The sequence below is a fragment of the Ranitomeya variabilis genome, chromosome 4 (genome assembly GCF_051348905.1).
Source record: "Ranitomeya variabilis isolate aRanVar5 chromosome 4, aRanVar5.hap1, whole genome shotgun sequence".
Lineage (NCBI taxonomy): Eukaryota > Metazoa > Chordata > Amphibia > Anura > Dendrobatidae > Ranitomeya > Ranitomeya variabilis.
The window spans coordinates 668426954-668499042 of NC_135235.1; the positions used below are offsets into that span (position 1 = coordinate 668426954).

A 72089-nucleotide genomic window follows, 5' to 3' on the forward strand; every position below is an offset into this window, starting at 1 on the left:
AGTTCATAAAGTCGTGCAGCAAGCTGGGACGGGAGAAGACCAGGTCCAGAGTATTCCCATCCTCATGCGTAGGAGAATTAGTAAACTGTGAGAGGCCGAATGAAGAAGTTAGAGAAAGCAGTTGAGCGGCAGATTGGGAGAGGGGATCATTGATAGGGATGTTAAAGTCTCCCATGATGAGGGCGGGGATGTCACAGGATAGAAAGTGAGTAAGCCAGGTGGCAAAGTGGTCTAGAAACTGGTGGGAGGAGCCTGGAGGGCGATAAATAACCGCCACTCGCAAGGAGAAGGGCTTAAAGAGTCTAACGGCGTGGACTTCAAAGGAAGGAAATGTGAGTGAGGGTACCGGGGGGATGACCTGGAAAGCACATTGTGATGAGAGGAGCAAACCAACACCTCCACCCTGTCTGTTCTCAGGTCTGGTGGTATGTGAAAATTTCAGCCCACCAAATGATAGAGCGGCAGCGGCGGTGGTGTCTGAGTCCTGGATCCAGGTTTCTGTAATAGCCAGAAGGTTAAGGGAATTAGAGAGGAAAAGATCGTGAATGTAAGTTAGTTTGTTGCACACAGACCATGCATTCCAGAGAGCACAGTGGAAAGCGATAGGAGAAGGCATGCACTGAATGTTAATAAGATTAGCAGGGTTTCTATATGCAGCTGGAGAGGAGTAATGTATGCTGGTGGAGGGGGGGCCAGGGTTCGGGGAGATGTCACCTGCAACTAGTAGAAGGAGAAAAAACAGAAAGGGCAGGTGGAGGGATGATTTGTGTGAACGTTTTGAGTGCTGCATGGCGGTAGTGGCTGGTTTGGAGTGGGTAAGAAATGTCAGTAGGGCCTCAGAGTTATACATGGGAGAGGGGAGGAGGTAGGGGTGGATATAGAGAGATTGCCCAGAATGTGTTAAAGGGCGGGCGAGTTGTGAGAAAGCAGAAGTAAAAACAAATAAGAAGCAGATAGATATGATTAATGCAAAATGTAGTATGACTGACCAAAAAGCATGATTGTTTATAGAACTTATGCACCTTACCTGTCTCCTGCCCTGTCCAACTGCCATTTTCTAACTGCCAAGCACTTTAAACTGTTGCACTTAAAATCTGTTGCACACGCGAACCTGCACGCGTCCTATCCCAGACATACTAAATATATATGAATGGAGTGACTGCTAGCATCAGGAACCAAATGGCCACAATCAGAAATCAACCAATTAGCATAAGGCCAGAGCAGGCATTACTATGCATGGTAAACAACCAATGCTGAGGAAGGCCATAAAGCAGTTGGACAAAAGAAGAAAAAAAAAAAAAGATAGCTTATGCACTGCTCATGCCCATCAATCACACCCTCGTAGTCAAAATAAATAAGACACCGAGGGGCGTTGTGTCGGGCAGGGTGGCCGCAGAGGCGCAGCCAGCCAACCAATGATGTCAGAAGACGGGCAGCGCTACCAAGGGGTTGCAGCGTGTCATTACAAAGGAAAGTCACACCTCAGGGACGGTTTAATGGTCTCAGGGGACTCATTTAATACGTGTTGAGTTCGACGTGTGCAAGGACAAAAACTGAATGAGCCACCTTGCACAAATGCAGCATTACTGCTGTACAAGGTGGCTGTTATACATACAAATGCCTGGGGGGGACAGGTTCCCTTCAATTTCAGTTGTTGTGTCTGCGTGGCGTTTGCAGGACACGATGCCGGCTACACAGCAGGGGAACAGCTTGCGTTGCTGAACCCCACTGACACATTGGCGGGTGTTTTACTCTGTGCAGCTAGCACTTCCGGGCACCAACTGGCAGTGTTAGAGCCCAGGGTCAGCAGGAGGAGCAGAGGGAGCAGAGTGTAGGATGAAGCCTGCACTGGCGGCAGCTTTGTGTCTGCGTGGCGTTTGCAGGACACATTGCCGGCTAAACAGCAGGGGGACAGCTGGCGTTGCTGAACCCCACTGACACATTGGTGGGTGCTTTTCTCTGTGCAGCTAGCACTTCCGGGCACCAACTGGCGGTGTTACAGCCCAGGTTCAGCAGGAGGAGCAGAGGGAGCAGAGTGTAGGCCGAAGCCTGCACTGGCGGCAGCTTTGTGTCTGCGTGGCGTTTGCAGGACACGTTGCCGGCTACACAGCAGGGGAACAGCTGGTGTTGCTGAACCCCACTGACACATTGGTGGGTGTTTTTCTCTGTGCAGCCAGCACTTCTGGGCACCAACTGGCAGTATTAGAGCCCAGGGTCAGCAGGAGGAGCAGAGGGAGCAGAGTGTAGGCCGAAGCCTGCACTGGCGGCAGCTTTGTGTCTGCGTGGCGTTTGCAGGACACATTGCCAGCTACACAGCAGGGGAACAGCTGGCGTTGCTGAACCCCACTGACACATTGGTGGGTGTTTTTCTCTGTGCAGCTAGCACTTCCGGGCACCAACTGGCGGTGTTAGAGTCCAGGGTCTGCAGGAGGAGTGTAGGCTGAAGCCTAATTGAACCAATTTTAAAGGTAACCTTTATCCCCCCCTCAGGTGTTACAAACTAGAAGAGCCACGCCTTGTGCAGCAGTAGTGCTGCACAAGTCAAAGGTTGCTCTTTTAATTTTGTTCCTTGCACACGCTGAATGAAACACGTACAACATTGAGGCCCTTATACAGTCAAACTGTCTTGGAGGCAGGAGTTCCCTTCGTAATGAGACACAGCACAGCTGTCAAAAATCCCACCTTGGTGCTGGGCGCAGCCTCCTGAGCATCGTTATTTGCTGTACAGGAGTCTGCGCTGTCGTGTTATCCCTTGGCCATGTGCTGTTAGCGCTGCCCGTCTTCTGACATCATTTCATGTCGGCCGGTGCGGTTCGCGATGCCCATGAATCCCAGCTCCGCAGTGTATTTTCATTAATTCACACTGCGGGGCTGGGATTCGTGGCCTTGCGCAGTCCATATGTTCGCCTCTCACTCGTGTCCTTACACCTGCTGCAGACTGTGCGGCGTCAGCTGATCCCTTATCGCATGCCATGGCCATGAAGCCGCACAGTCTGAAGAAGGCGGAAGGAGATGAGTGAAAGGCGAAGATATGCACTGCTCATGCCCGTCAATCACACCCTCGCAGTCAAAAAAATTAAGACACCGAGGGGCGTTGTGTCGGGCAGGGCGGCCGAATAGGCGTAGCCAGCCAAACAATGATGTCAGAAGACGGGCAGCGCTACCAAGGGGGTTGCTGCGTGTCATTACAAAGGAAAGTCACACCTCAGGGACGGTTTAATGGTGTCAGGGGACACATTTCATACGTGTGTTGAGTTTGACGTGTGCAAGGAGAATAACTTCATGAGCAACCTTGTACAAATGCAGCATTACTGCTGTACAAGGTGGCTGTTATACATGCCAACGCCTGAGGGGGGGGTGGACAGGTTCCCTTCAATTTCAGTTCTTGTGTCTGCGTGGCGTTTGCAGGACACGTTGCCGGCTACACAGCAGGGGAACAGCTGGCGTTACTGAACCCCACTGACACATTGGCGGGTGTTTTTCTCTGTGCAGCTAGCACTTCCGGGTACCAACTGGCAGGGTTGGAGCCCAGGGTGTTATGATCCGGTGACCTTGGAGCCGCATGAGACTTTCTCTGGAGAAGGTGGAACCTGTACTGACCACAAACCCTAAACTGACACCGCAACTAGAAGTAGCCATGGGGTGTACCTAACACATCCTAGACACCTCGACACAGCCAGAGGACTAAATACCCCTATAGATGGAAATGGGAATTATAACTTGCCTCAGAGCAGAACCCCAAAGCATAGGCAGCCCCCCACAAATATTGCCTGTGAATATTAGAGTAAAGACACACGCAGGCAGAAAACAGGATTTAGCAAAAGAGGCACTTCTAGCTAAATAGTAAAGGATAGGACAGAGTACTAAGCGGTCAGTATTAAAACCCTAAAAATATCCACAGCAGATAATACAAAATTCCACATCTAACTAAAGACATGGAATGTATATCTGCATCTCCAGAGAATCCAACATGACTGAAAAAATCCAAACACAGTCTAAGCTGGACAAGAAAAAACAATGAATAGCCCTGAATTGCAAAGCACACAGCATGTGTGCTGCAGAAAAATAAACCAGACACTTATCTTGGCTGAATTGGCAGCAGGGCAGGAGGAACCAGACAGAGATGCAAAACCTCCAAGAACAATGGACAACTGGCAAGGGCTAATGAATCCTGCACACCTAAATACCCCAGCAGAGCTGAATCAGCAGGAACACCTGCCCAGGATTTGCAACCCAGAGACAACTGCATTACCACCAACAACCACCGGAGGGAACCCAAGAGCAGAATTCACAACAGTACCCCCCCCCCTTGAGAAGGGGTCACCGAACCCTCACCAGAGCCCCCAGGCCGATCAGGACGAGCCAGATGAAAGGCACGGACCAAATCAGCAGCATGAACATCCGAGGCAAAAACCCAAGAATTATCCTCCTGGCCATAACCCTTCCATTTGACAAGGTACTGAAGCCTCCGCCTCGAAAAGCGAGAATCCAAAATCTTCTCAACCACATACTCCAACTCCCCATCAACCAACACAGGGGCCGGAGGATCAACAGAGGGAACAACGGGCACCACATATTTCCGCAATAAAGATCTATGGAAGACATTATGGATACCAAAAGAGGCCGGAAGGGCCAATCGAAAAGACACCGGATTAATAATCCTATAAGCACCAATAAACCGAGGCTTAAACCACCGGAGGGAACCCAAGAGCAGAATTCACAACACCAGGGTCAGCAGGAGGAGCAGAGGAGCAGAGTGTAGGCCGAAGCCTGCACTGGTGGCAGCTTTGTGTCTGCGTGGCGTTTGCAGGACACATTGCCGGCTATACAGCGGGGGAACAGCTGGCGTTGCTGAACCCCACTGACACATTGGCGGGTGTTTTTCTCTGTGCATCCAGCACTATCAGGCACCAACTGGCGGTGTTAGAGCCCAGGGTCAGCAGGAGGAGCAGAGTGTAGGCCGAAGCCTGCACTGGAGCAAGTTGAAAGGGAACCTTTAACCCCCACCCCAGGCGTTTGTTGCTGAAAGAGCCTTGTACAGCACTAATGCTGCAAAAGGAAAAGGTGGCTCTTTTAATTATTTAATTGTGCCAGCGTGGTGGTCGCATGACACGTTGCCGGATACACAGCAGGGGAGCAGCAGGCGTTACTGAACCCCACTAACACACTGGCGAGGTGTTTGGCTCTGTGCAAACAGCACTTCTGGGCAGCAACCAGCAGTGTTGGAGCCCAGGGACAGCAGGAGGAGCAGAGTGTAGGCCGAAGCCTGCACTGGAGGCATGTAAATGACTGTTAGTGTGCCAGCGTGGCGGTCGCATGACACGTTGCCGGATACACAGCAGGGGAGAAGCTGACGTTACTGAACCCCAATAACAGAGGAGCGACTGTTGACTGTGAGGAGAGCACTTCCAGGCACCAACTGGCAGTGTTAGAGCCCAGGGACAGCAGGAGGAGCAGATAGGAGGTATTGCCGCACACACAGCAGGGGAGCAGCTGACGTTACTGAACCCCAATAACACGGCAGCAAGTGTTAACTGTGCATCCAGCACTTCCAGGCACCAACTGGCGGTGTTAGAGTCCAGGGACAGCAGGAGGAGCAGATAGGAGGTATTGCCGCACACACAGCAGGGGAACAGCTGACATTACTGAACCCCAATAACAGAGGAGCGACTGTTGACTGTGCGGACAGCACTTCTAGGCACCAACTGGCGGTGTTAGAGCCCAGGGACAGCAGGAGGAGCAGATAGGAGGTATTGCCGCACACACAGCAGGGGAGCAGCTGACGTTACTGAACCCCAATAACACGGCAGCAATTGTTAACTGTGCATCCAGCACTTCCAGACACCAACTGGCGGTGTTAGAACCCAGGGACAGCAGGAGGAGCAGATAGGAGGTATTGCCGCACACACAGCAGGGGAACAGCTGACGTTACTGAACCCCAATAACAGAGGAGCGACTGTTGAAAGTCGAAAGGGAACCTTTAACCCCCCCAAGGCGTTTGTAGCTGAAAGAGCCAGCTTTTGCATCACAAAGGATGCAAAAGGAAAAGGTGGCTCTTTTCATTATGCTCCTTGCAAACACAGAACTAAACACTTATAAAATGTGTCCCCTGATACCATGAGACCGTCCCGGAGGTGGAACTTTCCTTCATAATGTGACGCAGCACAGCCGTCATTCCTACCCCCTTGGTGTTGTGCGCCGCCTCCTCAGCGTTGTTTGATTCTGTCCCGGAGCCTGCGCTGTTATGTTATCCCTTGGCCAGGCGCACTTAGCGCTGCCCGTCTTCTGACATCATTTGGTGTCAGGCTGGCTGCGCCTGTGCGGCCGCGCTGGCCGAGATCCCGCCTCGCAATGTCGTCTAATGTAATCCCACCGCAAGCCTGGGATCCGTGCCCATGCGCAGTGCATATCCTCGCCTCTCACTCCCCTCCCTCCGGCTTCTTCAGACTGTGCGGCGTCACGGCCGTGGCATGCTATTAGGGATCAGCTGACGCGCACAGTCTGAAGAAGGCGGAGGGAGATGAGTGACAGCCTGAGGTGAAGATATGCACTGTGCATGCCCATGGATCCCAGGCCCGCAGTGTGATTAAATCAAAAGACACTGCGAGGCGGGATCTCGGCCAGCGCGGCCGCACAGGCGCAGCCAGCCTGACACCAAATGATGTCAGAAGACGGGCAGCGCTAAGTGTGCCTGGCCAAGGGATAACATAACAGCGCAGGCTCCGGGACAGAATTAAACAACGCTGAGGAGGCGGCGCACGGCGCCAAGGGGGTAGGAATGACGGCTGTGCTGCGTCACATTACAAAGGAAAGTCCCAGCTCCGGGACGGTCTCACGGTATCAGTGGACACATTTTAAAAGTGTTAAGTTCTGCGTGTGCAAGGAGCTAAACAAAATTAGTTACCTTTTCCTTGTGCAGCATTACTGCTGCACAAGGTGGCTATTTCAGTAACAAACGCCTGGGGGGGGGACAGGTTCCCTTACATTTCAGTTGTTGTGTCAGCGTATCGGTCGCAGGACACATTGCCGGCTACACAGCTGGGGATCAGCTGACGTTACTGAAACCCAATAACACTGGGTCGTATGTTTTGACTGTGCAGACGGCACTTCTGAGCCTCAACTGGCGGTGTTGGAGCCCAGGAATTACAGTTCAGGTGGTAGAAAGATGAACACAACAGGAGACCTGGATACTGTTGACAGTCACCCAATTATTTAATCAGGAAGAGGAGTGGCAAATTCCTTTGAGATCCAGGCCTGGTTCATTTTCAGGAAAGTAAGCCGGTCAATGTTATCGGAGGATAGTCGCATGTGATGGTCTGTTAGTACACCACCTGCAGCACTAAAGACGCGTTCCGATAATACACTAGCCGCAGGGCAAGCCAGCACCTCTAATGCATACTGGCTTAGCTCTGGCCATGTATCCAGCTTAGAGACCCAAAACTTGAAAGGGGAAGAGCCGTCTGGGAGTACAGTAAGAGGGCAAGACATGTAGTCTGTCACCATCTGACGGAACCATTGCCTCCTGCTGACTGGAGCCGTCTGTGATGGTGTAGACATTTGTGGCGGGCACACAAAACTGTGCCACAGTTGGGCCATACTGGTCTTGCCTTGGGCAGAGGCACTGCTTCTGCTCCCTCTTTGTGCAGAGCCTCCTCCCCTGCCTGGATGCACTGAGCTGCTTTGTAAAGCACTAGCAGCACTTCTCTCAGTTGGACTGGAGAAGATGATGGAATTCACCAGTGTTTGTTGGTACTCCCGCATTTTACGCTCCCGGTTCAACGGTGTGATGAGGCTTTGTATGTTGTCACGGTAGCGAGGATCGAGGAGGGTGTACACCCAATAATCAGCCATGTTGAGAATGTGGGCGATGCGCCGGTCGTTTCTCAGGCACTGCAGCATGTGCTGCAGACTGCCAACTGGCCAAGAAACGCTGTCCCCTGCTTGAGGCGTGATCTCTGCCCGCTCGTCATCACCCCACCCTCGCTGTACACCTGACTACTGGACAATTGTGTAACTCCCTCCTCTGGACGGATGTCTTCCTCCCCCATTGACTCCTCCTCATCCTCCTCACAAAGTGTCCCCTGCCTACGCGTTTGTGAGGATCCACGTGGCGCTGACTGTCCAGAAGCTGATAGAAATGGTGACTCCTCATCCTTCACCTCTTCCACAACATCATCCCTTAGCGCTTGCAGTGTTTGTTGAAGCAGGCAGATAAGGGGACAGTCATGCTGACTAGTGCATCATCTGCACTCGCCATCCGCGTGGAATAATCGAAGGGATGCAAAACCTGGCAGACGTCCTTCATAGTGGCCCACTCTGTGGTTGTGAAGTCTGAACGGCGCGGAGAGCGACTTCTTTGCGCCTGATGCAGCTGGTACTCCATTACTGCTTGCTGCTGCTCACACAACCGCTCCAACATATGTAACGTGGAAATCCACCTGGTAGGTAGGTCACATATGATGCGATGTTCCGGAAGGCGGAATCGGCGCTGCAGAGCCGCAATGCGTGATCTTGCCGTGCTGGAACGCCGCAAGTGAGCACACTCTAGGCGGACCTTGTGCAGCAGTGCATCAAGATCCGGATAGTCCCTCAAAAAACTCTGCACGACCAAGTTGAGCACATGTGCCAGACATGGGATGTGAGTGAGGTTGCCGAGGCCCAGAGTTGCCACCAGATTTCGGCCATTGTCAAACACTACCATGACTGGCTGGAGATTCGCTGGGGCAAACTACACATCGCTCTCCTGCTTGATGGCATTCCAGAGCTCCTGCGCTGTGTGGCTCAAAGTGGGGCTCCCAATCCTGAAATATTCCACCAACAACACCAGTTTGTTCAATCATTGTGTCCTCCGTGTGCCATCCGTGTTTTTCCAGTATGGATACTGAAAATGAAATTACAAAGCTTCTCACATACTTTACATGTTAAACATGTACAGCACACGGATGGCACACGTACAGCACAAAGGATGGCACACTTATAGCATACGGATGGCATGTTTTGGTTTCTTTCACATGTCAGTGTCTCCAGTACATGTGATGACTAGTGTTGAGCATTCCGATACCGCAAGTATCGGGTATCGGCCGATACTTGCTTTATCGGAATTCCGATACCGAGATCCGATACTTTTGTGATATCGGGAATCGGTATCGGGATCGATAATAAAGTGTAAAATAAAGAATTAAAATAAAAAATATTGATATACTCACCTCTCCGACGCAGCCTGGACCTTACCGCTGTGAACCGGCAGCCTTCTTTGCTTAAAATGAGCGCGTTTAGGGCCTTCCATGACGTCACGGCTTCTGATTGGTCGCGTGCCGCTCATGTGACCGCCACGCAACCAATCACAAGCCGCGACGTCATCCCTCAGGTCCTAAATTCCTATCTAGGTCACATGAGCGGCACGCGACCAATCAGAAGCCGTGACGTCATGGAAGGCCCTAAACGCGCTCATTTTAAGCAAAGAAGGCTGCCGGTTAACAGCGGTAAGGTCCAGGCTGCGTCGGAGAGGTGAGTATATCAATATTTTTTATTTTAATTCTTTATTTTACACATTAATATGGATCCCAGGGCCTGAAGGAGAGTTTCCTCTCCTTCAGACCCTGGGAACCATCAGGGATACCTTCCAATACTTGAGTCCCATTGACTTGTATTGGTATCGGGTATCGGTATCGGATCAGATCCGATACTTTGCCGGTATCGGCCGATACTTTCCGATACCGATACTTTCAAGTATCGGACGGTATCGCTCAACACTAGTGATGACAGTTTTGACACGTAACGGAGACACTGACACATGTAGTCCCATTCAAATGAATGGGTCTATGCACATGTCTGTGTTTTTTCACGGACCATGTCCGAGTGACCCACACGTAGACATGTTCGTTTTTGTGCAGCTGCATGGATCACATGGACCCATTCAAGTCAATGGGTCCGTGTAAACACTTACCACACACGGATGCCATCCGTGTGATGCATCAGTATCACACGGACAGCTGTTTTGGGGAAGAAGCACTACAATAAGAGCTGTTCCCTGGCGGCTGGTGCAGAAGCCGGCTCTCATCATTCTCCCCTGATCTGCCGGCGATTGGCGCAAATAGAGGAGAATGATGAGTGTAATCTTAAAGTCCGAACGATTACAGCAGGTGGGAGCTTTTGGGACTCTTATATACTATAAGGTGCAGTCACAAGACCATTGCATCCCAGTGCTAAGACTGTCACAGACCCCCAGAGCCACAAGACCACTGCAGCCCAGTGCTACGACTGGCGGAGATCGACGGAGCAACAAGACCACTGCAACCCAGTGCTAAGACTGGCAGAGACCCCCAGAGCCACAAGACCACTGCAGCCCAGTGCTTAAACTGGCAGAGACCAACTGAGCATCAGTGCTGGTGCCGCGTAGGATTTATCATTTCATGATAATTATTTTTACATTCTCAGAAAACCCCTGTAGACACTGTTCACATACACCATTTTTGCTGCGGATTGATCTACAGTGTTGACAGGAAATATTCTGCTTTTTTGCAGCCTTTTCTCTTGCATTTTTGTGTCCCGTTCATTTGAATAGGGAAAAAAAGCTGCAGAAATGGTGAAAGAAGACAGCAACAGATTAATTAAAAAAAAGTGTCTTCTGGCCGGTGTCCGTTTCTGGCCGATGTCCGTGTCTGGCCGGTGTCTGTCTCTGGCCAATGTACGTGTCTGGCTGGAGTCCGTATCTGGCTGGTGTCTGTGTCTGGCCGGTGTCCGTGTCTGGCAGGTGTCTGTGTCTGTCTGATGTCTGTTTCTGACCTGTGTCTGGCCGGTGTCCGTGTCTAGCTGGTGTCCCTGTCTGACTGGTGTCTGTGTCTGGCCAGTGTGCGTGTCTGGCCAGTGTGCGTGTCTGGCCAGTGTGCGTGTCTGGCCGGTGTGCGTGTCTGGCCGGTGTGCGTGTCTGGCCGGTGTCCGTATCTGGCTGGTGTCTGTCTCTGGCCAGTGTACGTGTCTGGCCGCTGTCCGTGTCTTGCCGGTGTCCGTGTCTGGCCGGTGTACGCGTCTGTCCAGTGTCCTTTATGGCCAGTGTCTGTGTCTGGCCGGTGTTTGTGTCTGGCTGGTGTCCATGTCTGGCTGGTGTCCGTGTCTGGCCTGTGTCCGTGTCTGGCTGGTGTCCATGTCTGGCCGGTGTCTGTCTCTGGCTGGTGTCCGTGTCTGGCCGGTGTCTGTCTCTGGCCGGTGTCTGTCTCTGCCTGGTGTCCGTATCTAGCTGGTGTCCGTGTCTGGCCGGCGTCCGTGTCTATCCGGCTTCTGTGTCTGGCTGCTGTACTGGAACAGTGCGGAATAGCGTAGACTGCACTATTCCACACAATAGTATATTAGGCCCTGTTCACACTGCGCTTCTGCAGTGTGTCCGGAGGCTCTGCCTGAATCCCCCTAAAATAGGATTCACATAAATGAATTCCATTTGTTTGTTTTTTCTGAAATTGACTGTCTGATGTATTTTCTTAGAGTCTCAGTTTGTCTTTTTCTTCTAGTGTCCACTATTCTGTAGCTGTTGGGACAGACGGACATGTTCAGATAAAAAAAAAATCACATGTGGAATGAATTTGAACTCCATTACTGTCATTGCAATCTATGGCTCTATACAGGATTCAGGCAGAACCCACCGGGTGCAGTAAAGACAATGTGAACAGGCCCTAATGTAAAGCACAGGCATTAGACATTAACTGCTGATCCCTATTATGGCGACTCTACAATTACAGAACTATATATGCAGCACATATACACAGATATACAGTATACATGTACACATTATGTATACTTTATAAATATAGAAACATACACTATATATTGTATATACAGTATACAGACACATACACATATATAAAGTATATACACACAGAAACATTCAGTTTATATACAGTATGCTCACATACATATATGGTTTATACATATATATTTACACAATATACTGCACACATGCACACTTACAGTATACATATATAATAAATACACACACTGTATACTGTATGTACATGCATATACAGTACTTCAAGCTGTCATTGATGTTAGAGGGGGGAATACACGGTATTAAGAAATGGGGTATGTGAACTTTTGATCAGGGTCATTTGGGTGTTTTGGGTTGTCATTATGATTTAAAAAAAGAAAACATAGTAGTTTGACAATAAATGGCTTCACCCAATCACTAACCATGAGTGGAGGAAAAGTTTTGGGGTTATCATTCATATGCTCTGAAAAAAGGCCAAGAAAGCAAAAATTTTGCTGGGGTATGTAAACTTTTAAGCACAACTATACATATACTAGATGGTGGCCCGATTCTAATGCATCGGGTATTCTAGAATCTGTATGTAGTTTATTAATGAAGATTTAAGAATAATGCAATGATTACACAGGATTCGGCCAGCCGGCCGGGCGCGACAAATCAGCGAAGCGTGGTTCAAATCCCGCGCCAATTCGCGGCCGGACTGTGCCTGACGCTGATTGATTGGTTACTGAAGCAAGTGCCGGCTCCAGGTTTTTGAGCGCACCAGGCGAAAGAGTCTTAGTGGGCCATGATTCATGATGCACAGATACAGCAGAGAAATATAGCACAGCCATGTAGCATAAAACACAGCCCATGTAGTATATAACACAGCCCACTTAGCATATAGCACAGCCACGTAGCATATAACACAGCCCACATAGTATATAGCACAGCCCACATAGCATATAGTAGTAGTATATGACACAGCCACGTAGTATATTGCACAGCCACGTAGTATATAGCACAGCCCACGTAGTATATAACACAGCCCACGTAGTATATAACACAGCCCACATAGCATATAACACAGCCCATGTAGCATATAACAGCCCACCTAGCATATAGCACAGCCACATAGCATACAGCACAGCCACGTAGTATATTGTACAGTCACATAGTATATTGCACAGCCACTTAGTGTACTGCACAGCCACGTAGTATATAGCACACCCCACATTGTATATAACACAACCCACGTACCATATAACACATCCCACATAGTATATAGCACAGCCACGTAGTATATAGCAGTAACGTCGTACATTGCACAGCCACGTAGCATATAGTATATCCCACGTAGTATATAAAACAGCCCACGTAGTACGTAGCACAGCCCACGTAGTATATTACACAGCCCATGTAGTACATTGCACAGCCACATAGTATTTAACACAGCCCACATCGTATATAGCAGAGCAACATAGTATATAGCATAGCCCACATAGTATATAGCACAGACCAACTAGTATAACACAGCCCATGTAGTATATAGCACAGACCACGCAGTATATAGAACAGCCCACACAGTATATAGCACAGCAACATAGTATATAGCACAGCCCACGTAGTATATAGCACAGACCACATAGTATATAACACAGCCCAAGTAGTATATAGCACAGCCCATGTAGTATATAGCAGAGCCCACGCAGTATATAGAACAGCCCACGCAGTATATAACACAGCCCACATAGTATATAACACAGCCCATGGAGTATATAGCACAGCCCACGTAGTATATAGCACAGCCCACATAGTATATAGCACAGCCCAAATAGTATATAGCACAGCCCACGCAGTATATAACACAGCCCACATAGTATATAACACAGCCATGTAGTGTATTGCAGTGTGGGCACCATATCCCTGTTAAAAAATAATTAAAATAAAAAATAGTTATATACTCACCTTCTGGCAGCCCCCAGATCCAGCCCAGGCCTTTAGCGATGATCCCGCCAGGTCCGTTCCCAGTGATGCTTTGTGGCAATAACCCGTGATGATGTAGTGGTCGCGCAAGACCGCTACATCATCTGGGGTCATTACCGCAAAGCATTACTGGGACTGGAGCATCGCAAGGAGCGGGGAAAGCTGCCGGGGATGCCGGAAGGTGAGAATATCACAATTTTTTAAAATTATTTTTAACATTATATGTTTTTACTATTGATGCTGCATAAGCAGCATCAATAGTAAAAAGTTGGTCACACTTTAAAAGAGGTGATGGACTCAGAAGTGCTGCAGGCAGCGTTTCCGGGTACGTCACAGAATGACGGCACATCGCTAGCAAATGCCCAGTATGGCATGCGTTGGCAATGCGCCCGGTAACAGGGTTAATGGGAGCATTAAAAGACTGCATTACACCGCGTTATACTGCGGTGTAACGCAGTCCGTTTAACGGACTGCTAAAACGCTATGTGGGCGCTGACTGGAGGGGAGTTTGGAGGGGGCACTGACTGGAGGGGAGTAGGGAGGGGCCAATTCACAGCCGGACTGTGCCTGTCGCTGATTGGTCGCACCCAGCCAGCGACACAGGATTTCCGTGACAGACAAACAGACAGACGGAAGTGGACCTTAGACGATTATATATATATAGATATATTTACACATCGCAGATATACACAATCATACTATATACAATATATATGTACACACATACAATATACACATATACAGACACACACACTGTATACTGCACATATACACACAGATACACATATATACATATACTTACCAGGTCCTGCTGATTCACTTATGCTGACAGTGATTTAGGAGCAGCCATGATGAGTAGAAGGGGACACCGACAGACAGGGCTGCAGACATCTTCCTGACCCCCACGCCATCTAAACTGTGCTGTGCGACGGCCCCTCCCCTTCACTATCACATTCTAACCCAACACTGCCAGCTATTAAAGTGAAATGAATATTCACTGCTCTCCACGCCCATGAGTTCATTTCTCTTTAGCAGTTGGCACAAGCTTTAGCCAGCAGCCGGCACCTGCTTCCTGTCACCCGCTGCTCCTCCGCTGTAGCTTGCTGGCGCTGGACAGGCCCTGTGTGGTGTGCCGCTATTAGTGACACACCACTGGCTGGGGCCCCTGAGGCAGTGGGGGCCCTAGGTAGCTGCCAGCCCTGTATGCCAGCAGATACAGTATCAGTGCCTGAGCCCGCAGGAGAATCTTCCGGTGGGCCAGTCCGGCCTGGTATACATGTTTGGTATCTGCATGCTCATGTTGACCTGGAGAATCATCATGGCAGGTCAGTTTTAGCATTTGTGGAACATGGTAAAAAATAAATAAAAAACAATTGTGGAATTACACTTTTTTTGCAATTTCGCCACAGTTTGATTTTTCCCCCATTTTTCAGTACATTATATGGCAAAATCAATGGCGTCAATCAAAAGTGTAACTCGTCCCGCAAAAGACAAGCCCTCACACGGCCATAGTGCTGGAAAATAACAAAGTTATGGGAGCAAAAAACAGAAACACCCAAGGTGGTGAAGGGGTTAACTGATGTGATCTACTGGGTCACTTTATTATTATGGTGGAATTACAATTTGTTTTTCACCATTTCACTTCACTTGGGATTATTTTTCTCCCATTTTTCAGCACATTATGTGGTAACATGAAGGGAGACTTTCATTATTATTTTTCATCCTGCAACAATCAATCCTTCATGGGAAAATAATGCTTTATGATTTTGGGAAAGGAAAAAGGAAGAAATTAGACAAATGTCCCAGTCTCCAAGGGGTTAAGGGGTATGACATAGAGGAGATCCCAGGAATATCCATTACACAGCAGCAGGGCGAGTGTCTCCTGCATCTCCTCGCTCTCTCCTCAGGTCATTAGGATGGTCACCGAAGGCTCTTTCTAGCCTGGAGGGGATGGAGCTGAGGAAACCGTGTTGGAAATCTGCTGTCAGGAACACATAAATGATCGGATTCAGGCAGCTGTTCAGACAAGCCAGGCTGGTAATGATAGCTTGTGCTATATGGTATGTTATGTAATCTGTATAATAGGATGCTATGTAATTTCCATAATACCAGTATATTAGTGGCCAGATGTAATATGGAAACCAGCAGATGAAGAAACACGATATAACAGCGGTGATGATCCTGGAGGATCTCTGAGATCTCTGGGATCTCTTACTTTTTCTAAGTTTGTAGAAAATGGTGACATAAGAGGCGACGATGATGAGAAACGGGATCACACACATTATAACCAATCTGATCCACTGAATGGTCTCATGTAACTTTCGGTTATAAGGAGATATGGGATAATAATATAGACACCATTCATATAGATCACCTACATGGTAGTCATATACATAATACACAGCACCGGCCACAGTGAAGCTCAGCCCCCAGATGATCGCTGCACTGATTCTCACCAGGTTACGAGATCTATGGACTTTGGCCCAGAATGGCCACATGACGGACACCCAGCGCTCAGTACTCATGGCCGTCAGGAGGAGAACACTGGCGCTCATGTTCACATTAAACAGAACCATGTTCACTATACAACGTGCAAAATGTGGGGGGTCTGAGGAATCTTCAGCCCAGTCAGCAATTCTCAGGGGGAGAGATGAGCAGCACAGGAAGTCCGCGATGGCCAGGTGGAGGAACCACACGGCACTGATTGTGTTCTTCATCCTGAATCCGGCAATCCAGATGACTAATCCATTACCGATAATCCCGAGAGCAAAAACAATGCTGTATAATGTAATGGACGTCTTCTGTAGAATGTTAAGATAATAATAATCTATCTCGTCGTATTCGCCAGATGACCTGAGGAGACAGAACAGGGCAGAGATTAGGGGAATGGAGAGTTTATAGTTCCATCAGTTTCTCCCTTGTACCTGGAGGACGGGCTGACATCACAGTGGGGTCACACTGTAGGAAGGTAATAAGGCTAATCTGTAATACATATGGCCGTACATCCAGACTCCTCCCAGGTAGAGGGATGGACCATGCACATTCTGGCCACGCCCCTGGCCACGCCCATTTCTTTCTCCCTGGCAGGAGGAGTTGTCAGAGGGGTGCTGGCAGTGAGGGACATTCAGCAGACACCTGAGACTGCCGGGGAAATACCAAAATCCAGGACTATCCGCTGTATCCATGTAGGATAGCTGCGGAGACACCATCACGTGTTTCTCAACGCAAGCAGTGAATAGCCAGACCTTTCCCCGGGAAGGAACAACCACGGGAAGGGCAGCATCCAGTAAAGGAAAACATCCAATACAGGAAAACCACCTATGCCAAGCATGGTATCCATCCACAGACAGCTGTTTCGGGGTGTTTGCCCCTCATCAGTGTGGAGTAGGAATCTGGCTATTAGGAGCAGTGCCAAGTAAAAGGCTGTGAAGGAACAGATAATTGGCCTCGGGGAGACCAAAACATCCAACACCGCGGAGACACCATCACGTGTTTCTCAACCCAGTGATCACTGGATTCACTGGATTTCTGGATCACTGCGTTGAGAAACACGTGATGGTGTCTCCGCGGTGTTGGATGTTTTGGTCTCCCCGAGGCCAATTATCTGTTCCTTCACAGCCTTTTACTAGGCACTGCTCCTAATAGCCAGATTCCTACTCCACACTGATGAGGGGCAAACACCCCGAAACAGCTGTCTGTGGATGGATACCATGCTTGGCATAGGTGGATTTCCTGTATTGGATGTTTTCCTTTACTGGATGCTGCCCTTCCCGTGGTTGTTCCTTCCCGGGGAAAGGTCTGGCTATTCACTGCTTGCGTTGAGAAACACGTGATGGTGTCTCCGCAGCTATCCTACATGCATTTTCATATTTCCCATAAGGGATGGGGGCAGTGTTCTGGATCACTGCGTTGAGAAACACGTGATGGTGTCTCCGCGGTGTTGGATGTTTTGGTCTCCCCGATGCCAATTATCTGTTCCTTCATATCCGCTGTATCCGGCACAGGTGGGACTAGAGATGGATCCTGGTGTAACCAGCCAGATTACCCCCGCCCAGAATATACCCAGGGTTACAGTGCCCTAGGCCAGATTATACCCCCCGCCCAGAATATACCCGGGGTTACAGTGGCCTAGGCCAGATTATACCCCCCGCCCAGAATATACCCGAGGTTACAGTGGCCTAGGCCAGATTATACCCCCCGCCCAGAATATACCCTGGGTTACAGCGGCCTAGGCCAGATTAACCCCCCCGCCCAGAATATACCCGGGGTTACAGTGGCCTAGCCCAGATTATACCCCCCGCCCAGAATATACCCGGGGTTACAGCGGCCTAGGCCAGATTATACCCCCACCTAAAATATACCCGGGGGTTACAGCGGCCTAGGCCAGATTATACCCCCACCCAGAATATACCTGGGGTTACAGTGGCCTAGGCCAGATTATACCTCCTGCCCAGACTATACCCGGGGTTACAGTGGCATAGGCCAGATTACACCCCCCGCCCAGAATATACCCGGGGTTACAGTAGCCTAGGCCAGATTATACCCCCGCCCAGAATATACCTGGGGTTACAGTGGCCTAGGCCAGATTATACCTCCTGCCCAGAATATACCCGGGGTTACAGTGGCATAGGCCAGATTACACCCCCCGCCCAGAATATACCCGGGGTTACAGTAGCCTAGGCCAGATTATACCCCCCGCTCAGAATATACCCGGGGTTACAGCGGCCTAGACCAGATTACCCCCCCACCCAGTATATACCCGGGGATACAGTGGACTAGGCCAGATTATACCCCCTTGCCCAGAATATACCCGGGGTTACAGTGGCCTAGGCCAGATTATGCCCCCTGCCCAGAATATACCTGAGGTTACAGTGGCCTATGCCAGATTATACCCCCTGCCCTGAATATACCCGAGGTTACAGTGGCCTAGGCCAGATTATACCCCTCGCCCAGAATATACCCGAGGTTACAGCGGGCTAGGCCAGATTATACCCCCCCAGAATATACCCAGGGTAACAGCAGCCTAGGCCAGATTACCCCCCGCCCAGTATATATCCGGGGTTACAGTGGACTAGTCCAGATTATACCCCCTGCCCAGAATATACCCGGGGTTACAGTGGCCTAGGCCAGATTATACCCCCCGCCCAGAATATACCCGAGGTTACAGTGGCCTAGGCCAGAATATACCCTCTAGCACCTGTGTGTTGAGGTACCTCCCTACTGAGCTTCTCGGTAAGGTCCTCACAACTATTGAAGATGTTCTAGATGTCATTTCTTCCTCTCTGTCCCCCAGATGGTATGGATAGGACAAACCTGTATGACTGATGTCCTGGGGCTTTTTACAGGGACCCTAGAGAAGCCCCGGCCCCCACAAGTTGCCACTGTGCCTCCTGGGTCAGGCAGCCAAGGTGGAATTGACTGTCCTGCCGGTCTCTGGAGCAAGACTTAGAGACAGTTGCTCCCTCGGTGTTCCTGGCTACCGGCTTCTGCGCCTCAGAAAGGAGCAGCTTGTTCCTGGCTGATCTCCCTCTGATGTTCCTCTCCTGTGCTCTGCTTTCCTGCACACTCTCTCCAAAAGGTTCACTTTTTAGTGTCTTTTCCCAGGAGTTACAGCACTTCATGCCAGCAGAGTTCCTCTCCCTCTGTCTTCCTGACAGGATTTTAACTCTGAACCCCTTTTCCCTCCAGATCAGAATGTTATATAGGGGAGTTCACCTTAAACAGGCTTAGAGCTCCCCCTTCTGGTCTGGAGTGTGAACATGTTGCATGCATTGTGTTTACCTGGTGAGAAGATCTCCTTCATTGCCTTCAGACGTAATATCACCCCCCCTAGAGGAGAATAATATTACTGCAGCAACCAAGACCCTGGGGCGCTGCATATATACAGCACTCAGCCTCCTATCATGTATATACAGCACTCTGCCCCCTATCATGTATATATACAGCACTCAGCCTCCTATCATGTATATACAGCACTCAGCCTCCTATCATGTATATACAGCACTCGGCCTCCTATCATGTATATACAGCACTCTGCCTTCTATCATGTATATACAGCACTCGGCCCCCTATCATGTATATACAGCACTCGGCCTCCTATCATGTATATACAGCACTCTGCCTTCTATCATGTATATACAGCACTCAGCCTCCTATCATGTATATACAGCACTCAGCCTCCTATCATGTATATACAGCACTCGGCCTCCTATCATGTATATACAGCACTCAGCCTCCTATCATGTATATACAGCACTCGGCCTCCTATCATGTATATACAGCACTCAGCCTTCTATCATGTATATACAGCACTCAGCCTCCTATCATGTGTATACAGCACTCAGCCTCCTATCATATATATACAGTACTCGGCCTCCTATCATGTATATACAGCACTCAGCCTCCTATCATGTATATACAGCACTCAGCCTCCTATCATGTATATACAGCACTCAGCCTCCTATCATGTATATACAGCACTCAGCCTTCTATCATGTATATACAGCACTCAGCCTTCTATCATGTATATACAGCACTCAGCCTCCTATCATGTATATACAGTACTCGGCCTCCTATCATGTATATACAGCACTCTGCCTCCTATCATGTATATACAGCACTCAGCCTCCTATCATGTATATACAGCACTCAGCCTTCTATCATGTATATACAGCACTCAGCCTCCTATCATGTGTATACAGCACTCAGCCTCCTATCATGTATATACAGCACTCAGCCTCCTATCATGTATATACAGCACTCAGCCTCCTATCATGTATATACAGCACTCGGCCTCCTATCATGTATATACAGCACTCAGCCTCTTATCATGTATATACAGCACTCGGTCTCCTATCATGTATATACAGCACTCAGCCTCCTATCATGTATATACAGCACTCAGCCTTCTATCATGTATATACAGCACTCAGCCTCCTATCATGTGTATACAGCACTCAGCCTCCTATCATGTATATACAGTACTCGGCCTCCTATCATGTATATACAGCACTCAGCCTCCTATCATGTATATACAGCACTCAGCCTCCTATCATGTATATACAGCACTCAGCCTCCTATCATGTATATACAGCACTCAGCCTTCTATCATGTATATACAGCACTCAGCCTTCTATCATGTATATACAGCACTCAGCCTCCTATCATGTATATACAGTACTCGGCCTCCTATCATGTATATACAGTACTCGGCCTCCTATCATGTATATACAGCACTCAGCCTCCTATCATGTATATACAGCACTCAGCCTCCTATCATGTATATACAGCACTCAGCCTTCTATCATGTATATACAGCACTCAGCCTCCTATCATGTGTATACAGCACTCAGCCTCCTATCATGTATATACAGCACTCAGCCTCCTATCATGTATATACAGCACTCAGCCTCCTATCATGTATATACAGCACTCGGCCTCCTATCATGTATATACAGCACTCAGCCTTCTATCATGTATATACAGCACTCAGCCTCCTATCATGTATATGATAACAATTCCGAGGGATTGATAAATTAGAACCTGGTATTCGTGGTGGCAACATTTCCAAAAGACTTGCTCAAATGGAATCCAGATGGATTTGGACCCTTCACACGGTTCATCCATCTGGATTAAATGAAAATCTATCCTTTGTCCCATTTCTATGATCCTATCCTTGTTTGATATCTCGCTGTTTATATATTGGAATGTCTATCACTATGGTGTTGTTTTTAATTGTTTTTAATTATTTTTAATCTTGTTTACTTCTTTAGTTGTTTCTGTGTTCTGAATATCTACCATCACATCCCTGCGTATTTTTATGCAGTACGCCTGTACCACCGCATGTGTCACATCATCTTTAAATTGGAGGCAGTCATCAACCATTATAATGACTGTAAGGATATATCCCCTAACACGGAACCATCCCTCTATTTATTGAAGCAAAGTGGACATGGACGTTGTATTTCACTATTAATGCAATGTATATTATGTACTAAGACTTTTTCCTTTTCTATTTGTGTCTTATTATGATTCGATATGAGGTTGGAGTAGGTATGGTCTGTGTGGTCACTTTCTTGGCATGCACGCACCGTCGTCTATTTTCTCGGCTACCCCTGATGGCCCTCGGCATCTTCCCATGATCAGCTGCACCGCGGTCATGTGATGCCGACGCCGTCTGGCGTCGCTGTTGCTTTGGAGACGCGCGCGTCATTTCCTGCCATGAACGTCACTTCCGGTCACGCGGGATTATCAGGATACCTTGGGATGGTATATATTCGAGCTATTGTGGTCAGAATGCAGGCCCCCCGAAGAAGGAAGGTCCGAAACGCGCGTCGGGGCGGACGCGCAGGGACCAGACCACACCTGAATACGCTGCACTACCGGTAATGCCGTAATTGTCATATTGTATCGTGGGCTATTATTATTATTATTATTATTTATTGTTATAGCGCCATTTATTCCATGGCGCTTTACAAGTGAGGAGGGGTATACATAATAAAAACAAGTACAATAATCTTGAACAATACAAGTCATAACTGGTACAGGAGGAGTGAGGACCCTGCCCGCGAGGGCTCACAATCTACAAGGGATGGGTGAGAATACAGTAGGTGAGGATAGAGCTGATCGTGCAGCGGTTGGTTGATCGGTGGTTACTGCAGGTTGTAGGCTATTATCCATGTGTTCAGTACACCCTATTTTAGATACTGTCAGCTACTCTTGCGGCTATCTGCTATTACTACCATGATTTGTACTAGTGTACTTCATGTTTGCTAACCGATCTGAATACTCCCCTTAGCCTTGGGCCTCAATTTTGAGGTTATTGGTATGGTGGTTAAATTTAACCCCTTACTATTAAAATTAGTGTTTGGTTGGCAGAACATATTAATATTACATCATATTTAACATCTTAATGTGCCATGGTCTTGGTCTCTGTGTGGCCCATTTTTCTGCACCATATGTGTTGTATTTCTTTATTACGTATCCCCCTTTTTCTTTTGTTCTCTGTTTTTATCTAATAAAATTTGTACTTTTTCTAATTTTTGGACCTGTGTATCATTAAGTTCTTTGGTTTTTTGCATATCATTTGGATGATGGGTCTGTGTACTTCCAGATCATTATACATGGCCCTATTATTTATTTAGGGAAAAATATTGTTACCATGTATGTCTGTCATATAAGGTGTTTATCTTCTATCATGTATATACAGCACTCGGCCCCCTATCATGTATATACAGCACTCTGCCTTCTATCATGTATATACAGCACTCTGCCTCCTATCATGTATATACAGCACTCAGCCTCCTATCATGTATATACAGCACTCGGCCTCCTATCATGTATATACAGCACTCTGCCTTCTATCATGTATATACAGCACTCAGCCTCCTACCATGTATATACAGCACTCAGCCTCCTATCATGTATATACAGCACTCGGCCTCCTATCATGTATATACAGCACTCTGCCTTCTATCATGTATATACAGCACTCAGCCTCCTACCATGTATATACAGCACTCAGCCTCCTATCATGTATATACAGCACTCGGCCTCCTATCATGTATATACAGCACTCAGCCTATCATGTATATACAGCACTCGGCCTCCTATCATGTATATACAGCACTCAGCCTATCATGTATATACAGCACTCGGCCTCCTATCATGTATATACAGCACTCGGCCTCCTATCATGTATATACAGCACTCGGCCTCCTATCATGTATATACAGCACTCGGCCTCCTATCGTGTATATACAGCACTCGGCCTCCTATCGTGTATATACAGCACTCGGCCTCCTATCGTGTATATACAGCACTCGGCCTCCTATCGTGTATATACAGCACTCGGCCTCCTATCGTGTATATACAGCACTCGGCCTCCTATCGTGTATATACAGCACTCGGCCTCCTATCGTGTATATACAGCACTCGGCCTCCTATCATGTATATACAGCACTCAGCCTATCATGTATATACAGCACTCGGCCTCCTATCATGTATATACAGCACTCGGCCTCCTATCATGTATATACAGCACTCGGCCTCCTATCGTGTATATACAGCACTCGGCCTCCTATCGTGTATATACAGCACTCGGCCTCCTATCGTGTATATACAGCACTCGGCCTCCTATCGTGTATATACAGCACTCGGCCTCCTATCGTGTATATACAGCACTCGGCCTCCTATCGTGTATATACAGCACTCGGCCTCCTATCGTGTATATACAGCACTCGGCCTCCTATCGTGTATATACAGCACTCGGCCTCCTATCGTGTATATACAGCACTCGGCCTCCTATCGTGTATATACAGCACTCGGCCTCCTATCGTGTATATACAGCACTCGGCCTCCTACCGTGTATATACAGCACTCGGCCTCCTATCGTGTATATACAGCACTCGGCCTCCTATCGTGTATATACAGCACTCGGCCTCCTATCGTGTATATACAGCACTCGGCCTCCTACCGTGTATATACAGCACTCGGCCTCCTATCGTGTATATACAGCACTCGGCCTCCTATCGTGTATATACAGCACTCGGCCTCCTATCGTGTATATACAGCACTCGGCCTCCTATCGTGTATATACAGCACTCGGCCTCCTACCGTGTATATACAGCACTCGGCCTCCTATCGTGTATATACAGCACTCGGCCTCCTACCGTGTATATACAGCACTCGGCCTCCTACCGTGTATATACAGCACTCGGCCTCCTACCGTGTATATACAGCACTCGGCCTCCTATCGTGTATATACAGCACTCGGCCTCCTATCGTGTATATACAGCACTCGGCCTCCTACCGTGTATATACAGCACTCGGCCTCCTACCGTGTATATACAGCACTCGGCCTCCTATCGTGTATATACAGCACTCGGCCTCCTATCGTGTATATACAGCACTCGGCCTCCTATCGTGTATATACAGCACTCGGCCTCCTATCGTGTATATACAGCACTCGGCCTCCTATCGTGTATATACAGCACTCGGCCTCCTATCGTGTATATACAGCACTCGGCCTCCTATCGTGTATATACGGCACTCGGCCTCCTATCGTGTATATACAGCACTCGGCCTCCTATCGTGTATATACAGCACTCGGCCTCCTATCGTGTATATACAGCACTCTGCCTCCTATCGTGTATATACAGCACTCGGCCTCCTACCGTGTATATACAGCACTCGGCCTCCTACCGTGTATATACAGCACTCGGCCTCCTACCGTGTATATACAGCACTCGGCCTCCTATCGTGTATATACAGCACTCGGCCTCCTACCGTGTATATACAGCACTCGGCCTCCTACCGTGTATATACAGCACTCGGCCTCCTACCGTGTATATACAGCACTCGGCCTCCTACCGTGTATATACAGCACTCGGCCTCCTATCGTGTATATACAGCACTCGGCCTCCTATCGTGTATATACAGCACTCGGCCTCCTATCGTGTATATACAGCACTCGGCCTCCTATCGTGTATATACAGCACTCGGCCTCCTATCGTGTATATACAGCAATCGGCCTCCTATCGTGTATATACAGCACTCGGCCTCCTATCGTGTATATACAGCACTCGGCCTCCTATCGTGTATATACAGCACTCGGCCTCCTATCGTGTATATACAGCACTCGGCCTCCTACCGTGTATATACAGCACTCGGCCTCCTACCGTGTATATACAGCACTCGGCCTCCTACCGTGTATATACAGCACTCGGCCTCCTACCGTGTATATACAGCACTCGGCCTCCTATCGTGTATATACAGCAATCGGCCTCCTATCGTGTATATACAGCACTCGGCCTCCTATCGTGTATATACAGCAATCGGCCTCCTATCGTGTATATACAGCACTCGGCCTCCTATCGTGTATATACAGCACTCGGCCTCCTATCGTGTATATACAGCACTCGGCCTCCTACCGTGTATATACAGCACTCGGCCTCCTACCGTGTATATACAGCACTCGGCCTCCTACCGTGTATATACAGCACTCGGCCTCCTATCGTGTATATACAGCACTCGGCCTCCTATCGTGTATATACAGCACTCGGCCTCCTATCGTGTATATACAGCACTCGGCCTCCTATCGTGTATATACAGCACTCGGCCTCCTAACGTGTATATACAGCACTCGGCCTCCTACCGTGTATATACAGCACTCGGCCTCCTACCGTGTATATACAGCACTCGGCCTCCTATCGTGTATATACAGCAATCGGCCTCCTATCGTGTATATACAGCACTCGGCCTCCTATCGTGTATATACAGCACTCGGCCTCCTATCGTGTATATACAGCACTCGGCCTCCTATCGTGTATATACAGCACTCGGCCTCCTATCGTGTATATACAGCACTCGGCCTCCTATCGTGTATATACAGCACTCGGCCTCCTATCGTGTATATACAGCACTCGGCCTCCTATCGTGTATATACAGCACTCGGCCTCCTATCGTGTATATACAGCACTCGGCCTCCTATCGTGTATATACAGCACTCGGCCTCCTATCGTGTATATACAGCAATCGGCCTCCTATCGTGTATATACAGCACTCGGCCTCCTATCGTGTATATACAGCACTCGGCCTCCTATCATGTATATACAGCACTCGGCCTCCTATCATGTATATACAGCACTCGGCCTCCTATCATGTATATACAGCACTCAGCCTCCTATCATGTATATACAGCACTCGGCCTCCTATCATGTATATACAGCACTCAGCCTCCTATCATGTATATATAGCACTCAGCCTCCTATCATGTATATACAGCACTCGGCCTCCTATCATGTATATACAGCACTCAGCCTCCTATCATGTATATACAGCACTCGGCCTCCTATCATGTATATACAGCACTCGGCCTCCTATCATGTATATACAGCACTCGGCCTCCTATCATGTATATACAGCACTCGGCCTCCTATCATGTATATACAGCACTCGGCCTCCTATCATGTATATACAGCACTCGGCCTCCTATCATGTATATACAGCACTCGGCCTCCTATCATGTATATACAGCACTCGGCCTCCTATCATGTATATACAGCACTCGGCCTCCTATCATGTATATACAGCACTCAGCCTCCTATCATGTATATACAGCACTCAGCCTCCTATCATGTATATACAGCACTCAGCCTCCTATCATGTATATACAGCACTCAGCCTCCTATCATGTATATACAGCACTCGGCCTCCTATCATGTATATACAGCACTCGGCCTCCTATCATGTATATACAGCACTCGGCCTCCTATCATGTATATACAGCACTCGGCCTCCTATCATGTATATACAGCACTCGGCCTCCTATCATGTATATACAGCACTCGGCCTCCCATCATGTATATACAGCACTCGGCCTCCTATCATGTATATACAGCACTCGGCCTCCCATCATGTATATACAGCACTCGGCCTCCCATCATGTATATACAGCACTCGGCCTCCTATCATGTATATACAGCACTTAGCCTCCTATCATGTATATACAGCACTCGGCCCCCTATCATGTATATACAGCACTCGGCCTCCTATCATGTATATACAGCACTCGGCCTCCTATCATGTATATACAGCACTCGGCCTCCTATCATGTATATACAGCACTCAGCCTCCTATCATGTATATACAGCACTCGGCCTCCTATCATGTATATACAGCACTCAGCCTCCTATCATGTATATACAGCACTCGGCCCCCTATCATGTATATACAGCACTCGGCCTCCTATCATGTATATGTAGCGCCCCCACTGTCGCAGGGCCGAGGGGTACCCGGTACCGGGCCTACGAGTCTCTGCTTCTGGGGGTTGTCACGGCGGCTAGACCCCGGTCCGTGACCCTGCCGTGGGGCGCACAGTGAATGATAGGTGTAGATGTTGGTGGTGCAGTTGTGGGGTGCAGGTCGCGGTAAATAACGAGGACACCAGGTTGCAGTCTCTTTACCTCTTTACTGGAGATCTCTGAGTCCTCAGTCCAGAATACGGTTCACCAGGCTGCGCAAGTCCGGCCGGTCCAATGGCACCTCCAGAGTTCACTTCACAGGTGGAAATCGGTGCCTTCCTTATTAGCGCTATGTGTTGTAGTCCTTCCCTGCTGTGCTTACGGAAAGTACCCCACAACTGTTGTGTCTGTTTCTTAAGTTCCCTCACAACTCGATTAAATGATGTTCTTCTAATCATCCGTCCCTTCCTGATGTTACAGTTAGAACGGCACCCGTTTGTCGGGTAGGCCTGGAGTTCTTCCGGGACCCTAGAGACGCCCCTCTCCCGCAATTGCCTCCCAAGACTTCATAGGTGATATGTGTTAGACAGCCCGCCTTAGACTGACTGTCCTGCCGCTGTTTAGAGTATTGCTTGAAGCTGAATGTTATAATACTCCCTCGGCGTTCCGGCCACCGGTAGTGCGCCTCAGTAGGGTGTTGCTCCGGTCTTACAGCACGACCCCTACTGGAATTCTCCTATTGCTTGATCTCGTTTCTCACTCAGCACAATCTATCTCGCTTCTAGTCCTTTCTTGGGCCCCGCCGCTTCCCGGAGCTGGCGCGGACCCGTTACGTTCTTTCCAATGCCAAGCCTCTGTCAGGATCGCACCCCTGACAGAGACCCTACTGTCTCTTCCTCCACAACACCCTCTGCCACTAGGTGTTGCTTCATCCAATCCAGTCAGCTTTCTCATCTAACTTCCTGCCTGACCCCCGGTTTACCCACTATGGTGGGGAGTGGCCTAATGAATAGCACCCTTAGCTCCCCCCGGAGGCCCGGCTGTGAAATGTATTGGTGTCTGTGATACCTGATCAGTTGAACTCCTTCAGTGCCATCGGACGCACCATGGCTCCCCATAGTGGCGGAGCCACAGTACTGCAACGACCAGGACTCTGGGGCGCTGCACTCCCCCCTGGTTAAACACAGTACTCCGGGACTGGGAAGAAAACAACAATACAAGTTAGCAAAAAGACATACAATTTTGTTGAGTGCAATGACAATAAGTATACTTGAACAGGCTTCCCTTTATGGGAGGTAAGGACACTTGAACGTTACAAACATGGCAAAAATATCATAGCTACATGCTATAATTTACTTCTGTTACCCAACCGGGCATTCTACTTAAGTGCAAAATTGTTGAACAATAATTTAACATTGCCTTTAAGGATATACACTCTTAGTCCGCTAAAGACCTTCCTATAATCACATTACAAGGTATTTTAACTTTTTCATTCTCCTACTTTGGATCTGCAGGACCGCCTGTCCTATCGGCACCAGACCTACTGCCTCTCCTTTCTGTTACAGGACCGCCCCGTTCAGCCAGGGCCTACTGCCTTTTCAACTACTATACACAGTATAGAACATAACTTTTCTTTCAGTTTGAGAACACTGAGCCGGCTCTACTTGGCTCCTATAAGGACTCACCCACTAACCCTTACGGGTTCACTTTCTGTCCTTAATAACACATTACTAACTGTCGATGGGGGACGCAGGGTTTACCTTCTATCCCCCCCCTTTTCTTATCAACATTATCAACTATCTTCTTTTCACAACATTAAACTTTCTCATTACTCCCTTTTACTTTTTCTTTCAGAGAACATTATCAGCATTTCTTTACAGTTAACCAGTTGGATACATATAACTTTTACATGTAAGCATCATCATTTTCTCTTATCAAACATCATTGCTATCTATCAGTCTTAAAGCAATACCATTTCTTTAAGTGCAACACGTGAACATCCCCTTTAAGAGGGGACCAAGTCTTTAGGAGGTAGCATTTGTTCTCTAGCTACCAGTCCATACTCAGCAAAAGCTCCGGTATGGTATCTTCGCAAAGAGTCTTTAAGTAGAACCAGTAGGAGACACCCTTAAGAAGGTGTAAACTATGTACAAAAAGTTTGTATCATGCACTGTTCATGATTCAGCAGTTTTTATAACATTGTGGAACAAAAAAGCAAAAATGAAAGTGAAAGCAAAAATAAAAAGCAATAGGGATCCCGGGTAAACAAAGGGATCCCTTTAAGAGTTAACCCAGGACGGGTCTTAGCAGCAAAACAGCAAGGAAATAAACAGTTAACTATTTACAGTTTCAGGTTTCCGAGGCTTAGTTGGACGGCTTCCAGGGCTGCACCTGGCACTTAACCCCTCTTGGCCCGGGAAGGGTGAAGCCCAGGGTTGTACCTAGTGCTGGACACACGCCGTTAATCCGTCTCTCATGTACAGTTAAATCATGCGCAGCGATGGAGGTCTGCGCAGCTTGAGTATGGGCATTTGCTGCAGCAGAGGTAGCGGCTGCTGCAAGATCAGTCACTGGAATGGAGTCAGCAGCTGTGGCACTAGCAGTCGCTGGAGTGGTGTCGGTCGTCAGGGCAGGGTCGTCCTTCATACCTGCTTCAGATGCGGTCCCTCCGGTGCCGGTCTGCTCCGCCTCCGCTGGGGTCTGGAACGCTGGTTGCGGGGCCTTGTGCTGCGGCGTTGTCATCTCTGCTTGCAGCATCTCGCTTTCCAGCAGGGCCCTGCTTTCTGGCTTCGGAGCGCTGGGACTTCTTTCTTGCTCCGGACCAGACGAGGCTGCCGACAGACGTCTGGCGAGGCTCCCGATGATGGTCTTCTTCCACCCGGCCTCAGTGCTCAGCTGCATCCGCCGGGGTTGGTGGATCAGCTCATCCGCTCCGGTCTGCAGGAGGTCAGCGTCAACTGTGGAGGTCCGGCTGCGGTGCCTCTCCGGGTAGCTGGGGGAGTCCTCGGCTCCGACCCCACACTCCGGCTCCGAGCAACTGGCCATGGCGTCCTCCATGTTGCTCGCTTCTTCTTCCTGGTCCTTTTCCCGCTCTCTTCTTCGTGGGCGGTTTCGTTTTCGTTGTCTCTGCCCACCATTAAGGATCAGGAGGCGGATCTCGGCTGCTGACGGACACGTCCTCAAGGGGTCGAGATATTTAGACTGGGCGGCCATTGTCTTTCGCGCTCTTCAGCTTGTTCACGCCCACTTCCACGCCCTTCTTCTTCTCCTGCGCTCTCCTTAGCGCTGTAATGGCGGCGGTTTTGGCGGGAACTTCTGGCGGCAAGTGGCAACACACAGTCCTTGTAATAAAGCACAGTCCAAGCACGATAAATCACAGTTCCAAGGCACACATGACCTGATTCTTCAGGCTTAAGTAGATCCTGTTCGTGACGCCAAATTGTAGCGCCCCCACTGTCGCAGGGCCGAGGGGTACCCGGTACCGGGCCTACGAGTCTCTGCTTCTGGGGGTTGTCACGGCGGCTAGACCCCGGTCCGTGACCCTGCCGTGGGGCGCACAGTGAATGATAGGTGTAGATGTTGGTGGTGCAGTTGTGGGGTGCAGGTCGCGGTAAATAACGAGGACACCAGGTTGCAGTCTCTTTACCTCTTTACTGGAGATCTCTGAGTCCTCAGTCCAGAATACGGTTCACCAGGCTGCGCAAGTCCGGCCGGTCCAATGGCACCTCCAGAGTTCACTTCACAGGTGGAAATCGGTGCCTTCCTTCTTAGCGCTATGTGTTGTAGTCCTTCCCTGCTGTGCTTACGGAAAGTACCCCACAACTGTTGTGTCTGTTTCTTAAGTTCCCTCACAACTCGATTAAATGATGTTCTTCTAATCGTCCGTCCCTTCCTGATGTTACAGTTAGAACGGCACCCGTTTGTCGGGTAGGCCTGGAGTTCTTCCGGGACCCTAGAGACGCCCCTCTCCCGCAATTGCCTCCCAAGACTTCATAGGTGATATGTGTTAGACAGCCCGCCTTAGACTGACTGTCCTGCCGCTGTTTAGAGTATTGCTTGAAGCTGAATGTTATAATACTCCCTCGGCGTTCCGGCCACCGGTAGTGCGCCTCAGTAGGGTGTTGCTCCGGTCTTACAGCACGACCCCTACTGGAATTCTCCTATTGCTTGATCTCGTTTCTCACTCAGCACAATCTATCTCGCTTCTAGTCCTTTCTTGGGCCCCGCCGCTTCCCGGAGCTGGCGCGGACCCGTTACGTTCTTTCCAATGCCAAGCCTCTGTCAGGATCCCACCCCTGACAGAGACCCTACTGTCTCTTCCTCCACAACACCCTCTGCCACTAGGTGTTGCTTCGTCCAATCCAGTCAGCTTTCTCATCTAACTTCCTGCCTGACCCCCGGTTTACCCACTATGGTGGGGAGTGGCCTAATGAATAGCACCCTTAGCTCCCCCCGGGGGCCCGGCTGTGAAATGTATTGGTGTCTGTGATACCTGATCAGTTGAACTCCTTCAGTGCCATCGGACGCACCATGGCTCCCCATAGTGGCGGAGCCACAGTACTGCAACGACCAGGACTCTGGGGCGCTGCATATATACAGCACTCGGCCTCCTATCATGTATATACAGCACTCGGCCCCCTATCATGTATATGCAGCACTCGGCCTCCTATCATGTATATACAGCACTCAGCCTCCTATCATGCATATACAGCACTCAGCCTCCTATCATGTATATACAGCACTCAGCCTCCTATCATGTATATACAGCACTCGGCCTCCTATCATGTATATACAGCACTCAGCCTCCTATCATGTATATACAGCACTCAGCATTCTATCATGTATATACAGCACTCAGCCTCCTATCATGTATATACAGCACTCAGCCTCCTATCATGTATATACAGCACTCAGCCTCCTATCATGTATATACAGCACTCGGCCTTCTATCATGTATATACAGCACTCAGCCTCCTATCATATATATACAGCACTCAGCTTCCTATCATGTATATACAGCACTCAGCCCCCTATCATGCATATACAGCACTCAGCTTCCTATCATGTATATACAGCACTCAGCCTCCTATCATGTATATACAGCACTCAGTCTCCTATCATGTATATACAGCACTCGGCCTCCTATCATGTATATACAGTACTCGGCCTCCTATCGTGTATATACAGCACTCAGCCTCCTATCATGTATATACAGCACTCAGCCTCCTATCGTGTATATACAGCACTCAGCCTCCTATCATGTATATACAGCTCTCGGCCTCCTATCATGTACTGTATATACAGCACTCAGCCTCCTATCATGTATATACAGCACTCGGCCTCCTATCATGTATATACAGCACTCAGCCTCTATCATGTGTATACAGCACTCGGCCTCCTATCATGTATATACAGTACTCAGCCTCTATCATGTGTATACAGCACTCAGCCTCCTATCATGTGTATACAGCACTCAGCCTCCTATCATGTGTATACAGCACTCGGCCTCCTATCATGTATATACAGTACTCGGCCTCCTATCATGTATATACAGCACTCAGCCTCCTATCATGTATATATATATAGCACTCAGCCTCCTATCATGTATACAGCACTCAGCCTCCTATGATATATATACAGCACTCGGCCTCCTATCATGTATATACAGCACTCAGCCTCCTATCATGTATATATACAGCACTCGGCCTCCTATCATGTATATACAGCACTCAGCCTCCTATCATGTATATACAGCACTCAGCCTCCTATCGTGTATATACAGCACTCAGCCTCCTATCATGTATATACAGCACTCAGCCTCCTATCATGTATATACAGCACTCAGCCTCCTACCATGTATATACAGCACTCAGCCTCCTATCATGTATATACAGCACTCAGCCTCCTATCATATATATACAGCACTCAGCCTCCTATCATGTATATACAGCACTCGGCCTCCTATCATGTATATACAGCACTCAGCCTCCTACCATGTATATACAGCACTCAGCCTCCTATCATATATATACAGCACTCAGCCTCCTATCATGTATATACAGCACTCAGCCTCCTACCATGTATATACAGCACTCAGCCTCCTATCATATATATACAGCACTCGGCCTCCTATCATGTATATACAGCACTCGGCCTCCTATCATGTATATACAGCACTCAGCCTCCTATCATGTATATACAGCACTCAGCCTCCTACCATGTATATACATTACTCAGCCTCCTATCATGTATATACAGCACTCAGTCTCCTATCATGTATATACAGCACTCGGCCTCCTATCATGTATATACAGCACTCGGCCTCCTATCATGTATATACAGCACTCGGCCTCCTATCATGTATATACAGCACTCGGCCTCCTATCATGTATATACAGCACTCGGCCTCCTATCATGTATATACAGTACTCGGCCTCCTATCATGTATATACAGCACTCAGCCTCCTATCATGTATATACAGCACTCGGCCTCCTATCATGTATATACAGCACTCAGCCTCCTACCATGTATATACAGCACTCAGCCTCCTATCATATATATACAGCACTCAGCCTCCTATCATGTATATACAGCACTCAGCCTCCTACCATGTATATACAGCACTCAGCCTCCTATCATATATATACAGCACTCGGCCTCCTATCATGTATATACAGCACTCGGCCTCCTATCATGTATATACAGCACTCAGCCTCCTATCATGTATATACAGCACTCAGCCTCCTACCATGTATATACATTACTCAGCCTCCTATCATGTATATACAGCACTCAGTCTCCTATCATGTATATACAGCACTCGGCCTCCTATCATGTATATACAGCACTCGGCCTCCTATCATGTATATACAGCACTCGGCCTCCTATCATGTATATACAGCACTCGGCCTCCTATCATGTATATACAGCACTCGGCCTCCTATCATGTATATACAGTACTCGGCCTCCTATCATGTATATACAGCACTCAGCCTCCTATCATGTATATACAGCACTCAGCCTCCTATCATGTATATACAGCACTTGGCCTCCTATCATGTATATACAGCACTCAGCCTCCTATCATATATATACAGCACTCAGCCTCCTATCATGTATATACAGCACTTGGCCTCCTATCATGTATATACAGCACTCAGCCTCTATCATCTATATATACAGCACTCAGCCTCCTACCATGTATATACAGCACTCGGCCTCCTATCATGTATATACAGCACTCGGCCTCCTATCATGTATATACAGCACTCAGCCTCCTATCATGTGTATACAGCACTCGGCCTCCTATCATGTATATACAGCACTCAGCCTCTATCATGTATATATACAGCACTCAGCCTCCTACCATGTATATACAGCACTCGGCCTCCTATCATGTATATACAGCACTCGGCCTCCTATCATGTATATACAGCACTCAGCCTCCTATCATGTATATACAGCACTCAGCCTCCTATCATGTATATACAGCACTCAGCCTCCTATCCTGTATATACCGCACTCAGCCTTCTATCATGTATATACAGCACTCAGCCTCCTATCATGTATATACAGCACTCGGCCTCCTATCCTGTATATACAGCACTCAGCCTTCTATCATGTATATAGAGCACTCAGCCTCCTATCATGTATATACAGCACTCGGCCTCCTATCCTGTATATACAGCACTCAGCCTTCTATCATGTATATAGAGCACTCAGCCTTCTATCATGTATATACAGCACTCGGCCTCCTATCATGTATATACAGCACTCAGCCTCCTATCATGTATATACAGCACTTACATCTGTCTCTGCGGTTTGGGGGCTTGTTTCTGTCACTAATAAATGATTGCAGTGCGGTTCTCTATGTCCGGCTCTGGTCACACCTGTTATTATACAGGAGCCACAGCTCAGAGACGAATCCTCTGCCCCACAGACACCACTGACCCCTGATGGGCGACACTGAGGGCAAAGGGGCTTGATGGGTTCTCCAGAGTTTCCATCATTATGGGAGGAATTATCGCTGCAGGTAGAGCTGATTTGTCCCCATGAATATGGATGTAATCGGGGCGGAGGCTCAGATATAGATAAGAATGGAGTCTGCACTTATGTCTCATGACTTGAGAAATACAGAATTAGGAATATAAACTTACCGGTAGTAGTAGTCCAGAGTTGTATTAGATGTGGTCAGATTATCATAATAATAATAATTTCCATTATCATCAGCATCGTCCATTCTGAAGATTCACCTACAGTCAGGCTCGGACTGGCCAATAGGGTAACAGGGCAATCCCCCGGTGGGCCTTAAATCCCCCTGTATTGGCAGTACTTGGCAATAATTCTCTTGATTCACTCTGTACAGAAACAAAGCAGCATCTCATCAGTCATTAACCAAACTACAGTACGCAGTTTATTATTATTATATAGAGATATAGATACATTTGTGAATGATGTTAGTGTAATATTTCTATGCTGGTGAAAAGTCAATGTTACTGGTGGGCCCTTGGCACCCCAGTCCGACACTGCCTATAGTAATAATAATAATACAACAGACCATGTAATCACCGTATCAGTAGGATTCCTGTGGTAAAGGAGCTCTCCAGCCATTGTTTCCTCATTGTCCCCCTGTTAGTAATCAGTAATGTGTGTAGCGAGTGTACAGTCATGGCCAAAATTTTTGAGAATGACACCAAAATTATATTTTCACATGATCTGCTGCCCTCTTGTTTTTATTAGTGTTTGTCTGATGTTTATATCACATACAGAAATATAATTGCAATCATATTATGAGTACCAATAGGTTATATTGACAGTTAGAATGAGTTAATGCAGCAAGTCAATATTTGCAGTGTTGACCCTTCTTCTTCAAGACCTCTGCAATTCTCCCTGGCATGCTCTCAATCAACTTCTGGACCAAATCCTGACTGATAGCAGTCCATTCTTGCATAATCAATGCTTGCATTTTGCCTGAATTTGTTTTTTTTGTTTGTCCACCCGTCTCTTGATGATTGACCACAAGTTCTCAATGGGATTAAGATCTGGGGAGTTTCCAGGCCATGGACCCAAAATCTCTATGTTTTGTTCCATGAGCCATTTAGTTATCACCTTTGCTTTATGGCTAGGTGCTCCATCATGCTGGAAAAGGCATTGTTGGGCGCCAAACTGCTCTTGGACGGTTGGGAGAAGTTGCTCTTGGAGGACATTCTGGTACCATTCTTTATTCATGGATGTGTTTTTAGGCAAGACTGTGAGTGAGCTGATTCCCTTGGTTGAGAAGCAACCCCACACATGAATGGTTTCAGGATGCTTTACAGTTGGCATGAGACAAGACTGGTGGTAGCGCTCACCTCTTCTTCTCCGAATAAGCTGTTTTCCAGATGTCCCAAACAATCGAAAAGGGGATTAATCAGAGAAAATGACTTTGCCCCAGTCCTCAGCAGTCCACTCCCTGTACCTTTTGCAGAATATCAGTCGGTCCCTGATGTTTTTTCTGGAGAGAAGTGGCTTCTTTGCTGCCCTCCTTGAAACCAGGCCTTGCTCAAAGAGTCTCCGCCTCACAGTGCGTGCAGAAGCACTCACACCAGCCTGCTGCCATTCCTGAGCAAGCTCGGCACTGCTGGTAGTCCGATCCCGCAGCTGAAACAGTTTTAAGATACGGTCCTGGAGCTTGCTGGTCTTTCTTGGGCGCCCTGGAGCCTTTTTGACAACAATGGAAGCTCTCTCCTTGAAGTTCTTGATGATGCGATAGATTGTTGACTGAGGTGCAATCTTTGTAGCTGCGATACTCTTCCCTGTTAGGCCATTTTTGTGCAGTGCAATGATGGCTGCACGTGTTTCTTTAGAGATAACCATGGTTAACTGAAGAGAAACAATGATACCAAGCACCAGCCTCCTTTTAAAGTGTCCAGTGATGTCATTCTTACTTAATCATGACTGATTGATCGCCAGCCCTGTCCTCATCAACACCCACACCTGTGTTAATGGATCAATCACTAAAACGATGTTAGTTGCTCCTTTTAAGGCAGGACTGCAATGATGTTGAAATGTGTTTTGGGGGTTAAAGTTCATTTTCTGGGCAAATATTGACTTTGCAAGTACAGTAATTGCTGTTAAGCTGATCACTCTGACATTCAGGAGTATTTGCAAATTGCCATTAGAAAAAATGAAGCAGTAGACTTTGGAAAAATTAATATTTGTCTCATTCTCAAAATTTTTGGCCATGACTGTATTACATTACTGACCAGTCACCGTCTTTTGCCGTTTCCAGCTTTCTTTGCCTCGTTCTGTGTCTCATAGACTAACACTGAAAAGTGACCTCCGGCCACAGAGAAGTGGAGTGGAGCCGCAGTAGACTGGAGCAGCGCTGGAAACGGCAGATGACGGCGGCTGGTAAGTATTGGAATACACTCTACACACATTACTGATTGCTAACGGGGGACAATAACCACATCGGAGGCTCCTGTAATCACACATGTCTCCAGCTTACACTATGGGGGATTTATATAAAGGCGGCTGGAGTAAGATGAGCTGCACGCTGTATAGTTATAGTTCATGGGACCAGGATCCAAAAATATTGGTGCTGGGAAAGATTTGAAAATGTGTGGAATATTAATATTTTCTTATTTTATATGGAGGGCAGGGACAATTTACCACAAATCTAAGTATATTGTGGGCATTAAACAGGTCTCCAAGAAAAGGAACCGGTCATTAACAAAGTTAGATCCCACCACTGATAAAGACACCATTATCTGCTGTGGAATGACGTCTTACAGATTTATCATTATCTCTCATCACACGAGATATAACACCCAAACCAGGGCAAAATCTTCTGGAGATGCCTCATGGGAATCTTTCAGCACAATCCTCTCCCCAACTGTTTATATGGTCGTGTTCCTCTGTGACCATACTGAGAAGACACAACACGGCCATATACACAGTTTGGGGGTTGGGAGAATTGTGCCAACAGATTCCCTATAAGAAAGAAAATTCCATAAGGAGCAAATTACTGTTATAATAAACTGCTGGTCTGTAAGAAAATTATAATGAAAGATAGATAATAGACAGATGATAGATAGATAGATAGATAGATAGATAGATAGATAGATAGATAGATAGATAGATAGATAGATATCATTACCTTCCTTTCTTCTCCACCAGGATCCCTTCTCTTTGGTCAGTGAGTGCAGCGGATCTTCTGCCCAGAACCTGCATTGCTGCTGTATATACTATATATATACACTTCTCCGCCCCAATCCATCAGACACTTCTGGTAAGTGCAATTAATTATAAACTACAGAATAATTGTTTTTTAGATCATTTATTTAGTTGTTATTGAAACAACTGGATATATTAGTTTATACATATTTTATACATATAATTATTAATGCTTTTTCCTGACTCTTATACAATTATCTGCACTTTGACTCCATTATGAGAAAAGTGTAATACAAATATTATTGTTGTATTTAAAGTGGACTTTCTACCAAATTTTTCACCTAGGGCTGGACACACTATGTAATAGCGGCTGCAAAGAGTAATAAAATATACCGTATATACTTGAGTATAAGCCGACCCGAGTATAAGCCGAGACCCCTAATTTTGCCACAAAAAACTGGAAAAACTTAATGACTCGAGTATATGCAGCGCCCCAGAGTCCTGGTCGTTGCAGTAATGTCGCTCTGCCACTAAGGGGAGTGATGTTACGTCTGATTGCACTAAAGGAGTTCACCTGACCAGGTAACACACACACTACACTTCACACTCCGGCCACCAGGGGGAGTGGTTCTATCTAGTAGGCCACTCCTCACACTCTGGTAAAACTGGGGGTTGGACAGGAAGACAGGGAGAAATAACTGGGAAGAGCTAGAGAGAGGACCTGTCAGGGATGGGATCCTGACAGAGCCCTAAGAAAGGACAAAAAGTGAGAAAACGGGAATACAGCAGAGAGGCGATAAGACCAGAAGGAGTCGTGCTGTAAGATCGAGGCAACATCCTTCTGAGGCGCAGACAGTCGGTGGCCGGAACGCCGAGAAAGTAAGAGACTTCAAGCATTACTTCAAACCACGGCAGGGCAGCCAATTATAGGTTGGCTGTCTCACATAAACACCTAAGCAGACAACGGAGGCAGCTGTGGGAGAGGGGCGACTCTAGAGTCCCTGAAGAACTCCAGGCCTACCCCGTCATACGGGTGCGTCCTAACCATATCATCTGGGGGACGGAGAGAACGAACATCAGAGACAGACAGAATCAGTTGTGAGGACTATCCTGGGGTGCTCAGCAAAGAAGGACTACAACACACACAGGCGCTAGAAGGTAGACACTGATTCCCACCTGCAAAGGGAACTCCGGATGTGCTGTTGGACCGGCTGGTCTCAGCCAGCCCTGTTAACAGTGCTCTGGATTGGGTACCTCCAAACCTTCAGTAAAAAGGTAAAGAGACTGCAACCTGGTGTCCGTGTTATTTACTGTGACCTGCACCGCACCATAACATCATCACCATCCACACCTTTCATTGGACGCCCCTCAGCAGGGTCACAGACCGGGTCTAGCCACCGTGACAACCCCAGGACAGAGACTCAGAGGCCCGGTACCGGGTACCCCTCGGCCCTGCGGCAGTGGGGGCGCTACAACTTGGCGTCACGAACAGGATCTACTTAAGCCTGAAGAATCAGGTCATGTGTGCCTTGGAACTGTGATTTATTGTGCTTGGACTGTGACTTATTGTAAAGACTGTGCGTTGTTATTGTGCCAAGAGTTCACGCCACAATTCGCCATCGCCGCTCACGGAGGGAGGAGCCTTAGCTTTGTGGGCGGAACCAGTCAAAAAGAAGCGCGGAGCGAGAAAAAGCGGTAAAGTGCCAACCCCGGAAGAGGAACTCCGACCTCCAGCAGGTTAGTGGGAGGAAGGGACAGCCATGTCCGAGTCGGGAGGAGCGGAGGTGGCGGTCGCAGCCGTGGACGCAGGGGCAGCTCCGGTCCCCGCAGCGGGCGAAGCCGCGGCCCTAATACCACCACCGGTTGCCGCAGAACCCGCTGCCCCCCTCAGCCAGTCAGACGCTGTCTCTACCACAAAAGCCATAATGCCCTTCTCTATGCCGTACCTGCCCGGAGCGGCCTGGCTCCCACGATACTCCGGGGAGTCGCATACATTCACTGACTTTAAAGAAGGGATCTGCAGCCTGCTCGAGTTCTATCCCCTGACAGAGCCTCAGAAGGTTCATATGATAATCGGCCAACTCTTTGGGGCGGCTCTGAGAGAAGTGAAGTCCTGGCCCACCGCGGATAAGGGAACGGCACAGCAGGTTTTTGCAAAGCTCAAAGCCCCCTTCGATACCCGTACTGCTACAGAAATTAAATTGACTTTCTATGGATGCAAACAGAGACCGCAGGATAGCTTACGGGACTATGCCCTTAATCTCCAGGAGGCGCTGCGGGCCATTAAGCAGAGTGACCCCGGCAGCATGCAAGATGAGGATAAACTCCTGAAGGAGCGGTTCATTGAGGGGCTCCTGTGCAGTCACCAAAGGGGCCAACTACACTTTCTGGCCATGCAGAATCCAGACTTGACTTTTGCGCAATTCAAGGATAAAGCTATCCAGGCGCTGCAGGAGCGACAACCCAGCCGCGCAATACCACCCAGGCGTCCCGCTCTCACATACCACCAGGAGGTGGCGTCGGATGCCCCAGTCACCGCCGAGGCCGACGCCCAGACCCTAGAGGACGACTCCCCTGCAGGACTCCGCCTCCAGATGCAGGAGCTGACCAAGAGCGTTGCTGCCCTAGCCCGGATGGTGCAGTCCCTACAGGAGGCCCCCAAGGAAAAGATCCAGCTGGCCTCCAGACCAGAAGATGCCCCCTGGATGCGACAGAGGAGGACTCCACCGACCAGAGGCCGGGACAACGATCGCTTCCATCAGGACGGACGACCCATCTGCCGCCGCTGTCATCAGGTGGGCCACCTTGCAAGGTACTGTCCTTTAAACGAGCAACCCCTGGGGCAAAGGGCCAACCCCCAGGAGTAGGACGATCAGGCCCACAGCATTGGAGAGCCAAATACATTGGAGGGCGACCAGTTCTACCTGTAGTGGTTGACGGTATCCCCATGAACGCTTTGCTGGACACCGATTCTCAGGTGACGACTATGCCTTACGTGCTTTAAAAACGGTATTGGGAGGACACCGATATTACTCGTGGCCCCGATGACGATTTCACCATAATAGCCAGTAATGGTCAGCCATTGCCACAAGTGGGGTATAAAGAGGTCACCATCAAGGTGGGGCGGGTGGAATTGAAAGCCCAAGGGATTGTAATTGTTGATATTGACCGCCGAGAATGTAATCCCATGATGACTATCGGTACTAATGTTATAGAAAATTGTCTTGCAGAAGTTATTGTTTTGTTGCAACAGGTAGCAGAAACCGCTGGCCACAGTGAACAACGTGCCCTGCAAAGAGAAATCAGAGCTCTGATGCAGAGACAGCAGGAAGAGCTGACTGGTGGTGAGATTGGTCGTGTCACTGTGAGTGATTCAAACCCCATCGCGATACCCCCCAGGAGTGAGATGTTAATATGGTGTCGGGCAGCCATAGGCCTCAGGGGTAAGGACTACCAGGCCTTGGTAGAACCCGTATATTCAGACAATAGGCCTACTATCCTGACAGCCCGGGGGGTGGTCGACGTCCGCCAGGGGAGGGTGCCCATACATGTCCTCAATTGTGGGGAGGAAGAGGTTCACCTCACCAAGTATGCCACGCTCGCCAAACTGTTCGTTGTCAATAATAGTGTGATACAGACACCGGAACCCTTGGTCCCGTCAAATGTGGCGGAGGACAACGGTTCCGCAGGGCACTCGAAAGATTGGTGTCAGGAATTGCATGTGGGCACGGACTCTACCCCATCCCATCAGAAACAGGGGGCCTACAGGGTGGTTCACGAGTACGAGCAGGTATTCAGCAAACACCCCTTAGATTTTGGACAGGTGAAAGGGATCCAACATCACATCCCCACGGGAGATCACCGACCCATAAAAGAGAGATATCGTCCTGTACCCCCAGCTCATTACCAGTGTGCCAAGGACATGTTGCGAGAAATGAAGGAGGCTGGGGTGGTGAGAGACAGTTGTAGCCCCTGGGCAGCCCCATTAGTCCTTGTTAAAAAGAAGGATGGTACCATGAGGATGTGTGTTGATTACAGGCAGTTGAATCGCATTACACATAAGGACGCATACCCACTGCCCAGGATAGAGGAGTCTCTGGCTGCCTTAAAATCTGCTAACTACTTCTCTACCTTAGATCTCACCAGTGGGTACTGGCAGGTTCCCATGGTGGAGGCGGACAAAGAGAAGACAGCCTTCACGACACCGATGGGTCTCTGCGAATTTAACTACATGCCCTTCGGATTGTGCAATGCACCAGGGACGTTCCAGAGGATGATGGAGTGCTGCCTGGGGCACAAGAACTTTCAAACCGTACTGCTGTATTTGGATGATGTCATTGTCTTCTCTAAGACCTACGAAGACCATCTGAAGCACCTGGCTGAGGTGTTTGAAGCCCTGTCCAACTTTGGCTTAAAGGTGAAACCGTCCAAATGTCATCTGCTGAAACCAAAAGTGCAGTACCTGGGCTATGTGGTGAGCGCCGAAGGAGTGGCCCCAGACCCCGACAAGGTCACGGTGATCCAGGACTGGCCAAAGCCCAGCAACCTCCACGAAGTCCGGCAGTTCCTCGGGCTGGTAGGCTATTACCGGAGGTTCATTAACCCCTTCACCCCGGAGCTTTTTCCGTTTTTCCGTTTTCGTTTTTCGCTCCCCTCCTTCCCAGAGCCATAACTTTTTTATTTTTCCGTCAATTTGACCATGTGAGGGCTTATTTTTTGCGGGACGAGTTGTACTTTTGAACGACATCATTGGTTTTAGCATGTCGTGTACTAGAAAACGGGAAAAAAATTCCAAGTGCAGTGAAATTGCAAAAAAAGTGCAATCCCACACTTGTTTTTTGCTTGCCTATTTTGCTAGGTTCACTAAATGCTAAAACTGACCTGCCATTATGATTCTCCAGGTCACTACGAGTTCATAGACACCTAACATGACTAGGTTATTTTTCACCTAAGTGGTGAAAAAAAATTCCAAACTTTGCAAAAAACAAAACAAAACAAAATTGCGCCATTTTCCGATACCCGTAGCGTCTCCATTTTTCGTGATCTGGGGTCAGGTGAGGGCTTATTTTTTGCGTGCCGAGCTGGCGTTTTTAATGATAGCATTTTGGTGTAGATACGTTCTTTTGATCGCCCGTTATTGCATTTTAATGCAATGTCGTGGCGACCAAAAAAACGTAAATCTGGCGTTTCGAATTTTTTTCTCATTACGCCATTTAGCGATCAGGTTAATGCTTTTTTTTTATTGATAGATCGGGCGATTCTGAACGCGGCGATACCAAATATGTGTAGGTTGGGGTTTTTTTTTATTGATTTATTTTGATTGGGGCGAAAGGGGGGTGATTTAAACTTTTATATTTTTTTTATTTTTTTCACATTTTTAAAAACTTTTTTTTTTTACTTTTGCCATGCTTCTATAGCCTCCATGGGAGGCTAGAAGCAGGCACAGCCCGATCGGCTCTGCTACATAACAGCGATCATCAGATCGCTGTTATGTAGCTAAAATGCAGGTGTGCTGTGAGCGCCGACCACAGGGGGGCGCTCACAGCCACCGGCAATCAGTAACCATAGAGGTCTCAAGGACCTCTATGGTTACAATGGAGGAGCATCGCCGACCCCCGATCATGTGACAGGGGTCAGCGATGCGCTCATATCCGGCCGCACGGCCGGATGCGGTAGTTAAATGCCGCTGTCTGCGTTTGACAGCGGCATTTAACTAGTTAATAGCGGCGGGTGATCGCGATTTCACCCGCCGCTATTGCGCGCACATGTCAGCTGTAAAAAACAGCTGACATGTCGCGACTTTGATGTGCGCTCACCGCCGGAGCGCACATCAAAGCGGGGGTCCCGACATGTGACGTACTATTCCGTCACATGTCGGGAAGGGGTTAAGGACTTCACCAAGAAGGCCGCGCTCTTGCAAAACCTGTTGGTGGGCCAATCAAAGAAGACCAAAGGGAGGAACACCCCATTTGATTGGAACGAGGGGCTGGAGGAATCCTTCACTTGCTTAAAGTCGGCACTGACGGGAGAAGAGGTACTGGCCTACCCCGAATACGACCAACCGTTTGTGCTGTACACGGATGCCAGCAATGTAGGATTGGGAGCCGTGCTGTCCCAGGTCCAGAAAGGCAAGGAGAGGGTAATCGCTTACGCCAGCAGGAAACTTCGTCTCACGGAAAGGAACCCTGACAACTACAGTTCCTTTAAGATGGAATTCCTTGCCATCGTCTGGGCAGTGACAGAGAGGTTCAAACACTACCTGGCCTCAGCGAAATTCACCGTCTTCACGGATAACAATCCGCTAACGCATCTGGATACCGCCAAACTCGGGGGCTTGGAACAGCGGTGGATGGCCCGGCTGTCCAACTACGACTTCACCATCAAGTACCGGGCAGGACACAAGAATGCAAATGCCGATGCCTTGTCTCGAATGCCCAATTTGCCAGAAACGGGGGAAGACCCAGAGGCACTTGAAGAGGTGGAGCTGCCTGCATTCCATCGCCCCAAAGCCACTCAGAACTCCCATCATGTGAAGAACAGGCACAAGAACCAACCGGATGCCACGCTGAATCCCCTGCCCCATCACGGATGGGCGGAAACCCAGGATGGTGACCCCGCAGTCCGTCGGGTGAAAGAGCTCTTGACGCAGGCAGGGTTGCATCCCGGCCCAGATGATCCACAGGAGACCCAACAGCTGTGGAAGGGGAGAAGCAAACTGTTTATCCATGATAGCAAGCTGTGCCGGAGAAGCATCGACCCACGTACTCACGAATTGGTATGGCAGATAGTGGTGCCAAGGCGAGATGCGCCCATGGTTCTGGGAGCCGGGCACTTCGGATGGAAGAAGCTGGAGAAGCTACTCCGAGGGAGGTTATATTGTATTGGCATGAAGAGAGCCATTGAGAAGTGGTGTCGAGAGTGCGGTCCATGTAGCCTACGCAGGAGGGACCGTGGCAGCCAACGGGCTCCCTTGCAGCCTATCATCACCAAGCGGCCGCTTGAACTGGTCGCGCTGGACCATGTGAAGCTGACACCTAGCCGGTCAAGCTATGTCTACGCTCTTACCATTGTGGATCACTACTCCAGATTTTTGGTGGTTGTGCCTGTCAAGGATCTAATGGCCAGGACGGCCGCCAGGGCTTTCCAGCAGTACTTTTGTAGGCCCCATGGCTACCCGGAGAAGGTACTGACCGATCAGGGACCAGCATTCGAAGCGGAGGTGTTCCAAGAGTTCTGCCAACTGCACGGGTGTAAGAAGATCAGAACCACACCGTACCATCCCCAAACCAATGGGATGTGCGAAAAGATGAACCAGGTGGTGATCGACTTACTAAAGACCTTGCCCGTAGAGGAACGGAGCCTGTGGCCAACGAAGTTGCCTGACTTGGTAGACATATATAATCACATCCCAGTAAATTCCACCAACTGCACTCCAGCATACCTAATGCGGGGAAGGTCTAGCAAGTTACCCGTTGATCTGGACATGGGGGTCCTAGCCCCCGAAGATACATCGCCGGATGCCGATTGGGATACCGAGAGGCGGCAAAGGTACCGCAAGGTACAAGAATGCGTGGAAAGAAGCCTTGCTCAGGCCAGGCAAAAACAGGAATGGGACTACAACCAGCATGCCCCTGCAATTCCTTTGCCACCTGATGAGCACGAACTCAAACGAAAGAGGAGGCTACACAAACTTGACGACCAATGGGAAGCAGAACCGTATACCGTCCTGCCATCCGATTTTGACAACACGAAGGTTTGCCTCATCAGCAAGGATGGGGGGGAGACCTCGACGGTGATATCCAGGGACCACCTTAAAGCCTGCCCTGATAAGCTGAGAGCGAGGAAAATGGATCCAGGAAACCCCCCACCTGTAGAAAAGGAGAAGATGATCCACACTGTCCTTGGTGACTTTCCCCAGTCCTGGACTCAGATAAATCAGGCCATCGTGGTACCCGTTCTAACGTTCCCCCAGCCGAACCCACCAGAAACAATGGGGGTACCAGATCATCCGGCCCCGCAGCCTCAACAAGCCCTACCTGAAGATGCTGTGTCGACCGTTGAACTGGCAAATCCTCCCTCTGCTATCGGCGAGCCTGCCGTACCCACTGTTGCTGGCAGCAGCCCTGAGAGCTCCAGCCTGCCAGTGCTACCCAGACTCACTAGAAGTGTAGCTAGAAGGCAGCGCACTACACCAGCGGTAGCAAGCATATTGGGCTCTGTTAGGCCAGTAGCAACCCCTGCGCTGCGAAGATCTACGCGCAGCACTCAAAATCAAACTCCCCTCCGCTACAAAACTTGGAGGTATGTTATGATCCCAGTGGCAAGGATCGCAGGTCTGACAAGCTAAGTACTAACGGACAACTAGCTCTGGGGAAGTGGTAGCTAGATTGACCGCAACCTGATCCTATCCGCAACCAACTAAAAGTAGCCGTGGAACTAGGGTTGAGCGAAACGGGTCGATCATTTTCAAAAGTCGCCGACTTTTGGCTAAGTCGGCGTCTCATGAAACCCGATCCGACCCCTGTGCTTGTCGGCCATGCGGTACGCGACTTTCGCGCCAAAGTCGCGTTTCAATGACGCGAAAAGCGCCATTTCTCAGCCAATGAAGGTGAACGCAGAGTGTGGGCAGCGTGATGACATAGATCCTGGTCCCCACCATCTTAGAGAAGGGCATTGCAGTGATTGGCTTGCTGTCTGCGGCGTCACAGGGGCTATAAAGGGGCGTTCCCGCCGACCGCCATCTTACTGCTGCTGATCTGAGCTTAGGGACAGGTTGCTGCCGCTTCGTCAGAAGCAGGGAGAGCGTTAGGCAGGGTCCACTAACCACCAAACCGCTTGTGCTGCAGCGATTTCCACTGTCCAACACCACCTTCGGTGTGCAGGGACTGTGGAAGCTATTTTTTTTTTTTTTTCCCCTCAGCGCTGTAGCTCATTGGGCTGCCCTAGAAGGCTCCGTGATAGCTGTATTGCTGTGTGTACGCCACTGTGGAAACCAACTGCTTTTTTCAAAGCACATATCCTCTTGTTCCTTCCTTTCTGCACAGCTATCTTTTTTGTTTGTCCACACTTTTTATTTAATTTGTGCATCAGTCCACTCCTATTGCTGCCTGCCATACCTGGCTTACATTACTGCAGGGAGATAGTAATTGTAGGACAGTTTTTTTTTTTTTTTTGTTTTTTTTTTGTGGGAGATTAAGATTGGCATTTCTGCTACAGTGCCATCCCTGTGTGTGCCATCTCTCACTGAGTGGGCCATAGAAAGCCTATTTATTTTTTCCGTGATTTGTGTTCTAAAATCTACCTCAACACAAAAACACTACATCAATCAGTGGGAGAAAAATATTGGCCTCAGTCAGGGCTTGTGTGCCACTGCTGTGTGTGCTATCTCTCATTCAGTGGGCTATAGCAAGCCTATTTTTTTTTTTTTTTTTTTTTTTTTTTTAATATTATTTGGTTTCTAAAGTCTCCCTGAAAAAAAAAAAAAAACCTAAAAAAACAGTGGGAGAGTAATATTGCCCTTTCAGCTTGTGTGCCAGTCTTGACTCCTGGGTGTGCCACCTCTCTCCCTCTCATTCAGTGGGCCATAGAAAGCCTATTTATTTATTTTTTTTAATATTATTTGGTTTCTAATTCTCCCTGAAAAAAAAAAAAAAAACCTAAAAAAACAGTGGGAGAATAATATTGCCCTTTCAGCTTGTGTGCCAGTCTTGACTCCTGGGTGTGCCACCTCTCTCCCTCTCATTCAGTGGGCCATAGAAAGCCTATTTATTTTTTTTTTTAAATATTATTGGGTTTCTAAAGTCTCCCTGAAAAAACAAAAAATACATAAAAAAACAGTGGGAGAGTAATATTGCCCTTTCAGCTTGTGTGCCAGTCTTGACTCCTGGGTGTGCCACCTCTCTCCCTTTCATTCAGTGGGCCATAGAAAGCCTATTTATTTTTTCCGTGATTTGTGTTCTAAATTCTACCTCAACACAAAAACACTACATCAATCAGTGGGAGAAAAATATTGGCCTCAGTCAGGGCTTGTGTGCCACTGCTGTGTGTGCTATCTCTCATTCAGTGGGCTATAGCAAGCCTATTTTTTTTTTTTTTTTTTTTTTTTTATATTATTTGGTTTCTAAAGTCTCCCTGAAAAAAAAAAAAAAACCTAAAAAAACAGTGGGAGAGTAATATTGCCCTTTCAGCTTGTGTGCCAGTCTTGACTCCTGGGTGTGCCACCTCTCTCCCTCTCATTCAGTGGGCCATAGAAAGCCTATTTATTTATTTTTTTTAATATTATTTGGTTTCTAATTCTCCCTGAAAAAAAAAAAAAAAACCTAAAAAAACAGTGGGAGAATAATATTGCCCTTTCAGCTTGTGTGCCAGTCTTGACTCCTGGGTGTGCCACCTCTCTCCCTCTCATTCAGTGGGCCATAGAAAGCCTATTTATTTATTTTTTTAAATATTATTGGGTTTCTAAAGTCTCCCTGAAAAAACAAAAAATACATAAAAAAACAGTGGGAGAGTAATATTGCCCTTTCAGCTTGTGTGCCAGTCTTGACTCCTGGGTGTGCCACCTCTCTCCCTTTCATTCAGTGGGCCATAGAAAGCCTATTTATTTTTTCCGTGATTTGTGTTCTAAATTCTACCTCAACACAAAAACACTACATCAATCAGTGGGAGAAAAATATTGGCCTCAGTCAGGGCTTGTGTGCCACTGCTGTGTGTGCTATCTCTCATTCAGTGGGCTATAGCAAGCCTATTTTTTTTTTTTTTTTTTTTTTTTAATATTATTTGGTTTCTAAAGTCTCCCTGAAAAAAAAAAAAAACCTAAAAAAACAGTGGGAGAGTAATATTGCCCTTTCAGCTTGTGTGCCAGTCTTGACTCCTGGGTGTGCCACCTCTCTCCCTCTCATTCAGTGGGCCATAGAAAGCCTATTTATTTTTTTTTTTTAATATTATTTGGTTTCTAATTCTCCCTGAAAAAAAAAAAAAAACCTAAAAAAACAGTGGGAGAATAATATTGCCCTTTCAGCTTGTGTGCCAGTCTTGACTCCTGGGTGTGCCACCTCTCTCCCTCTCATTCAGTGGGCCATAGAAAGCCTATTTATTTATTTTTTTAAATATTATTGGGTTTCTAAAGTCTCCCTGAAAAAACAAAAAATACATAAAAAAACAGTGGGAGAGTAATATTGCCCTTTCAGCTTGTGTGCCAGTCTTGACTCCTGGGTGTGCCACCTCTCTCCCTTTCATTCAGTGGGCCATAGAAAGCCTATTTATTTTTTCCGTGATTTGTGTTCTAAATTCTACCTCAACACAAAAACACTACATCAATCAGTGGGAGAAAAATATTGGCCTCAGTCAGGGCTTGTGTGCCACTGCTGTGTGTGCTATCTCTCATTCAGTGGGCTATAGCAAGCCTATTTTTTTTTTTTTTTTTTTTTTTTTTTAATATTATTTGGTTTCTAAAGTCTCCCTGAAAAAAAAAAAAAAACCTAAAAAAACAGTGGGAGAGTAATATTGCCCTTTCAGCTTGTGTGCCAGTCTTGACTCCTGGGTGTGCCACCTCTCTCCCTCTCATTCAGTGGGCCATAGAAAGCCTTTTTTTTTTTTGGTTTTTTTAATATTATTTGGTTTCTAAAGTCTCCCTGAAAAAAACAAAAAAAACATAAAAAACAGTGGGAGAGTAATATTGCCCTTTCAGCTTGTGCGCCAGTCTTGACTCCTGGTTGTGCCACCTCTCTCTCTCTAATTGTGGGCCATAGAAAGCCTTTTTTTTTTTTTTTTTTTAATATTATTTGGTTTCTAAAGTCTCCCTGAGAAAAAAAAATAAATAAATTAGGTGGGAGATTAATATTGACATTAGTGCTTGAGTGACAGTCCTGCGTGTGTGTCATCTCTGTGATTTTGTGCCACAGAAAACAGAGTGTGTAACATTGTGCCTGATTTTCCTTGTGGTCTCACCAACCTGTTAAGGGATATTGAAATCATACTGAAGTTATAGCTCACCGTGTAAGTTGTTTGACAGCAACAAATAAAGTTACTTTGGTTAAGATTTTAAAACAATGAGGAAGTCTGGTGCAAGAGGTCGTCGTGGGCGTTCATTGTCAGCTGGTAATGATGGTAGTGGTAGTGGAGCATCAGGTGGTCGTGGGGATAAAAATATTCCACCTAAGTCTGGAGCTGTGGAGCCAGTTTCGTCGTCAGGCTACACAAGGCCTCGAACGCTCTCTTTTCTGGGAGTAGGAAAACCGCTTTTAAAGGCGGAGCAGCAACAGCAAGTTTTGGCTTACATTGCAGACTCAGCCTCTAGCTCTTTTGCCTCCTCTTCCGAAACTGGTAAATGTAAAAGCAGCGCGTCGCTTGTGGATGTTCACGGTCAGGGACAAGTCGCTTCCTTGTCCTCCTCAGCAAAAACTACAACAAGAGAGAAGGATGCAGCAGGCGACACAACGGGTCACTCCATGGAGCTCTTTACACATACCGTCCCTGGCTTAGAAAGTGAAACATTTAACAGGCCATGCCCATTACAAGTATATTCTGACATGGAGTGCACTGATGCACAGCCACAGCCAGAGTACTATGCTGCTCCTTTGACTCAGACCACCACATTGCCCTCTCAGGGTACAGATCCACAATCAGACCCTGATGAGACTATGTTGCCCCGCCACGAACGCTATACCACCGACCGACACAGTGACACAGACGAAGTTGCACACGAGCTCGAAGAGGAGGTAATAGATGACCCAGTTATTGACCCCGATTGGCAGCCATTGGGGGAACAGGGTGCAGGCGGCAGTAGTTCAGAAGCGGAGGTGGAGGAGGGGCCGCAGCAGGCATCAACATCGCAACAGGTTCCATCTGCCGGGCCCGTATCTGGACCAAAACGCGTGTCAAAGCCAAAACCTGTTGGAGCACAGCGTTGCCATCCGGTTAAAGCTCAGTCTGCAATCCCTGAAAAGGGATCCGAGTCTAGGAAGAGTGCAGTCTGGCATTTTTTTAAACAACATCCAACTGATCAGCGCAAAGTCATCTGTCAAAAATGTTCAACTAGCTTAAGCAGAGGTCAGAATCTGAAAAGTCTAAATACTAGTTGCATGCATAGACACTTAACCACCATGCATTTTCAAGCCTGGACTAACTACCAAACGTCCCTCAAGGTTGTAGCACCCTCGGCCAATGAAGCTAGTCAGCAACGCAACATCCCTTCCGTCACTGTAAGGCCACCATTTTCCGCACCACCGGCAGTATCTGTGCAGGTTTCTTTGCCAGCCAAAAGCAGTCAGGGTCAGGGAATCACCAGTTTTGTAGGAGGAAATATTGCATCTAGGGCACCGGCGGAAACAATACCGTCTCCAACCGTCTCTCAGTCTGCCATGTACACCGGCACACCCGAAAGTTCCACGATCTCCAGCTCTCCAGTCCAGCTCACCCTACATGAGACTCTGGTTAGAAAAAGGAAGTACTTATCCTCGCATCCGCGTACACAGTGTTTTAACGCCCACATAGCTAGACTAATCTCGTTAGAGATGATGCCCTACCGGTTAGTTGAAAGCGAAGCTTTCAAAGCCCTGATGGAGTACGCTGAACCACGATACGAGCTACCCAGTCGACACTTTTTTTCCAGAAAAGCCATCCCAGCCCTGCACCAGCATGTTAAACAGCGCATCGTCCATGCACTCAGGCAATCTGTGAGTACAAAGGTGCACCTGACTACAGATGCATGGACCAGTAGGCATGGCCAGGGACGTTATGTGTCCATCACGGCACACTGGGTGAATGTGGTGGATGCAGGGTCCACAGGCGACATCAATTTAGGGACAGTTGTGCCTAGCCCACGGTCTAGGAAACAGTTGGCTGTAGGCGTTCGCACCCCCTCCTCCTCCTCCTCCTCGTCCTCCTGCAGAAGCTACAGCTCTTCCACAGAACGCAGTCTGCCAACCACTCCATCGGCAGATGACACTGTTGCACACCAGTTGTCCCATTATGGGCCAGCTACTGCCAAGCGTCAGCAGGCTGTATTGGCTATGAAGTGCTTGGGCGACAATAGACACACCGCGGAAGTTCTGTCCGAGTTCTTGCAACAAGAAACGCAGTCGTGGCTGGGCACAGTAGATCTTGAGGCAGGCAAGGTAGTGAGTGATAACGGAAGGAATTTCATGGCTGCCATCTCCCTTTCCCAACTGAAACACATTCCTTGCCTGGCTCACACCTTAAACCTGGCGGTGCAGTGCTTATTGAAAACTTATCCTGGGTTCTCCGACCTGCTCCTCAAAGTGCGTGCACTTTGCTCACATATCCGACGTTCGCCTGTACACGCCAGCCGTATGCAGACCTATCAGCGGTCTTTGAACCTTCCCCAGCATCGCCTAATCATAGACGTTGCAACAAGGTGGAACTCAACACTGCACATGCTTCAGAGACTGTGCGAACAGAGGCGTGCTGTTATTTATTTGTGGGAGGATACACGGGCAGGCAGTAGGATGGCAGACATGGAGTTGTCAGGTGTGCAGTGGTCTAAGATACAAGACATGTGTCAAGTCCTTCAGTGCTTTGAGGAATGCACACGGCTGGTTAGTGCAGACAACGCCGTAATAAGCATGAGCATCCCCCTAATGCGTCTGCTGATGCAAAGTTTGACGCACATAAAGGAGCAGGCGTCTGCACCAGAGGAAGAGGAAAGCCTTGATGACAGTCAGCCATTGTCTGGTCAGGGCAGTGTACAGGACGAGGTAGCGGGCGAAGAGGAGGTGGAGGACGAGGAGGATGATGGGGATGAGTATATTTTTAATGCCGAACCTTTCCCGGGGGCACAGGAATTTGGTTGCGTGTCACGGCCGGGTTCTGGTTTTTTGAGGGACACAAGTGACGTAGATTTGCCTGCAACTGCCCCTCAACCAATCACAACCGGAGATTTGACAACTGGAACTTTGGCCCACATGGCGGATTATGCCTTACGTATCCTAAAAAGGGACACACGCATTACGAAAATGATGAACGATGACGATTACTGGTTGGCCTGCCTCCTTGATCCACGCTATAAAGGCAAATTGCAAAATATTATGCCACATGAGAACTTGGAACTAATATTAGCAACCAAACAATCAACTCTTGTTGACCGTTTGCTTCAGGCATTCCCAGCACACAGCGCACGTGATCGTTCTCACACGAGCTCCAGGGGGCAGCAGACTAGGAGTGTTAGGGGTGCACACATCAGAAGTGGCGTTGGACAGAGGGGTTTTCTGACCAGGTTGTGGAGTGATTTTGCTATGACCGCAGACAGGACAGGTACTGCTGCATCAATTGAAAGTGACAGGAGACAACATTTGTCCAGTATGGTTACTAACTATTTTTCATCCCTTATCGATGTTCTCCCTCAACCGTCATTCCCATTTGATTACTGGGCCTCCAAATTAGACACCTGGCCAGAATTGGCAGAATATGCATTGCAGGAGCTTGCTTGCCCGGCAGCAAGTGTCCTATCAGAAAGAGTATTCAGTGCTGCAGGTTCAATATTAACCGAAAAAAGGACTCGTCTGGCTACCCAAAATGTTGACGATCTAACATTCATTAAAATGAACCACAACTGGATTTCGAAATCTTTTGCCCCACCTTGCCCGGCCGACACCTAGCTTTCCTATGAAAAGCTCTTGCCTGTGAATTACTTTTCTAATGTCTAATTTGCTGCAGCTGATTGTACAGCATACGACATGTTTACACCTCCCTAAATGGCAAAACTCCCCACACGGGGCCGTGGTATCGCGACTTGGCGCAAGCACCCGTGAGACTGCTGTTTGTCTGAAGAGGTGGGTGTGCTCGCTTTTGGTTGACGGCATTGCTACTGGGTCCCTCATAGTACAATGTAGTGTCTCTGGCGGTGGTGGTGCGCACCCAACGTCAGACACACCGTTGTAACATGAGGGGCCCTGGGGCGGTCCCGCCGGCCTCAAGAGAGTTCCCCCCTACCCCAGCTCAAAATGTGCTCTACCACGTGCAAAATTATGTCGCACAGCTCCACCAATCTTTAGTCTATTCGCTGACATCATTCAATGTCTGGCACTGACAATACAAATTTGTAGACATCTATGATGCAACTTAAAGTAGTCTGTGTCTGTGTCCTATATTGGCACCATTAAATAGTTACTGCCAAATTACTATGTCAGAAACTCAGTAGATGAGCCCACCCCTGTACCTAAGTATGCCACCTTTTTTTTTTGTTTTGGTTGTTTTGCGAGACATTAACATCTATTTATATTTTGGGAGTACTGGGACAGACACTCCTTGCACTACTCCTCCACTCACCACCAAGCTGCCTGTGTATCCATGTAACCGCTGTAAAACTGCCATGAGCCTATTGTTTGTTATTTTAGGCCTTTGATAGCCTGTCTGCGGCCCCTACTTGCAATACTCCTCCACTGACCACCAAGCTGCCTGCCCGTGTATCCATGTAACCGCTGTAAAACTGCCATGAGCCTATTGTTTGTTATTTTAGGCCTTTGATAGCCTGTCTGCGGTCCCTACTTTAAATACTCCTCCACTGACCACCAAGCTGCCTGCCCGTGTATCCATGTAACCGCTGTGAAACTGCCATGAGCCTATTGTTTGTTATGTTAGGCCTTTGATAGCCTGTCTGCGGTCCCTACTTTAAATACTCCTCCACTGACCAGACCACTGCTGCCCGTGTACCCCTGGAACCAATTATAAAGTGCCTACAGCCAGCCCATTTTCTTATGTTAGGCCTTTGAAGCCTGTCTGCGGTCCCTACTTTAAATACTCCTCCACTGACCAGACCACTGCTGCCCGTGTACCCCTGGAACCAATTATAAAGTGCCTACAGCCAGCCCATTTTCTTATGTTAGGCCTTTGAAGCCTGTCTGCGGTCCCTACTTTAAATACTCCTCCACTCACCACCACCAAGCTGCCTGCCCGTGTATCCATGTAACCGCTGTGAAACTGCCATGAGCCTATTGTTTGTTATGTTAGGCCTTTGATAGCCTGTCTGCGGTCCCTACTTTAAATACCCCTCCACTGACCAGACCACTGCTGCCCGTGTACCCCTGGAACCAATTATAAAGTGCCTACAGCCAGCCCATTTTCTTATGTTAGGCCTTTGAAGCCTGTCTGCGGTCCCTACTTTAAATACTCCTCCACTGACCAGACCACTGCTGCCCGTGTACCCCTGGAACCAATTATAAAGTGCCTACAGCCAGCCCATTTTCTTATGTTAGGCCTTTGAAGCCTGTCTGCGGTCCCTACTTTAAATACTCCTCCACTCACCACCACCAAGCTGCCTGCCCGTGTATCCATGTAACCGCTGTGAAACTGCCATGAGCCTATTGTTTGTTATGTTAGGCCTTTGATAGCCTGTCTGCGGTCCCTACTTTAAATACTCCTCCACTGACCAGACCACTGCTGCCCGTGTACCCCTGGAACCAATTATAAAGTGCCTACAGCCAGCCCATTTTCTTATGTTAGGCCTTTGAAGCCTGTCTGCGGTCCCTACTTTAAATACTCCTCCACTGACCAGACCACTGCTGCCCGTGTACCCCTGGAACCAATTATAAAGTGCCTACAGCCAGCCCATTTTCTTATGTTAGGCCTTTGAAGCCTGTCTGCGGTCCCTACTTTAAATACTCCTCCACTGACCACCAAGCTGCCTGCCCGTGTATCCATGTAACCGCTGTAAAACTGCCATGAGCCTATTGTTTGTTATTTTAGGCCTTTGATAGCCTGTCTGCGGTCCCTACTTTAAATACTCCTCCACTGACCACCAAGCTGCCTGCCCGTGTATCCATGTAACCGCTGTAAAACTGCCATGAGCCTATTGTTTGTTATTTTAGGCCTTTGATAGCCTGTCTGCGGCCCCTACTTGCAATACTCCTCCACTGACCACCAAGCTGCCTGCCCGTGTATCCATGTAACCGCTGTAAAACTGCCATGAGCCTATTGTTTGTTATTTTAGGCCTTTGATAGCCTGTCTGCGGTCCCTACTTTAAATACTCCTCCACTGACCACCAAGCTGCCTGCCCGTGTATCCATGTAACCGCTGTGAAACTGCCATGAGCCTATTGTTTGTTATGTTAGGCCTTTGATAGCCTGTCTGCGGTCCCTACTTTAAATACTCCTCCACTGACCAGACCACTGCTGCCCGTGTACCCCTGGAACCAATTATAAAGTGCCTACAGCCAGCCCATTTTCTTATGTTAGGCCTTTGAAGCCTGTCTGCGGTCCCTACTTTAAATACTCCTCCACTGACCAGACCACTGCTGCCCGTGTACCCCTGGAACCAATTATAAAGTGCCTACAGCCAGCCCATTTTCTTATGTTAGGCCTTTGAAGCCTGTCTGCGGTCCCTACTTTAAATACTCCTCCACTGACCACCAAGCTGCCTGCCCGTGTATCCATGTAACCGCTGTAAAACTGCCATGAGCCTATTGTTTGTTATTTTAGGCCTTTGATAGCCTGTCTGCGGCCCCTACTTGCAATACTCCTCCACTGACCACCAAGCTGCCTGCCCGTGTATCCATGTAACCGCTGTAAAACTGCCATGAGCCTATTGTTTGTTATTTTAGGCCTTTGATAGCCTGTCTGCGGCCCCTACTTGCAATACTCCTCCACTGACCACAATGCTGCCTGGAGTGCCTGCCTGTGTATCCATGTAACCGATGTAAAACTGCCATGACTGCCTACTGTTTGTTATTTTAGGCCTTTGATAGCCTGTCTGCAGCCCCTACTTGCAATACTCCTCCACTGACCACACCAATGCTGCCCGTGTACCCCTGGAACCTATTTAAAAGTTCATAGAGCCTAGTTATATATTTTATTTACTATTAATAAGGCCATGATGGACTACGCTGTACCACGCTACAAGCTAACCAGTCGACACTTCTTTTGCGAGAAAAGCCATCCCAACCCTCCACCAGCATGTAGAAGACCGCATTGTCCATGCACTCTGGCAATCTGTGAGTACAAAGGTGCACCTGACAACAGACGCATGGACCTGTAGGCATGGCCACGGAAGATTACGTGTCCATTACGGCGCAATGGGTTAATGTGGTGGATGCATGGTCCACAGGGGACAGCCTACTAAGTCTGTCTGCAGTCCCTAATTCAAATTGTCCTCCACTGTCTAAATCGGAACTTCCACCTTCTGGCTTTCGGCCTATAGTATCAGAAATTAAACTGCATTTGGCCTTCAACTTTGGTTAGGGCCTACTAACGGCTTCTGCCCCTCCCTGGTGTTGCCCTCAACTAAATAAAGCTGAGCTTCAACCTTCTGCTCCAAATTACCATTTTGAAAAATGCAATAGGCTTTTCAGGCCTACTAAAGGTGTCTGTCTGTGTGCCCCTGCCTGGTGTTGTCCTCAACTAAATAAAGCTGAGCTTCAACCTTCCGGCTCTCATTAAGTGGTTTTAAAAAAAAAAAATGGTGGTTAGGGCCTACTAACGGCTTCTGCCCCTCCCTGGTGTTGCCCTCAACTAAATAAAGCTGAGCTTCAACCTTCTGCTCCAAATTACCATTTTGAAAAATGCAATAGGCTTTTCCGGCCTACTAAAGGTGTCTGTCTGTGTGCCCCTCCCTGGTGTTGTCCTCAACTAAATAAAGCTGAGCTTCAACCTTCCGGCTCTCATTATGTGGTTTTAAAAAAAAAAATGGTGGTTAGGGCCTACTAACGGCTTCTGCCCCTCCCTGGTGTTGTCCTCAACTAAATAAAGCTGAGCTTCAACCTTCCGGCTCTCATTATGTGGTTTTAAAAAAAAAAATGGTGGTTAGGGCCTACTAACGGCTTCTGCCCCTCCCTGGTGTTGCCCTCAACTAAATAAAGCTGAGCTTCAACCTTCTGCTCCAAATTACCATTTTGAAAAATGCAATAGGCTTTTCAGGCCTACTAAAGGTGTCTGTCTGTGTGCCCCTGCCTGGTGTTGTCCTCAACTAAATAAAGCTGAGCTTCAACCTTCCGGCTCTCATTAAGTGGTTTTAAAAAAAAAAAATGGTGGTTAGGGCCTACTAACGGCTTCTGCCCCTCCCTGGTGTTGCCCTCAACTAAATAAAGCTGAGCTTCAACCTTCTGCTCCAAATTACCATTTTGAAAAATGCAATAGGCTTTTCAGGCCTACTAAAGGTGTCTGTCTGTGTGCCCCTCCCTGGTGTTGTCCTCAACTAAATAAAGCTGAGCTTCAACCTTCCGGCTCTCATTATGTGGTTTTAAAAAAAAAATGGTGGTTAGGGCCTACTAACGGCTTCTGCCCCTCCCTGGTGTTGTCCTCAACTAAATAAAGCTGAGCTTCAACCTTCCGGCTCTCATTATGTGGTTTTAAAAAAAAAAATGGTGGTTAGGGCCTACTAACGGCTTCTGCCCCTCCCTGGTGTTGCCCTCAACTAAATAAAGCTGAGCTTCAACCTTCTGCTCCAAATTACCATTTTGAAAAATGCAATAGGCTTTTCAGGCCTACTAAAGGTGTCTGTCTGTGTGCCCCTGCCTGGTGTTGTCCTCAACTAAATAAAGCTGAGCTTCAACCTTCCGGCTCTCATTAAGTGGTTTTAAAAAAAAAAAATGGTGGTTAGGGCCTACTAACGGCTTCTGCCCCTCCCTGGTGTTGCCCTCAACTAAATAAAGCTGAGCTTCAACCTTCTGCTCCAAATTACCATTTTGAAAAATGCAATAGGCTTTTCAGGCCTACTAAAGGTGTCTGTCTGTGTGCCCCTCCCTGGTGTTGTCCTCAACTAAATAAAGCTGAGCTTCAACCTTCCGGCTCTCATTATGTGGTTTTAAAAAAAAAATGGTGGTTAGGGCCTACTAACGGCTTCTGCCCCTCCCTGGTGTTGTCCTCAACTAAATAAAGCTGAGCTTCAACCTTCCGGCTCTCATTATGTGGTTTTAAAAAAAAAAATGGTGGTTAGGGCCTACTAACGGCTTCTGCCCCTCCCTGGTGTTGTCCTCAACTAAATAAAGCTGAGCTTCAACCTTCCAGCTCTCATTATGTGGTTTTAAAAAAAAAAATGGTGGTTAGGGCCTACTAACGGCTTCTGCCCCTCCCTGGTGTTGCCCTCAACTAAATAAAGCTGAGCTTCAACCTTCTGCTCCAAATTACCATTTTGAAAAATGCAATAGGCTTTTCAGGCCTACAAAAGGTGTCTGTCTGTGTGCCCCTCCCTGGTGTTGTCCTCAACTAAATAAAGCTGAGCTTCAACCTTCCGGCTCTCATTATGTGGTTTTAAAAAAAAAAATGGTGGTTAGGGCCTACTAACGGCTTCTGCCCCTCCCTGGTGTTGTCCTCAACTAAATAAAGCTGAGCTTCAACCTTCCGGCTCTCATTATGTGGTTTTAAAAAAAAAAATGGTGGTTAGGGCCTACTAACGGCTTCTGCCCCTCCCTGGTGTTGTCCTCAACTAAATAAAGCTGAGCTTCAACCTTCCGGCTCTCATTAAGTGGTTTTAAAAAAAAAAAATGGTGGTTAGGGCCTACTAACGGCTTCTGCCCCTCCCTGGTGTTGTCCTCAACTAAATAAAGCTGAGCTTCAACCTTCCGGCTCTCATTAAGTGGTTTTAAAAAAAAAATGGTGGTTAGGGCCTACTAACGGCTTCTGCCCCTCCCTGGTGTTGCCCTCAACTAAATAAAGCTGAGCTTCAACCTTCTGCTCCAAATTACCATTTTGAAAAATGCAATAGGCTTTTCCGGCCTACTAAAGGTGTCTGTCTGTGTGCCCCTGCCTGGTGTTGCCCTCAACTAAATAAAGCTGAGCTTCAACCTTCTGCTCCAAATTACCATTTTAAAAAATGCAATAGGCTTTTCCGGCCTACTAAAGGTGTCTGCCCCTCCCTGGTGTTGTCCTCAACTGAACAAAGCTGAGCTTCCACATTCTGGCTTTCGCCCTATACTATCAGATATTAAACTGCATTTGGCCTACTAGTGTGGTTAGGCCCTTGAAACAGTGTCTGCTGCTCTTGGGTTTGCTACTCCACTGAACAAAGCAATGCCGCCTGTTTAGTCCTGTTACCAATTTTGAACTGCATGTAGCCTACTTTATTCTTTGGCCCTATATCTGTTTCCTCCTCATCCTGCCCATTGCCCAGCCACTGCTAAATGAGTCTGCTGGTACATTGACCTAGACCACTACATTCCCCTTGTACTCTACACAGCCAGAATCTGTCCCTGCTGAAAGTAAGGTTCCCCTTCCCGCATGTTATACCACCTTACACAGGGACAAAGAGGAAGGTGCAGATGAAAGTGCAGGTTCCTTCATCAGGTGGGGGGGCATACTCGTTGGCGACGTCACTGGCACAGGGCCCCTCAGAGTACGCAAAAGTGTCGCTGCTGGTGGGAGGCGCCCCCGCCATGCAAACACACCGCCGTACTTTGAGGGGCCCTGTGCCAGTGGCAATGCGAACGAGTGGGCCCCCCCCCTGCTTGCTCAGGATCACAGCACTTGCAACTTTTAAATACTTACCTTTCCCTGCAACACCGCCGTGACGTAGTCCGCATTTCCTGGGCCCACGAAAAACTTGAGCCAGCCCTACTCCCCCCACAACTTTCCCCCAATTCCCTATGCCCAACTATTATTATACAGTTAATTAAGATTGGCAAGCTTCAGAAACAAGAATGGATGTTTTTGGCATTAAAATGGGCACTGTAGGTGTTTTCCTGGCCTCCACTCACTGCCGACTATGCTTCCCCATTGACTTGCATTGGGTTTCGTGTTTCGGTCGATCCCCGACTTTTAGCGATAATCGGCCGACTGCACTCGACTCGACTCTGGACAAAATCGGGTTTCCCAAAACCCTACTCGATCTTAAAAAAATGAAAGTCGCTCAACCCTACGTGGAACGTTACCTAAAAAATTCCTAGACGTCTCGTCACAGCCGGAGAAACTGACTAATCCTAGAGGGAAAGAAAGTCCTCGCTTGCCTCAGTGAAATGACTCCAAAGAAATAGAATAGCCCCCCACAAATATTAACGGTTAGTTAAGGGGAAAGCACAAACGCAGAGATGAAATTAGATTTAGCAAACGAGGCCCGCTAATACTAAATAGCAGAAAATAGGAAGGGAACTGTGCGGTCAATACAAAACCCTATTCAAAATATCCACGCAGAGATTGCTCGAGCCCCCGCACCGACTAACGGTGCGGGGGAAGCAACTCCGTACCCCAGAGAATACCAGCAAAAAGAAATCATATATTAGCAAGCTGGACTAGACTCATCATACACAGAAATCATATTGCAGGCAGATGAGCAAAAATATTCAAACAGAACTTAGCTTATCCTGAAGAGGCAGAAAACAAGATGATCAAGAGCAATCAGAATAGCACTGAATACATTGACAGCCGGCGACAAGTGGAAGTGAAGCAGAGCTAAATAAGAGCCTCCCTGGTGGATAACGAGGCAGCTGATCCAGCCAGACCCACAGGATAATAAACCAAACCACCAGGGGGAGCCCAAAAACCAAAGTCACACAATACTATCTGTGACCACAAGAGGGGGCCTGAAAACGGAGTTCACAACAGAGGTATTAGTGAGGGCTGCTATTTAGTTGAAAATGTTTGTGTGCATATCTTTTGTTACAGGTTTTAACATGGACAAACGGAGTAATGGACAGTGAATTGCTCCAAAAACTTCTAAAGGGGACCCCTTTGTTTACCCGGGGTCCCCGCTGTTTCAACCATTGAACTGAGAGTCATAAACTGTGCATGACCTAACTTTCGCAACGTTCAAGAGTCCTCACCTCCCATAAAGGGAAGCACTGTTATGTTTAATTGTTTATGATATTTCAAATTGTTGTGTGTTTCCTGTTAACATGTATTGTTGTTCTTGTTTTCCCAGTCCGGGAGTACTGGATTTAACCGGGGGGGAGTGCAGCGCCCCAGAGTCCTGGTCATTGCAGTAACGTCGCTCTGCCACTAAGGGGAGTGATGTTACGTCTGATTGCACTAAAGGAGTTCACCTGACCAGGTAACACACACACTACATTTCACACTCCGGCCACCAGGGGGAGTGGTTCTATCTAGTAGGCCACTCCTCACACTCTGGTAAAACTGGGGGTTGGACAGGAAGACAGGGAGAAATAACTGGGAAGAGCTAGAGAGAGGACCTGTCAGGGATGGGATCCTGACAGAGCCCTAAGAAAGGACAAAAAGTGAGAAAACGGGAATACAGCAAGGAGGCGATAAGACCAGAAGGAGTCGTGCTGTAAGATCGAGGCAACATCCTTCTGAGGCGCAAACAGTCGGTGGCCGGAACGCCGAGAAAGTAAGAGACTTCAAGCATTACTTCAAACCACGGCAGGGCAGCCAATTATAGGTTGGCTGTCTCACATAAACACCTAAGCAGACAACGGAGGCAGCTGTGGGAGAGGGGCGACTCTAGAGTCCCGGAAGAACTCCAGGCCTACCCCGTCATACGGGTGCGTCCTAACCATATCATCTGGGGGACGGAGAGAACGAACATCAGAGACAGACAGAATCAGTTGTGAGGACTATCCTGGGGTGCTCAGCAAGGAAGGACTACAACACACACAGGCGCTAGAAGGTAGACACTGATTCCCACCTGCAAAGGGAACTCCGGATGTGCTGTTGGACCGGCCGGTCTCAGCCAGCCCTGTTAACAGTGCTCTGGATTGGGTACCTCCAAACCTTCAGTTAAAAGGTAAAGAGACTGCAACCTGGTGTCCGTGTTATTTACTGTGACCTGCACCACACCATAACATCATCACCATCCACACCTTTCATTGGACGCCCCTCAGCAGGGTCACGGACTGGGTCTAGCCACCGTGACAACCCCAGGACAGAGACTCAGAGGCCCGGTACCGGGTACCCCTCGGCCCTGCGGCAGTGGGGGCGCTACATATAAGCCTAGGGTGGGAAATGCAGCAGCTCCTGGTAAATTTCAAAAATAAAAATAGATACCAATAAAAGTAAAATTAATTGAGACATCAGTAGGTTAAGAGATTTTGAATCAGGAGCCCCATATAATGCTCCATATAGTTCATGATGGGCCCCATAAGATGCTGTCAGCATTCCGGGTTTTCCAAGTCACCTTGTGAATGATCTTGCCCTTTGTTAAGATGGAGTTTGCTGTTTTTGTCTGCCCTACTTCCTGTTCGTTTGTTTAAAACCCGGCTCAGGTGTCAGCCTCCTTGCTGGAGTATTCTGCTTCCGTTTCCCCTTCAGCTAAGCTGCTTGTTCTACTGTGCTTCTACCTCTGGCTCTGGACATTCTCTGCCTATGTAAGCTACACTCTCAGTTATCTTTAGTCTGTTGACTTTGGAAGTTAACCCTTGGTTCACTCCTCCTGGTAAGAACTCTGTTTCTGCACTGTGTTTTGGAACTATGTAGCTGGATTATGTTTTTGTTAGTTAATCCTTCATTTACTCCCCCCAGTGGGAGCTACTGGAATCTACACCAGTAAAAATACTTTAATATGAACTTGTTCTGGACTTACCCGTGTTTATACCACAACTGAGATCAACTTGAGAACTTGTTTCTGGACTTACCCGTGTTCATGCCACCCCTGGGATTAACCTGAGGACTTGTTCTGGACTTCCCTGTGTTTACTACATACCTGGATTTGACTCTTTCTGCACCGACAGTGCTTTGGATCTGCACCCCCTCACCTGTCACACTCACCTTGCCGAGGACTCTGCCCTAAGAACTCTGCTGATTTGCTGTATATGGTTAAGGGACTTGTTTCATTGCGGGTTATCAGTATATTGTTTTGTGTGTTATTGCTGTGGTACAAATACACTATTTGCACTAAAGAAATCCATCTCTGTCTGTTCATTGCCCCACGCTACCAGAATCCTCTAGTTCCTACAATAGTATTACAGAAGCTCCATATTAAAATATGCCCCATGTAATTCTGCATAAAAGGTTAATGATGGCCCCATAAGATGCTCCATAGAATACTATGCTCCATATAATGCTTCACAAAGGTTGATGGCCCCATAATATGCTTAATAGAATATTATGCCCCATATAATACTGCACAATGGTTGATGGCCCCATAAGATGCTCAATAGAATATTATGCCCCATATGCTGCTCCATAAAGGTTGATGGCCCCATAAGATGTCCATAGGATATTATGCTCCATATAATGCTGCACAAAGGTTGATGGCCCATAAGATGCTCCATAGAATATTATGCCCCATATAATGCTGCACAAAGGTTGATGGCCCCATAAGATGTTCCACAGAATAATATGCCCCATGTGCTGCTGCTGCTGCAATTAAAAAAAAAATGACATACTCCTCTCTCGTCGCTGGGGGTCTTGTTGTGAATTTGGTTTCTGGGCTCCCCCGGTGGTCACTGGTGGTACTGAACTTGTGTGCTTCATCTCCTCTGTTCACCTGTTTCCATCAGGATGTGGGAGTTTCTATTTAGCCTTGCTCCTCAGTCATTTCTATGCCGGCCAACAATGTTACCAGAAGCCTTTCTGTTGCATGTTCCTGCTCCTAGACTACTATCAGCTAAGTTGGACTTGTAGTCCTAAGATTGTTTTGCATTTTTGTTCCAGTTCTCTGTGTTTGAATATTTCTGAGGCTGGAAGCTCTTGTGAGCTGAAATTGCCACTCTGGTGTCATGAGTTGATATTAGAGTCTTAAAGTAATTTCAGGATGGTGTTTTGAAAGGGTTTTCAGCTGACTGTGAAGTTCCCTTTTCTGTCTTCCTACTATCTAGTAAGCGGACCTCAATTTGCTAAACCTATCTTCATACTTCGTATGTCAATTTCCTCTAAAATCACCGACAATATATGTGGGGGCTACTGTCTGCCTTTTGGGGAAAATTTCTCTAGAGGTAAGCCAGGTCTGTATTTTCCTCTGCTAGGGTCAGTCAGTCCTCCGGGTGGCGCTGGGCATCTAGGGATAAAACGTAGGCACGCTACCCGGCCACTGTTAGTTGTGCGGTAGGTTTAGCTCACAGTCAGCTCGAGTTCCCATCTTCCAAGAGCTAGTCCTTTTGTATGCTTTACTACGGTCTCTTGCCATTGAGAACCATGACAGTTTGGCCGGCCTAGGGTTAAAATAATTGGCAGAAGAAAGGAGAGAAAAGAAGTCTGCAGAGAATTTTTTTTTTTTTTTTTCTGAGTTTGCTCATTAGTTGATTCACTTGCATCTCTGCTTACTGCAGCCTTCGTCTCTCTCTCCTTCTAATCCTTGAATGGTTCTGATTTCACCTGATTAAAATGGATCCTCAGAGTTTAGCTACAGGTTTGAATAATCTCGCTATGAAGGTTCAAAGTTTACAGGATTTTGTAATTCATGCTCCTATATCTGAACCTAGAATTCCTTTACCTGAATTTTTCTCCGGGGATAGATCTCGCTTCCAGAATTTCAAACATAATTGTAAATTATTTTTGTCTCTGAGATCTCGCTCCGCTGGAGATCCTGCACAGCAGGTCAGGATTGTAATTTCCTTGCTCCGGGGCGACCCTCAGGATTGGGCATTTGCTTTGGCACCAGGGGATCCTGCGTTGCTCAATGTGGATGCGTTTTTCCTGGCTTTGGGGTTGCTTTATGAGGAACCTCATTTAGAGATTCAGGCTGAAAAAGCCTTGATGGCCCTGTCTCAAGGGCAAGATGAGGCTGAAATATACTGCCAAAAATTTCGTAAGTGGTCTGTGCTTACTCAGTGGAATGAGTGCGCCCTGGCGGCGAATTTCAGAGAGGGTCTCTCTGATGCCATTAAAGATGTTATGGTGGGGTTCCCTGTGCCTACAGGTCTGAATGAGTCCATGACAATGGCTATTCAGATTGATCGGCGTTTGCGGGAGCGCAAACCTGTGCACCATTTGGCGGTGTCTACTGAGAAGGCGCCAGAGATTATGCAATGTGATAGAATTCTGTCCAGAAGCGAACGACAGAATTTTAGGCGAAAAAATGGGTTATGCTTCTATTGTGGTGATTCAACTCATGTTATATCAGCATGCTCTAAACGTACTAAGAAGGTTGATAAGTCTGTTTCAATTGGCACTTTACAGTCTAAGTTTATTCTATCTGTGACCCTGATTTGCTCTTTATCGTCTATTACCGCGGACGCCTATGTCGACTCTGGCGCCGCTTTGAGTCTTATGGATTGGTCCTTTGCCAAACGCTGTGGGTTTAATTTAGAGCCTCTGGAAGTTCCTATACCTCTGAAGGGTATTGACTCCACGCCATTGGCTAGTAATAAACCACAATACTGGACACAAGTAACTATGCGTATTAATCCGGATCACCAGGAGATTATTCGCTTCCTTGTGTTGTATAATCTACATGATGTGTTGGTGCTTGGATTGCCATGGCTGCAATCTCATAACCCAGTCCTCGACTGGAAAGCAATGTCTGTGTTAAGCTGGGGATGTCAGGGGACTCATGGGGACGTACCTTTGGTTTCCATTTCGTCATCTATTCCCTCTGAGATTCCGGAATTTTTATCTGATTATCGTGACGTTTTTGAGGAGCCTAAACTTGGTTCACTACCTCCGCACAGAGATTGCGATTGTTCTATAGATCTGATTCCGGGCAGTAAGTTTCCAAAGGGTCGTTTATTTAATCTGTCTGTGCCTGAACATGCTGCTATGCGGGAATATGTTAAGGAGTCCTTGGAAAAGGGACATATTCGTCCTTCGTCATCTCCCTTAGGAGCCGTTTTTTTCTTTGTATCTAAAAAAGATGGCTCTTTGAGGCCGTATATTGATTATCGGCTTTTGAATAAAATCACGGTTAAATATCAGTATCCTTTGCCACTGCTTACTGATTTGTTTGCTCGAATAAAGGGGGCCAAGTGGTTCTCTAAGATTGATCTTCGTGGGGCGTATAATTTAGTGCGAATTAAGCAGGGGGATGAGTGGAAAACCGCATTTAATACGCCTGAGGGCCATTTTGAGTATTTAGTAATGCCTTTTGGTCTTTCAAATGCCCCTTCAGTCTTTCAGCCTTTTATGCATGACATTTTCCGTGAATATTTGGATAAATTTATGATTGTGTATCTGGATGATATTTTGATTTTTTCGGATGACTGGGACTCTCATGTCCAACAGGTCAGGAGGGTTTTTCAGGTTTTGCGCTCTAATTCCTTGTGTGTAAAGGGTTCTAAGTGTGTTTTTGGGGTTCAAAAGATTTCGTTTTTGGGGTACATTTTTTCCCCCTCTTCCATTGAGATGGACCCTGTCAAGGTTCAGGCTATTTGTGATTGGACGCAACCATCTTCTCTTAAGAGCCTTCAGAAGTTTTTGGGCTTTGCTAATTTTTATCGTCGATTTATAACTGGTTTTTCTGATGTTGCTAAGCCGTTGACTGATTTGACTAAGAAGGGTGCTGATGTTGCTGATTGGTCCCCTGCTGCTGTGGAGGCCTTTCGGGAGCTTAAGCGCCGCTTTTCTTCCGCCCCTGTATTGCGTCAGCCTGATGTTACTCTTCCTTTTCAGGTTGAGGTCGACGCTTCAGAAATCGGAGCTGGGGCGGTTTTGTCGCAGAAAAGTTCCGACTGCTCCGTGATGAGACCTTGCGCGTTCTTTTCTCGTAAATTTTCGCCCGCTGAGCGAAATTATGATATTGGTAATCGGGAGCTCTTGGCTATGAAGTGGGCTTTTGAGGAGTGGCGTCATTGGCTTGAGGGGGCTAGACATCAGGTGGTGGTGTTGACCGACCACAAGAATTTGATTTATCTTGAGTCTGCCAGGCGCCTGAATCCTAGACAGGCGCGCTGGTCGTTATTTTTCTCTCGGTTTAATTTTGTGGTTTCTTACCTACCGGGTTCTAAAAATGTGAAGGCGGATGCCCTTTCTAGGAGTTTTGAGCCTGATTCCCCTGGTAATTCTGAACCTACAGGTATCCTTAAGGATGGAGTGATATTATCTGCTGTTTCCCCAGACTTGCGACGGGTCTTGCAGGAGTTTCAGGCGGATAGACCTGATCGTTGCCCGCCTGGTAGACTGTTTGTTCCGGATGATTGGACCAGTAGAGTCTTCTCGGAGGTCCATTTTTCTGCGTTAGCTGGTCATCCTGGAATCTTTGGTACCAGGGATTTGGTGGCTAGGTCCTTCTGGTAGCCTTCCCTGTCGCGAGATGTGCGAGGTTTTGTGCAGTCTTGTGATGTTTGTGCTCGGGCCAAGCCTTGTTGTTCTCGGGCTAGTGGATTGTTGTTATCTTTGCCTATTCCGAAGAGGCCTTGGACTCACATCTCCATGGATTTTATTTCTGATCTCCCTGTTTCTCAGAAGATGTCTGTCATCTGGGTGGTGTGTGACCGTTTTTCTAAGATGGTCCATTTGGTCCCCTTGCCTAAATTGCCTTCCTCATCCGAGCTGGTTCCTCTGTTTTTTCAAAATGTGGTTCGCTTGCATGGTATTCCGGAGAATATCGTTTCTGACAGGGGAACCCAATTCGTGTCTAGATTTTGGCGAGCGTTCTGTGCTAGGATGGGCATTGATTTGTCTTTTTCGTCTGCTTTCCATCCTCAGACTAATGGCCAGACCGAGCGAACTAATCAGACCTTGGAGACTTATTTGAGGTGTTTTGTGTCTGCGGATCAGGATGATTGGGTTGCCTTTTTGCCCTTGGCGGAGTTTGCCCTCAATAATCGGGCTAGTTCTGCCACCTTGGTTTCTCCTTTCTTCTGTAATTCGGGGTTTCATCCTCGTTTCTCTTCCGGTCAGGTGGAGTCTTCGGATTGTCCTGGAGTGGATGCTGTGGTGGAGAGGTTGCATCAGATTTGGGGGCATGTGGTGGACAATTTGAAGTTGTCCCAGGAGAAGACTCAGCAGTTTGCCAACCGCCGTCGTCGTGTTGGTCCTCGTCTTTGTGTTGGGGACTTGGTGTGGTTGTCTTCTTGTTTTGTCCCTATGAAGGTTTCTTCTCCTAAGTTTAAGCCTCGGTTCATCGGCCCGTACAAGATATTGGAGATTCTTAACCCTGTGTCCTTTCGTTTGGACCTCCCTGCATCTTTTTCTATTCATAATGTCTTCCATCGGTCATTGTTGCGCAGGTATGAGGTACCGGTTGTGCCTTCCGTTGAGCCTCCTGCTCCGGTGTTGGTTGAGGGTGAGTTGGAGTACGTTGTCGAGAAGATCTTGGACTCCCGTGTTTCCAGACGGAGACTTCAGTATCTGGTCAAGTGGAAGGGCTATGGTCAGGAGGATAATTCTTGGGTTACAGCCTCTGATGTTCATGCCTCCGATTTGGTCCGTGCCTTTCATAGGGCTCATCCTGATCGCCCTGGTGGTTCTGGTGAGGGTTCGGTGCCCCCTCCTTGAGGGGGGGGTACTGTTGTGAATTTGGTTTCTGGGCTCCCCCGGTGGTCACTGGTGGTACTGAACTTGTGTGCTTCATCTCCTCTGTTCACCTGTTTCCATCAGGATGTGGGAGTTTCTATTTAGCCTTGCCCCTCAGTCATTTCTATGCCGGCCAACAATGTTACCAGAAGCCTTTCTGTTGCATGTTCCTGCTCCTAGACTACTATCAGCTAAGTTGGACTTGTAGTCCTAAGATTGTTTTGCATTTTTGTTCCAGTTCTCTGTGTTTGAATATTTCTGAGGCTGGAAGCTCTTGTGAGCTGAAATTGCCACTCTGGTGTCATGAGTTGATATTAGAGTCTTAAAGTAATTTCAGGATGGTGTTTTGAAAGGGTTTTCAGCTGACTGTGAAGTTCCCTTTTCTGTCTTCCTACTATCTAGTAAGCGGACCTCAATTTGCTAAACCTATCTTCATACTTCGTATGTCAATTTCCTCTAAAATCACCGACAATATATGTGGGGGCTGCTGTCTGCCTTTTGGGGAAAATTTCTCTAGAGGTAAGCCAGGTCTGTATTTTCCTCTGCTAGGGTCAGTCAGTCCTCCGGCTGGCGCTGGGCGTCTAGGGATAAAACGTAGGCACGCTACCCGGCCACTGTTAGTTGTGCGGTAGGTTTAGCTCACAGTCAGCTCGAGTTCCCATCTTCCAAGAGCTAGTCCTTTTGTATGCTTTACTACGGTCTCTTGCCATTGAGAACCATGACAGGGTCTGGTGCCAGTGTCCTGGCTCAGGACCCCGGCACTTGCTTTATTCACCTGTCCCCGTTCCACCACCGTACGTCGCTGTGTCTTCTAGGTCTCTACAGTGACTGTTCAGGCAGAGGGCGCACACTAACCATGTTATCGTACCCTCTGACCTGAACGTCACAGCTAGAGGAAGTGGAAGACAGAGCCCTGCGGTGGAATGGGGACAGGTGAATATCGCATGGCTCACCCTCTCCCATCATACTCATCCACTCCTGGCATGATTTCTCTGTATGTCCCTGCTTTTCCGCTGGTCTCCAGCATGCGCCAGCAGCTTGCTCTTGTGTTCATCGGTCACATGGTACCGCTCATTAAAGTAATGAATATGCGCTCCACTTCTATGGGAGTGGAGTTGCGTCCATATTCATTACTTTAATGAGCAGTACCATGCGACCGTTGAGCAGAGGAAGAGCTGCAGGCACCGGAGACCATCATAGAAGCAGGCAAGTGCAAAGACCGCACCGGGAGCAGGTGAGTATGATATGACAGCTACCACTCCTGCCGCATCCCCTCCCCTGCCGACTCCCTGGGACAATGACTCGAGTATAAGCCGAGAGGGGCATTTATAGCCTAAAAAATGGGCTGAAAATCTCAGCTTATACTCGAGTATATACGGTATATATTTTTTATTTTGCCTTTCCGTTGTGGAGATATTAGCAATCAAAGTATTTAGTACCTAATGAGTAAATCTTTGTTAAGTCCAGTTGGGTATTATCAATAACTTGCACTTCTTCTTCCTGTATGATGCTGATTAGTGTTGAGCATTCCGATACCGCAAGTATCGGGTATCGGCCGATACTTGCCGTATCGGAATTCCGATACCGGGATTCCGATACTTGCCGCGTATCGGATACCGGAATCGGAAGTTCCAAGATTCAAAATGCAGAAATTCAGCCAATGAGAATGATTCCAAGTGTGGGCACATCCTGTTTAGCATGGAGGGCATGAAACTACTGGCAAGGCTGTGATTGGCTGCTGAAATGATGTCATGATGCAGTTTAAAAGTCGCTGGCGCCATTTTGCGATCACTCTGCTGTGAATTCAGTTAGTGACAGGACGCTGTTTGCTGACTGAGGGACAGTTTAGAGATAGCGATTTGCTTCTTTGTGCTTTCCAAAGGCTAATTTAGCAACCGCTGTGTTCACCTACTATTCACCTTGCTTTTGCCTTGTAGCGCTGTTTTCACAGCGATCTGCAAGGTCTGTGTGTGTGTGTGTGTGTGAGTGCAGCCCACTCTCTAGTCTGAGTGCAGCCACATAGGCCATCCATAGCTGGTTGTATTCAGTTCAGGGAGGGTGGTTCATTGCCTCATACTGTTCTTTTTTTTTTTTTTTTCAAGTAGTGTAGTCTGCTGCTAATTTATTCAAAAAAATCCTATTAGTGTCTTTCCACCCGTCTCCAGCTAATTTGTGGAAAAACACTACATAGGATAACGTAGAGGAGGGTTTTTGGGCCTTGCAGTGCCGTTTACGGCTGTCT

The 72089-nt window shown here is 47.9% G+C and overlaps 1 protein-coding gene across 1 annotated transcript; it reads right to left on the bottom strand.

The window, feature by feature from the left end:
* Positions 1-15368: 15368 nt before the first annotated feature.
* LOC143768196 (C5a anaphylatoxin chemotactic receptor 1-like) lies at positions 15369-35702 on the bottom strand. The gene is made up of 2 exons (XM_077256887.1): positions 35620-35702; positions 15369-16573 (listed from the first exon to the last, which is right to left on the bottom strand). The coding sequence occupies exons 1-2, from the start codon at positions 35700-35702 to the stop codon at positions 15577-15579; spliced, it is 1080 nt and encodes a 359-aa protein (XP_077113002.1). The 3' UTR covers positions 15369-15576.
* Positions 35703-72089: the final 36387 nt, after the last annotated feature.

Bases quoted from the DNA above. Each gene is read 5' to 3' on its own strand.
- LOC143768196 (XM_077256887.1), bottom strand. From the start codon at position 35,702: ATGGACGATGCTGATGATAATGGAAATTATTATTATTATGATAATCTG. The intron at 16,574-35,619 runs GTAAGTTTATAT...CTGTCTCCTCAG, and splicing joins ACTCTGGACTACTACTACCG to GTCATCTGGCGAATACGACG.